Here is a 68,897-nt window from a genome sequence, read left to right as displayed (position 1 = left end):
TAATAGCTTGGCGATCAATTGGTCGATCGCGATCGACGTATTGAGCACCCCTGCTGTAGACGTCTAAAAACTTTCACATATAGACGTCTAATAGGCGTCCAATAGACGTCTATCCCGTAGACGTCTAAAAAACTTTCACATTAGACGTCTAATAGACGTCTTATCCCTTAGAGGTCTTAAAAAAACTTTCACATCTAGACGACGAATAGACGCGTCTATCCCATAGACGTCTATTTATTTTTCACTTTTAGACCTTTTTTAGACGTGTTTTAACTGAGACGTCTGGGTAGCATACTGTCTCAGAAAATTAGAATATTGTGATGAAATTCTTTATTTTCTGTAATGCAATTAATAAACCAAAAATGTCATCCATTCTAGATTCATTACAAATCAACTGAAATATTGTAAGCCTTTTATTATTTTAATATTGCTGATTATGGCATACAGCTTAAAAAAACTCAAATATCCTATCTCAAAATATTAGAATATCATGAAAAAGTATACTAGTAGGGTATTCAACTAATCACTTGAATGGTCTAATTAACTCGAAACACCTGCAAGGGTTTCCTGAGCCTTGAAAAACACTCAGCTTGGTTCAGTAAACTAAATCACAAGTATGGGGAAGACTGCTGATCTGACTGCTGTTCTGAGGACCATCAATGACACCCTCCATCAGGAGGGTAAGACACAAAAATAAATTTCTCATAGAGCAAGCTGTTCACAGAGTGCAGTTTCAAAGCACATCCACAAAAAGTCTGTTGGAAGGGGGAAATGTGGCAGGAAACGCTGCACAACCAAGAGAGATGACCGCAGCCTTAACAGCGTTGTGAAGAAGAGTCGCTTCCAGAATTTGGGGCAGCTTCAAAGACAGTGGACTGAAGCTGGAGTCCAGGTATCAAAAGCCACTGTTCACAGACGTGTCCGTGAAATGGCCTACAATAGCCGTATTCCCATGGTCAAGCCACTTCTGAACTCAAGACAATGGAAGAAGTGTCTGACTTGGGCTATGGAAAAGAAGCACTGGACAGTTGCAGAGTGGTCCAAAGTCCTCTATTCAGACGAAAGCAAGTTTTATATTTCATTTGGAAGTGTTGGATTTTGTCCACAATTTAGGGAGCGCGCTATCTGCGCCTCACGGCAAAAGCCATTGCCAATCACCTGTTATCCAATTTACTCACTGCGTGCTCGTTTGATTTCTTCAGATTTAGGAAAATGCTAAGACAGTGAAGCAGAAATTAGACTTACACAGGTTGGTTGAGTTCAATCACAATTCTTGTTAAGAAAGCTCTGTTTTCAGGAAAGTACAATACAGCGCTGGGCCTTTCGTGCGACCATGCTCAAGAGCAGAAAGTCTCCATTCAGAAAAGGCAACGTTCAACGGTCTTTGGTCAGCTTATGTATATTCAGTTGCACATGCCGGTGTGGGCCGAGTTTGATGGGTGATGAGTCTTTGGGGTGGGGCAAGTTTGCAGTAGAGTTTGATTCCATGGGAGTGGGTGCTGGTTTGGTGAGAGCTGGTTCCGTGGGGTTGGGTGCTGATTATGGGCGATTCGATGTGTGTGAGGGCTGTTGTTTTCCTTTCCGTCTTTGAGCCTAGACGATCACCTTTGGCCGGGTTCTTGGCTGTCTCCCTCTGGCACTTGCTGGTTTTATCTCCAAGTGACTTTCCTGTAAACATTCTCCTCCATTCTTTCACATACACTGTCACACCTCATCCATTCATCATTTTCAATTTTGTCATTTTGTACGTAATTATGTGAGCTTTTGGCTGTGACATCATCAATTTATTAATGTTCCCTGACTATGCAAAGTTTGTACTCACCACTTACCATGTTTTTGTTTGTTTGTTCTTTTGATACTCCCTGTACTTGCTTACGTCGTCATATTCTTAGTTTAATCATGTTTTCAACCATATATTTTCTTTGTTAGGCAAAATATTTCCCTCTGTCCAAAACGTTCAATAGTAATCGAAAACTGGCATCTAGCATTAGTCAAAACATAAGATACAATCAAGTACTGAACATTTTTAGACGACTTTGGCAGTGTCTGTGATTTAGAAAATCATCAGGCATGCATTAAACAGTTCCTTAAGGGTCATTAAGCTATTCAGGCAATATATCAAAAAACATTTGTTATTTCAAAGTGCTCAGATATACATATCACATCATAAAGTTATAAAAGCCTTTGTCATTACCCCCTATCAATAAATGTCTAGTTATGTCTTCTTTATTGTTTTGGTGTAGGTATAATTATATGCTTAAAATGTTTCTTTTATTGATTTAATATGTGAATATACTTGTCTGCTTATGTACTTTATTCAATGAGGTTTGAGGATATCTGTTTTTGTAGCTCAGCAGGACTTTTTGTATTTCGACCCCATTCCTTCAGAAGTCAAGGCGCCAGAGTCTGGAGAAAAGGCTGGAGAGGAGCAAAATCCAAGTTGCTTGAAATCCAGTGTGAAGTTCCCACAGTCAGCGATGGTTTGGGGAGCCATGTCAGCTGCTGGTGTTGGTCCACTGTGTTTCATTAAGTCCAGAGTAAATACAGATTTTAGAGCACTACATGCTTCCGTCTGCTGAAAAGGTCTATGGAGATTATTTCATTTTCCAGCATGATCTGGCACCTGCCCACAGTCCCATAACCACCAGTAAATGGTGTACTGACTATGGCATTACTGCCCTCGATTGTCCTGCCAATTCCCCTGACCTGAACCCCATTAGGGAATTTGTGGGGTATTGTGAAGAAGAAGCTGAAAGACACCAGACAATGCAAATGAGCTAAAGGCCGCTATTGAAGCAGCCTGGGCATCCATAACACCTCAGCAATGCCACAGGCTGATTGCCTCCATGCCACCCCGCATTGGTTGTAGTAATCTGTGCAAAAGGATTCCCAACCAAGTACTGAGTGCATTAATGGACATTTTCAAATGTTCGATTTTGTTTTGCTGTTTTAAATGGTTTTTTTTTTTTTTTTTACTTGTTCTGAGGAAATATTCTAATATTTTGAGATAGGGTATTTGAGTTTTCTTAAGATGTATGCCATAATCAGCAATATTAAAATAATAAAAGGCTTGCAATATTTCATTTGATTTGTAATGAATCCAGAATGTATGACGTTTTTGTTTTTTTAAATTGCATTACAGAAAATAAAGAACTTTATCACAATATTCTAATTTTCGGAGACCGTCCTGTAGACGTCTAATAGACGTCTATTAGATGACAAAATGCTCGCAGGGTATATTACAGGAAACAGAATTGTCCACACACCATTGCTGTTTTTGTTGCCTTTGGATTTTTTATGGGACTTGACGACCGGAAAGAATGGCAAAATTGTTTATGACAATAGTTAATCTGTTTGTGTGTTTCGATCCCGTTTTCGCTCGACACGGCTCTTGTGTAATGTTTTCGAGTGGTGAGCGTGTATTACTGTTGGATGCACAGGGGGAAATTATTTATGTCCTTTATGTTCTTGAAGTAAAGTTGTAATATCTTTCTTTTTAAGATGACGTTATTCGGATTTTGTTAATCTTAACAGTTTCATCTACTACTTTCGGGCGTGTTTTATGTCCAGTCGCAACGCTTGCCCCTTGAAGCAGCCGTTTTAATTGGCCAGCAAGGCGGCGTTTGTATTTGAAAGTCGGGCGCCGATTCGCTCAGCGCGTCAGTTGCCCTCCGTTTAAACCGGGAGCACCACTGTGCTGGCCAAGTGGCCGCCGTTCGTCTTTTGTCGGCCGTTCGTCTTTCGACTAGTCTGAAGTTCGGCGGCATTGCCACGCCACGGTGAGAACAACAAACTAAGCAAGCGCTCAATTGTCCGTAAGTGAGCTTCAATGTCGAACGCTAACATAGGCGCTAGCGTGACTTTAGCATAGCCGATTGAACTGCCGAGGCCGACCAACGTTGTCACCCGATACGCTTTCTCGTATGGCCTTTAAAGCAAGATTTCATGGATTTTAATTAAAATCTATGCACTTTCTAGATTATCATTGGCTTCATTTCAAAACCCAAATAATACATTTGCAAACATCAACGGATGTTGCAAACCAAGCCAGTCACATATTCCTTGCATTCCTTGTTTTTCAAGAAGAGGATGGATTTTTCTTTTTTTAAATCCGATTAATTGAAAAAAATAAAATCGGCAGCCCATTCGATTGATAAAACAAGTGTTTGGTGCTTGTCAAGTTAGGCTGTCGCAAAGTTGTCTTGTCCAAGCTAGCGGTTGGATTTTTGTTGTTTGCATTCAGCAGAGAGCTGACCAATGGCCTCTCAGAACTTGGACCCTGCCGCTTCAGCCGAAGCCACCACCAGAAAGGGCAGCGAGGTGGGCGGCAACACCACCAAAGGGTCCGTAACTAAACGGTGAGAATGATTGCGTACTTGTTGATCTTGGCAACATTACTGTTGACCCCAGCTAATGAAAGCGTGAACACGAGTTGTCGGCAGTCATTAAGTCAAAAAGTCAAAGTCTGCTTTATTGTCAATTTCTTCACATGCCAAGACACACACAGCAATCGAAATTACATTCCCATTATCCCACGGTGACAAGACATAGTACACAATATACAAACAAGTAAACAACACAAAAAATAAAAACAAGAAGGCACAAACAATGAATAAATAAGAGTGATGAATAAATAATAAATAAGCAAATAACATAATAAGTAAGAGGTGCAAAAATGGAGCAAGTGTGCATACAGCAGACAGTCAGAATATAGCGCAAAACTACAGAAGGCTACGCAGAAGGGGGGAGAGAGTTCAGGATCCTAACAGCCTGGAGTATGAAGCTGTTAGAGAGTCTGGTGGTGCGGGAGCGCAGGCTCCTGTACCTCTTCCCAGAGGGCAGTAGATCAAACAAAGAGTGAGCTGGGTGACTCACATCACTCACAATCGTGGTTGCCTTGCGGGTGAGATGGGAGGTGTAAATGTCCTTCAGGGAGGGGAGTGAAGCACCAATAATCTGACCAGCCGTGGTCACTATGCACTGCAGGGCTTTCATGTTGTATTCAGTGCAGTGCAGCTACCAAGGCTGAACGTGGTGATTGTGTTTTGCAGGCTCCAGCAGGAGCTAATGACGCTAATGGTGAGTAGAGCGGCCTTTCTTTTACACTTTGCGAAATGAAACGCTTTATTGTAGTTCAACCTCCACACCACATGGGGCCAGTGTATAGCTACAGATGTGCCTTCAAATAGTTGTCACCTTTGAGCAAACAATGCTTGTTTGTGCAATTTGTAGTCTTTTATTCCCTTCGGGTCCACGCGCCATCCCTGTTCACGTGGCATATTTGCGTGTCTGAGCCAATAAAAAAATGCTGAAAATGTTTTTGATTATGTCGGTGCTTGTGTTTCATGTTTGGATCCCATCTGACCAATCTCAATCACGTCAGAATGCTTCAACAAATCGGCCAATATTAGCTCTGTTGAGAGCGGCCTTTTCTCTTTTTGAATAACATTCACTGAAGGTGGCCAATTTTTGGAGATCTTTGCTGTTAACAGAGACAGTGTTGCTCTATGTCCTGCAATTCAGACCTTTTATTGTTTGAAACTGTTGAGGGAAGTCATTCATTTATGTTTCGGCGGGCCGCAGATGGCGGGCGACAAGGGAATCTCGGCCTTCCCCGAGTCTGACAACCTCTTCAAGTGGGTGGGAACTATCGACGGGGCCCGCGACACGGTAGGTCTGGCCGATGCGGGCGAGCGGGTATGCCGGCGCTAACGGCGGTGTTGCCGCAGGTGTACGAGGGTCTGCAGTATAAGCTGTCATTGGACTTCCCGGCTGGATACCCGTACCAGGCACCACGCGTGCGCTTCCTGTCACCGTGTTTCCATCCCAACGTGGACGAGCATGGCTTCATCTGCCTGGACATCCTCAAGGACAAGTGGTCGGCTCTGATGGACGTGCGCGCTGTCCTGCTGTCTATCCAGAGCCTACTGGGAGGTAAACCGCTCGCCCGCCGTGCGCTCACCCACCGCGCACTCACCCACTGTGTGCTCGTCCACCGCCTCATGTCTCTCATGTGTTTTGCTTCCAGAACCAAACAACGAGAGTCCACTCAACGCCACGGCTGCTGCTCTTTGGCCAAACCAAGAAGGTGGGTTGTCTTTGGTCATTGTCTTGGTATTATTAAAAAAAATAATAAAAAGTTTTTATTAGGGGGGGGGGGGTGTACGTGCTTATAGCCAAAATGATCATTGCAAGGCTTGATCACGATTGATGTGACATCAGGACCAATCATGATTTTCAGCAGATCGTTTTTGGATGAAAATGTGGAAAATTTGGTCAGAAATTTGTCCTGAGTTGAACCACTGCCGACTTAGAGCCATATCAGTAAATGATATTGGGATTCCTTGAAATAAGAACCACGTGTGCGCTTCCTGTCACCGTGTTTCCATCCCAAAAGTGGACGAGTAGGGCTTCATCTGCCAGGACATCCTCAAGGACAAGTGATCCCCCCAATGCCTTTGCGAGGTGATTGATGCTTCAAAACAAACGACTAGGACAAACGGGTGCAAACAAATGTGTCTAGGGGGGGGTTGGCATTCTTCATCAATGCTGCAAGTCATCATGAGGAAAAGCAAGTTGGATTTTTGTGGCTCTCCTCAACGTATTCAAAATCACTTTCCGATGATGTGGAGAGAAGGGCCATCCGAGCAAATGAACGCCAGTCATTTGTGTGGCTTGCTCAAGAGTGGACAAGTGCTGCTCGCAAGAAGTAATTTCCTGTCTTTACGTAGGTTTTAAAAAAGCGAGCTCCCCTTTTCACACTTGTTTCTTAAACAAAAAAGCATAGCAACAATGCAAATGACAAACATGACAATTGGTTGGTGAAAGTACATTCTTAGGGGAAAAAAGCAAACGCGAAAGACGCAAGGCATCAGGCCTTGAGTCTTTCGCATTTGCTTTTTCATGTTTTTTTTGGGGGGGTTTCATGTCTAACTGCTCTCTTCCTCCCCTCCTCAGCCTACAAAGCTCACCTACACTCCACATTCCGTATGTGAACCTGCTCTGCTTTATTTTTTTTTCTAAAGACCAACCTGTGAAAGTTATTTTTGTACAATATTTTTATGTTTGTTTGATTTGTTGAATCAATAAAGTTCTAAATTCAACACATTGTTCATCTTTTCATTTTTCTTTTTTTCTGGTGCGCACACAAGATTTTACTTAAAGGGCTAGAGACACCGGTATATGTATAAATCGGTTTTAGTTAGCTTATGGGCTTATAAATATGAATTGACGCTCGAAACAACGAAAAGGAAGCTGTTGCTCTGAAAAATATAATTTAAATTTGCCGCACAGACGAGTTTGACTGCACCGAGCCGCCAGCCGGAAGTGACGTCTCATGACGTCTCAAGTTGTACGCGTTTAGCTTCAGTGAATGTAAACAAAAAGAGAAGAGGGGCCAGCGCGGAGACGTCGGGCCAGGTTTGCGGCCAACCCAGCTCGCCTAGCCGTGCCTTCCATTATCCTGGCGTACGTTCGTTCGCGGGACGACAAGATGGGTTGAGTTCGCCTGATAGGATTCACGAACCGGACAGTGCGTGCCTGCTGTGTGCTCGTGTTCACAGTGGCCTGGTTGACTGTCATCTTTCCGGACTCTGCTGTGCATCGGGAGCGGCTAGCGTGCTATCACTCTTATTGTTCATCTTTTTCTTTTAATTTTCCTGTGTTGTTTACTTGTATGTGTGTTGTGAACTTTGTCTTGCCACCCTGGGATAGTGAGAAACGTAATTTCAATCTCTTTGTGTGTCTTGACATGCGGAGGAATTGACAATAAAGGAGACTTTGACTTTGAAAAGTATGTCGAAGCGTGACGGGAGGGGCACAATTCAGAAAACGTGCTCAGCTCGTCGAAAAAATGCGATTTAAGAAATAAAATTAAAAATGCGCCTAAAACCTAAACCAAACGCTGCAGATGTTCATTTCTCCATGCGCAGTGGTCAACTCGGCACTCTACTCTTTTTACTATGCCAACCTAACCACAGTGACGGGAGAGGCACAATTCAGAAAACGTGCTCAGCTCGTCGAGAAAATGCGATTTAAGCAATAAAATTAAAAATGCTTATAAAACCTAAACCAAACGTTGCAGGTGGTCATGTCTTCATGTGCAGAGATCAACTCGGCACTCTAAAGCCCCCAAGAGCACTTTTTACTATGCCAACCTAACCAGAGTGACGGGAGGGGCACAATTCAGAAAATGTGCTCAGCTCAGCCCAAGTGAACTGCTAGATTCATCATATTCTGCATCAAAAGAGGTTTCTGAATCAGATAAAATGATGCTAATATTGGCGCTAGAAACGGAGCTGTCGCTATCATCTGCCATGTTGTTTGGGTTTGTTGACATCCAGATGTACAACTTGTGACGTCACAGTAATGGCGCCGCCAGTTTGGTTTCGTGCGGGACCCGATCGATAAACTGGCATTTCATTTCAGCTTTATTCTTAGTAATCGGTGTCCATTTTTAATTTCTAATGCGGCAAATGTGTTCACTTTATAAATTCTATCAAATTCCGTTATAATTGAAAAAAAAAGGGATGTCTCTAGGCCTCTAATGTTCTATCGCATGTTCGCAACAGTTCAAACAAAACAACTTTTTTCCTGCTTTTTTTTAGGCACATGCAAAATCAACTTTTGGCGCTTTAACCCCAAAAGTGGTTTTCATCCACCGAGCCATCTTCTGTTTCGTTGTTTAATGGCAAGTGGCAACCAGCTTTCACAGAGCATTACCGCCACCATCTGGACTGGAGTGTGGGGTAAGCGTTCCCCTCCCCTAAATACTAACCAACTAAGTGATTAAATATACAAATAAATACATAAAGTCCAGGTTGTCGCCTTATATTCTGTGTAGTAAACCTGTATCCTCCAGGTATCTGGAGTTAGGTGCAACAAATGTCTCGAGCGTAAATATGTAATGTTAGGCTAATGGTGTACTTGTCTTTCTTGCAGGTGCGTGAATAGTAGTTGACTGTCACGATGATAGTTTGGGCAATGCATAAAGTGTTCTGCGGTCTCTTACATGTAATTACACGTAACAAGTACCATGCTCAACATGCCGTTTTTTAAGTTAATGCAGCGAGCTACGTATTTAGCGCTGTGCACTAAGCCATCTCAGTGCATAATGTTCGGCGATCTCCAGGTGAGGACATACCGTATTGGCCCGAATATAAGACGACCCCGATTATAAGACGACCCCTTCTTTCAAGACTCAAGTTTGAAAAAAGACATTTTGAACACCAAATTAAATTTTTATACAGAAAATGATTACAACTGAAACAAATGATTACAACAATAAATTCGAGAGAAAAAGCATGTTATTTTGCCTCATTCAAATCATGCAAAAACTGTCCATCACATCTTAATATCTGAACATTTAAATATGTAAACTAATGTGCAATCATTTGTAAATTAATGGCTTCTAGTTTTTGAAATGTAAATAAACCAATCTACTGTGATAAAACAACAAAATTGCAATAACTGCATTAACCATCAAAGTGAAGTCTAACTAACTGTAGTCTTGAAACAAATCTGAATAAGGAAAAACATTGCAATAAAATAGTGCAAACTGCTAACGCTATTGTTTGAGAGCCTGAGGACTGTATAGAGCAGGTATGGGCAAACTACGGCCCGTGGGCCACATCCGGCCCACGGGACCGTTTAATCCGGCCCGCCAACCCTAAATAAATTGTATTAAACATTTTTTTCGGTCATTTTGCCTGCAATGACTGCGTTTCCCCAGTAGATGGGGAACCACCCGCCTGCGCATTTACTAGCGGAAGCCGTGTCAGAAAGCTCGGTGCACACTCACAAGTGCGTGTACGTACTCAGTAGTACGGAAATGGCGCACTCGCGCTCTATTTGTATCAGTGCCGAATTTAGAGCGTGGGCTGTGACGACAGCATTCTTGTAATTTGCGCGCCGAGCTTTCGGATACAGTTTTACGCTAAAGCCACCCACAAACCTTCCCCTGGAATCCTTCCATTAAAATGAATCGCTCAAGGAAAAGCAAGGTGGACACTGAGTGCCGAGCGTTTAAAAAGAGTGGCCAATTTGGCTCGACGTACGCGACGTGACGTTCAGCCACATGAACATCAACATCAACCCGTCACAGATCTAGGTAAACGGACCAACACCTCGGATCTCTCCTAAGAATTGCCACAACAAATTTTACTCCAGACTATGACACACTAGCAAAAAAAGGGAGACCAACAACACTGTTCCCACTGAAAATGAAGGGGAGGCTTTCAAGTTTGTTGTAAAAAAATGCATTTTGAATATGATCTGTACAAATAGCAGGGATTGAAACTAGCGACCATTCTCATTTTCAAACAATGCAGGATGCTCAAGGACATTGATGTACCACCTGTTTGTGACTAATCTTAACCTGTAAAGTTCTTAAGGCTTACTTTAAGGAAGTGTTTCTCGTTTCCTCACCTCTGTTACCAGGTGTTTGTGAGTTAAAACTCTGCTCTGATTTTCAGATACCCCTCACCGTGTTGCCGTTTTGGTTACTTTATTTGGATGTATGTTTTCACCGATTCTTTAAGATGATATATTTGGTCAGAATGTTTGCCGTTTGATGTGATCTCATAAGATAAACATACATCTTTCATTAATCTGACCTGCAGGCACTGAAGTGATGGAGACTGTTATTCATAATAACAGTGTCGTATTTTATGAGAATCACTGATAGCAGTTTTTTGGGGATTTTTTTTTTTTTTTAATGCTGTTAATAAATGCATTTGTTTTCAAAAAACTTTTTTTGAATATCCATGCTTTACTACCAACTAAAGGCCCAAACCTTTTATGCAATGACCTTTACAGGTCGTTTATATTACTTCACACAAACACTACATCCATCTGCTCCTGGTTCGGCCCCCCGGTCAAAATTTAGAACCCAATTCGGCCCGCAAGTCAAAAAGTTTGCCCACCCCTGGTATAGAGGGTTGGCTCGGAGAGTTGGCTCGGATGGTTATGCTCTTTTCACCCCCGGGTGTCGGTCAGAACACAGGAGGGAAGACGTGGTTCAGTTTTGATTGCTTTACTGAATTATTGGCAAAAAAATGTATAATTAATAACCATAAATGAAATACTCTCGGCAACACACCAAACATAAGTCATCGATCGGAACAACAAAATACATTTGCTGGCGACCGTTCGTTGCCGTGCCACTGCGTAACGGCTACTCGTACGATGCCAGGCAAATTTAATGGAGCGCACCGGGGCTGTCAATCAAACGGCGCGCACACGAAGCAAACCGCGATCGGACAAACGGCACAACAGTGGGCAGTAGTAACAATGAAATGTATATACTCACTTTGTGTCAAAGACGCACATGATCACAGCAACATAGTCAATTATGAGCGCGCCGGAGCTGTCAATCAAACGGCGAGCACACGACGCAAACCGCGATCGGACAAACGGCACAACAGTAGACAGTAGTAACAATGAAATGTATATACTCACTTTGTGTCAAAGACGCACACGATCACAGCAACATTGTCAGTCGATACCAGCAACCTTTAATTTACCGCTGCGCAAAAGTGAAAATAGGTATAATGTCTAAACCCCGAACTTTTTCAGTGTTATTTCAATTCAAAAAACATCGTCTTATATTCGGGCCAAGACGGTAATTTGTCTTTTTATTCCGCTTTCACTCCACAAGATTGCTGAACTGGGAGATTTTATTGAAAAAAGGTTCCCCTTTACCTTTTGTGCCGATTGGACTGCAATATTGATGAGGAAGAGTAGAATCCTTCCAGGAGCATGCATTTTTCCTTCTGAAGAAATCACGTCAGATGGTCACCATTTGTTGGACTTTGTCCACAATTTGGGAAGCGCGCTATCCACACCTCTGGCAAAAGCCAGAGCCAATCATCTGTTATTCAATTTACTTACTGCGTTTGTTTTCTTTTTCAGTTTTAGGAAAAGACGAAGACACCGAAACAAAATTAGACTTACACAGGTTGGTTCAGTTCAATCATAATTCTTGTTAAGAAAACTGCTTTCAGGAAATATACAATACAGCGCTGGGCCTTTCGTGCGACAATGCTCAAGAGCAGAAAGTCTCCAGTCAGAAAAGGCAACGTTCAACGTTCTTTGGTCAGCTTATATTCAGTTGCACATGCCGGTGTGGGCAGAGTTTGATGGGTGATTAGTCTATGGGGGTGGGACAAGTTCGCAGAAGAGTTTGATTCCATGGGAGTGGGTGCTGGTTTGGTGAGAGCTGGTTCCGTGGGGTTGGGTGCTGATTATGGGCGATTCGATGTGTGTGGAGGTTGTTTTCCATCAGCCTTGGCGATCACCTATGGCCGTGTTCTTGGCAGTCTCCCTCCTGGCGTTCTCCTTCTGGCACCTGCTGGTTTTATCTCCAAGTGACCTTCCTGTAAACATTCTCCTCCATTCTTGCCCATACACCCACTTCACCCACTGTCACACTTCGTCCATTCATCATCCTTCCAATTTTGTCATTTTGTACACACGTATGTGAAGTTTTGGGTGTGACATCATCAATTCGCTAATGTTCCCTGACTATGAAAAGTTCTTACTCACCACTTACCATGCATTTATTTGTTTGTTCTTTTGACACTTCATGTACTTGCTTACTTCGTCACATTCTTAGTTTAATCACGCTTCCAACCATATTTTTTCATTATTAGTTAAAACATTTTCCTTCCGTCCAGAACCTTCAGTAGTAATCCAAGACTGGAGTCTAGCATTAGGCAAAATACGACGTCACATCAAGCATTAATCAAAACATAATCATATAATCAAGTACTGAACATTTTTAGACAACTTTGACAGTGTCCGTGATTTAGAAAAACATCAGGCATGCATTAATTTTTTCCGTAAGGGTCATTATGCTATTCAGGCAATTTATCAAAAAAAACATTTGTTTTTTCAAAGTGCACAGAAATGCAGATCATGAAGTCATAAAAACCTTTGTCGTCATCATATATAAAAATGCCTAGTTTTGTCTTCTTTATTGATTTGGTATGTGAATATACTTGTCTGCTTATGTACTTTATTCAACGAGGTTTGAGCATATCTGTAGTAGCGCACTATTCAGCGAGATTCCCTGGTACCTGGCCACACAGTCAGACGACGCAGAGCTTCTTCTTCTGTGGGTGATATACACCGTGGTGAGGAATATACCAGAGTTTTCCATCTTGACAGTTCAGTGGTGCCGTAGGAATCTCAATGGCATACCCCTTGCTCAGCATGTCATTTATGAATGCTATACGTATATTCTTTATGGAACTCAAGATTCCTTTTGAACTTGCCTTTGTTTGTCTGTTGTGAGCCATGTCTTGTCACCGTCTTTGGCATGTGGAGAAATTGACAATAACGCTGACTTTGACTCTGCATCACTGAACTGCGGTTGTTCGGCATTTTATTTATTATTTGTTATTTGTTTGCAGACTGATATCGTAGTGTCCATCCATAAATCAAGGAAAAATGGACACAGACTTTATAAATTTGTGGTCCTCTTGAGACATTTCGGATTTTTCGTCACAGTGGCGCTCAGGAAAACCATGGTCACACTGTTTTTTAAGAAAACGCTCCACATTGTCGATGGCTATTCTGCTCACAACAGCATGACATTGCGCAAGATTATAAGCTGTGATGTTTGTCTCTCTAAGAGGCCCGTTCAGGGTCCATCCAAGTGCAGTTCTGATGGCATATGGTCCATTGTTCTTACTTGGAATCACTTTCCATGGCTTCAAGATGGTGTATTCTTTGGTTCCTATGAGGAGTTTGACCCCGGCATCGATCTGAGGCAGCCTAACCTCACTGCGGTATGGCCACTTGACAATGTTTTCACGAGACGTGGGAATGCTCTTCTGTGTACACTTTTGACTGTGCGATGAAATTGTCTTCAAGGCTGCTGACCTCCAAGTCTGAGAAAACGTAGCTTTTTACCATGCCCTTGGAACTGGTAGTACTTAACATAAGATCTGTGCATCCGCCTTGCACATTCAGCTGCCTTGCCACGGCTTTCGTACAGTCTTGCCACTTTTGCTGACTTTCACTCGCACAGGAACAATGGCAAGCACACACTTGCCTCCAGCCCGAGTACAAGCACTAGTCTCCTTCTTTTCTGGTGGTTCACTGATAGCACTGGCTTTGGTGACCTCAGTTCCAACTGGTTTCTCCTTTGTAATGTTCCTAGAGAAATGCAGCAGGCATGGATGCTTCAGTGCGCAAACCTCACGTCATCTTCTTTGTGTATTCTTTGGTCAGATGACCCTTCATTAAGCAACTGAAGCAAAGTCCATTCTTTTTCAAAAAGTCCACTCTTTCATTATGCGCCTTTTCTCTAATCTTGCAAAACTCTTGGAATGTGTGATTCTTCTCACAAAACATGTTGGGATTTGTAAAGGTATTGATTGCTGAGTAGCCAAGGAAGCCATGGAGCGTCGTAGAGCAAAGCGATGAAATAAATAAGAAGAACCTGGAAACACATTCCGAAAGAATCAAGAAGCAGTTAAAAGGGAAGTATGCAGAGAAGAACAAAGAGGTGAAGAGAAGTATAAAAGCAGACAAAAGGAAATTGATGGAGGACATTGCAAGTGAAGCTGAAGCTGCTGCAAGAAAACAACACATGAAGACACTTTATGGACTAACAAAGACACTATGCAACAAGAGACCCAGGCAGAGCACAGCAGTACTAGACAAGGATGGTAACCTCGTTAGTGGAAGGGATGCAATTAAGATGAGATGGACGGAACACTTCAAAGAAGTGTTGAATAGAACAGAGCAATGAAAGTACACCAACTGTTACAGAAAACATGGAAACATGAGAAGATCCCAACAAAGTGGAAGAGAGGACTGATCATCAAACTAGCAAAGAAGGGAAATCTCAAAGAATGCAAAAACTCAAGAGGCATAACCCTGCTCTCTGTGGTGGGAAAGATACTGGGCAGGATTATAGTAGATCGAATAAAGAATGGAATCGATTGCAGGCTGAGAAAGGAACAAGCAGGTTACAGGACACCTGGGGATAGGGGAACAAAAGCAATCTTCATATTGAGAAACATAATCGAACAGGTAAATGAACGGCAAGCAACACTATACTTAAACTTCGTAGACTTTGAAAAAGCCTTCGACTGTACATCACGAAAGCCTGTGGATCATCATGAAAAAGTATAGAATTGCGGAGAAGATTGTGAGAATGGTCAAACTATTTTATAAAAAGACTTCCAGTATGCGGTAGAAGACCAAGGGGAAGTATGTGAGTGGTTCAACAAATCTTTAGCGCGCCCCTAGCGGCTCCCTGGAGCTCTTGCAAAAATGCGTGAAAATGGAAAAATATGTTTTTTTTTGTTTTGTTTTGTTTTTTTAAATATGATTTTTAGATGGTAATCATGACCCAAACATTCTTATGCTGTAGAAAATGTATGTAGTTGTAAATATATTAAAAATACCAAATTTCAGAATGGCGCAAAATTGCATCGTAGCAAGTGACACGGCACAGGCGAGTTGTAAACAAACAGGTGTGTGAGTGACAGGCCATGTATTCAAAAGGCAAAAAGAGAAAGACTGCTGATGAGAACAGAGGGTTTAAGAAAGAATGGACTCAACTATTTGCTTTCATTCCCAATGCTGAATGCCTGAATGTTTGATTTGCAATGAGAAGTTGTTAAATATACCAAGAAGAGCAATTTGGAGCGACATTTTCAGCTAAAGCATGCTAAATTTGCTGCCGATCACCCAGTTGGAACTGAGAGGAAAGGTGCAATTTGAGGAAAAAAAAAACTGTTTCAAGAAGTGGATTGCATCTCCAAACTCTACAACTGCTGCATGTTTTGTTGCAGCCCGGGAGATAATAAAGCACGGAAAACCATTCACGATGACGAGTACATGAAGGATTCATTCATTAAAATATCTGAGTGCCTAAATAATAAAGACATGCCTCTCTCCACAAAAACAGTGCAGGAAATGGTAATTTGAATGACAAACAATATCACTGATCAGCAAATCAAGGACATAATTTCAGCTCCAGCTTTCTCAATTGCCTGTGATGAGTCGTGTGACATGACCGATATTGAACAGACAACTCTGCTATCCAGGTACGTGAACTCTAATGGGCCGCAAGAAGAAATTGATTCCACTAAAAGGCCAAACACGGACGGGGGAAGGACATCTGCAAGGCTGTGCTGCAGTGTTTAAATGACAGAGATACACACTGGTCACCTGATTTCAGTCGCTGCAGACGGCGCACCAAGTATGAGAGGGAAAGTTTGTGACTTTACGACAGAAAGCATTGGATCGAAATTTGCTTGCATTCCATTGCATATTGCACCAAGAAGCGCTGTGTGCGTAAACATTCCCACCGGAGTGTATGGAGGTAATGAACCTTGTCATCCATATTGTAAACAAAATAATCGCAAAAGCATTAAACCACCGCCAGTTCCATGAATTGCTAGATGAAGTTGACAGCGACTATGCCGATCTCCTGCTGCACAACAAAGTCCGCTGGCTATCCAGGGGCGATGTTTTGCATCGCTTTGTTGCTTTGTATTTGTAGCCTACTTAATTATTTTAATAGTAGGCATACACCTCATGTATTGACAGTCTATGTTGCCTTATATTGTTGCTTTTAGATTTTTGCGGCTCCAGACAGGTATGTTTTTTTTTGGGGGGGGGGTCAATACGGCTCTTTGATCTTCTTGGGTTGCCGACCCCTGGGTTAGAAGCCTGATTAACTGAGAATGTGACGAAAGTAAGTAAGTCTACGGAACGTGAAAAGAATAAACAAATGCATGGTATGTGGTGAGTCAGGAAACATTAAGCTAATTAAATATTAATGAAATTGACAAAAGCAGCATGATCACAAGTTCACATCTCGGCTAACAGTTTATGTCACACCCAAAACGTAATTCCGTACAAAATGACAAATTGGCAGGATGATGAATGGATGATGTGCGACAGAGGGTGAAGTGGATAGATGCAGAAGGTCGGTTGTGCAAGAATGGAGAAAAATGTTTACAGGAAGTACACTAAAACCAGCAGAGGTGCCAGAGGGAGAGCGGCAGGAGAAGCAGCCACGAACTCGGCCAATGGTTGAGTCCAAGGCCGAAAGACTGGAAGCAGGTCGACGGAAAATCAACATCCACCACCGAGCCAAACCCCATCCAACACATACACACACAGCGAATCGCCCATCACAGCATCAACCTCCCATGGAATCAGCTCTTATCAAACTCACACCCACGCCCATGGAATCAACTCTCATGCGACCTGGCCCCACCCTGACCAAGGAACTTTACTTTTTCTGAGCGGGGACTTTATGCTCTTAGGCATTGTCGCATGAAATCCCAGCGCTGAAATGTATTTTTCCTGAAAACATTTAACTAATCACATTTCAGCCACTACTTGTTGCCAGGGTCAAAGAAATCTGCCTGGAGGCCTTCACTATCAGTTCTGCGGTCCCTGTAGCATAAAATAACTGGCGATCCGACTGTTGCTTCAACCAATCAGATTTAAGTCAAGTCAAGTCAGGTTTATTTGTAAAACCTAAACCAAACGTTGCAGGTGGTTATTTCTTCATGCGCAGTGGTCAACGCGGAACTCTCTAGCTGCCAAGAGCACTTTTTACTATGCGCACCCAACCAGAGTGACGGGAGGAGCGTCTTGGCCTGTCCAAAGAAAACAAGGTCATGGTGCATCATTCGGCAAGTTATTGCTTCAGTTGTGTTGGGGAATTGTTTGCCGGTCTGGAATGTTGTTCCAATGTCAAAACGGCGACACTTACCATACTTGCCAGCGCCAGCAGGTGGTTATTTCTTCATGCGCAGTGGTCAATGCGGCACTCTCTAGCTGCCAAGAGCACTTTTTACTATGCGCACCCAACCAGAGTGACGGGAGGAGCACATTTCAGAAAACGTGCTCGGCTCGTCGAGAAAATGCGATTTAGCCCTAAATCACAAGCAGTCTCAAAGGGCTTCACATAGAGAAACAATTGACAATTATTCTCAAAGCATCCCCTGATCTTAAGCTCCCAAAAGGGCAAGGAAAAACTCAAAATAACCCACCAGGGGGAAAATGAGAAACCTTGAGAAGGGACCACAGATGGAAGGATCCCCCTTTCAGGATCACCAGGCTGCAATGGATGCAGCGAGGGCACATAAAATACGTAATATGAAAATTAATTAAAAAGTTGATGTCCAAGTCAAAGCGAAGAGGTCCCGGAGGTGCCCTCGATTGTCCTGGCAGTGTCTTCGAGGAGGGTAAGCTGCAGTTCCCTCATCCTGAATTGGTCCACGAGAATCCAGATAGCCGCTGTCAGCTTGGGTGCCACCTAACCACCTCCCCAGCTGGGGAGGAGTGGGGGGAGGGGGGATGGGGAGAAGGAGCGAAAACAAACTCCAGCCGAATCGGCCACTACAGGTTAATTAAAGGCCATATCATAGAAATGTGACTTTAAACGTGTCTTAAATGTTTCTAGTGAGGCAGTTCTAATATCCATTGGTAGGGCATTCCAAAGCTCTGGAGCCCGAATAAAAAATACTCTAGATCCTGCAGACATTTTCTTGGCCCTCGGTGTCACTAAAAGACTAGCGTTTTGCGAACGAAGGTTACGAGACGGAACATAACAACTAGGTCGAGGAGATATGAAGGCGCTAAGCCATGCAATGATTTATAGGTTAATAGAAGAACCTTGAAGTCACATCTTAAATGGACCGGGAGCCAATGTAAGTTGGCTAATATTGGGGTAATGTGATCAAATTTTCTTGACCGTGAGAGCAGCCTCGCAGCGGCATTTTGCACTAACTGTAGACTTTTAATACTGGATTTAGGAAGACCAGAGAATAATACATTACAGTAGTCCAGGCGCGACGTGACGAACGCATGTATAATAGTTTCCGCATCCCCGGTCGAGAGATATGAAGGCGCTAAGCCATGCAATGATTTATAGGTTAATAGAAGAACCTTGAAGTCACATCTTAAATGGACCGGGAGCCAATGTAAGTTGGCTAATATTGGGGTAATGTGATCAAATTTTCTTGTCCGTGAGAGCTGCCTCGCAGCAGCATTTTGTACTAACTGTAGACTTTTGATGCTGGACTTAGGAAGACCAGAGAACTGTTTGAACTACTCCCCTCCGGACGCCGTTATAGAGCTCTGTACACTAAAACCAGCAGATACAGAGACAGCTTCTTCCCCCAGGCTGTCGCTCTGATGAACTCACACCACTCTTAGAGTCTCAGAGTCATTACTGTGCAATAACATCCCGCTTTCCACACCTTTTTTGTCTACACTGTTTGTACTATGTGTACTCTCTGCATCCATTGCAGCCTGGTCATCCTAGAAGAGGGACCCTCCCATCTGTGGTCTCTTCTCAAGGTTTCTCATTTCCCCTAGCTGGAGTTTTGAGTTTTTCCTTGCCCTCTTGGGAGTTTAAAATCAGTTTAAGATCAGGGGATGTTTGAGAATATCTTTCGTTTTTCACATGTCCTGAGTGTTGTTGTTAGTCACCTAAATGTTGAACAGAGGCTGTGATTTACCGAAGTCAAATTCCTTGTTTGGCACGCTCAAACATGGCGAATAAAAAACTCTTGAAGCTTGAATAACGCATTACAGTAGTCCAGATGCGACGTGATGAACGCATGTATAATAGTTTCCACATCACCGGTCGAGAGGATCGGATGAATCTTAGCAATATTACGAAGGTGAAAAAACGCAATTCTGGTTATATTCACAATGTGCTTTTGAAAGGAGAGCGTTTGGTCAAATATTACCCCGAGATTAGTTACAGTATCGCTCTGATAGTACGGTTATCTATAGTTATAGTGGTTTCTTTAAATAAGTGTTGATAACGAGCTGGACCAACTATCAACATCTCAGTTTTATCTGGGTTAAGACGAAGGAAGTTGAGAGACATCCACTGCTTGATCTCCGCAAGGCACGCTTCAAGATTACAACAGTCCTGCGGATCTGTCATCGATAACGGCATATATAATTGGGTGTCATCCGCGTAACATTGAAAACTAATATTATATTTACGTATTATGTCCCCAAGCAGAATCATATAAATATTAAATAGAATTGGTCCGAGTACCGATCCCTGTGGGACACCACACATAACATTATAGATCTCAGAGGACCTCAGATTTAGAGTTGGCGACACCAAGGCCTTCTAGCAGGCGTACGGAAACGTCAACGTATTCACACGCTTTGATTGGACAGAGAGTTTACTAGCCAGAGCGAGCAAACTCCATGTGTAGCGAGCTGCGTGTTGATTTAATCGCTGTTTTGTCAACCCACCATGGCTGAAGGAGGAAAATAAATGGATTTGGTTGCAGATTTACTATCAAAGCCATTTTCAAGACGGACTTTTCAAGAAAAGCTGGACATTACGCAAGGTCGGGCAATCGCGAAGCTCACAAGCCTGTCACAACCCAAAAAAGGATTTGTCCGCCACTTTCAGTCCACTAGTTACGAGCGGTACACCTGGCTCACAGTCTCTGAGGAACGTTGCAAATTGTATTGCTGGGAGTGCTTGTTATGTGCCATTGATCGCCATTGATTGGAGCCACACTGGATTTGTAAATTTTACTTGCCTAACCAAGGCAGCAACGAGGCATCAAAGCATTGCCGGACAATTACAAACAATGGTGATTTCCAAAACTTTTGGGGAAACCAGAGTGGATCTACAGCTGAGCGAACAAGTGGGCAGGGAAACGGAGCACCACAACGAAAAGGTGAAGAAAAATAGGGAAATCTTAAAAAGACTCAGACTGTGTCATTTTTTGAGGCAAGCAGGAACTTTCATTTCGGGGGCTCGATGAAAGCGAAAGTGCTGGATCCAAAAACAGAGGAAACTATGCGGCGCTTCTTTCTCTCATTGCTGAGAGCAACACGGATTTACACTTATGCCAGAAATATGACAGGGCAGGCTCGACTTTCAGCATTAGCTTCGATGGCAATAGAAAAGGACTTCTTGATGGAACTGAAACGCATGGATAATCTGCACAACAGAGTAATTGAAATCTTCTTGAAGAAAGAAAGGATGGATTTTGTGTACAAATAATCAGGAATTTTGGTGAGTAAACTGTTGCTATATTCCTAAATAATATTGCAATGTTATCAGGTTATTTTTTATGCTTTTTTATGTGTGTCACAGCTGTACTTGCAGTAGAAGTTTTATAGACATAAAATAGTTATTGAGGGTTGGATTGATTCAGACGGAGCACTACTGAAGGCCTAGGTGTGAAATGCACGGCCCGTCACTGGATATGCGTAATCACGAATATACACGAAAAATCAGATGTGTTTGGCCCTCCGCAGTGGAGGCTCTACCGAACCCCTAGGGCAGGGGTCGGCAACCCGCCGCTCCAGAGCCGCTCCAGAGATATGAGTGCACTTCAGAGGCCCCTACACATACACGCACATACCACCACATCCGCTCACCATCAAATCACACTTGTTTCCAACAGCAATGGTGGCTTCATTCAATGCATTCATACCACTAGAGGGAGCCCGAGACCCACACACTTAGAGTAGCACAAGCGACTTTTGACATTTCGGCTTTTGTTTTTTAATACACATGGAGGAGCTGGCAACTTGCGCTTCAGAATTCCGTGTCCCTCTGCGCCTCCATGGCCCTCTGCATTTTCTCCACCATCCAGAGAGGAACAGAGAAGGGCTTCATCTCCTCTAACTTCACATCCGGGCAGTCCCTGCGCGCCCGCACACGTGCTCAACGTGGCATGTTGCTGAGGCAAAAAAGCACGGCAGTGGCCCACTTACTTGTAATCGTCACCGCGCGCCAGATCCTGGACGTCCTCTTCGATTAGCAGGTAGGCCTAAGAGATCAAGCAGACGCACGCATACCCGTTAATCAGTGTTGGTGGGGCAGCCGCCAACGGAGCAGCAGCTGCCGGCGCCCGGCCTCACCATCTTGCCGCCTGTCGCCCTCATGTGATGACGCTCGGCCAGCCACTGCTTGTCCCTGGTGTCCGCCGCGTACTGACGAGCGCACACGCAACACGTTCCGTGACTTGTCGCATGCCAAGTGGGTGTTGTGTGTGTGTGTGTGCGCACCTTGAAGAGGTCAGCATGTTTGATGTAGATTCGTCCTCTGGTCCCGCCCATTCCCAATGCCCTGTGCCAGAAAAGTAAGCCTTTTTTTAAAATACGTATGGCCATTTGGCTTTGAAAATATATTTTTGTCAATCAATCTGTCAATCAATTTTCCATTAATTGTTGAGTTAAAAAAAAATTCTACCCAAATTTTCATCCCTTTATTATACAGTATAATAAGAGGATGTTATTGAAAATTGACAGTGCGGGAAATGCAGCAGCAACATCTATGATGGTCCAGTTTCTAGTTTGGTCTGTGACATATGCTGCCAAAGTCATCTTGCTGGATTCCGTCAATTGCTGCAGCAACTGCTGGGAGAATTGCCGCCCCCCTAACTGGAGAGCAGGACAAATACATCCCACAATGGCAAAAAAAGTAAGATAAACTCATCTTAGAAAATGTTCTTTCTATAAGCAAGAAACGCTTATAACTTGAAAACAACTAAAACAAGTGCCGACTTACTTGTTAGCTCTGGACCCCAAAACAAAAGTGCTGCTTTCATTCAGTCTGGATGGCTCCCACTAAAGAACACAAACAAAAGACATTGTCTTGAGTTACAGTTTGACGCTGATCCCAAAACTGCAGTCAGTTCTGTTTTCCCTCCAGATAGGCCAAATTGCAATTCCGCTAAGCTAGGGTAACCTCGCGACTTGGCTGCCTCTGGTCTCCTCTTCAGCTACGTGGCGCCCCTTTTTGCCATTTGTCATGATTGAGAGAGTCGGCCGCCAAGAGGTGTGACCAAGAGCTGCTGGACGAGCAACGCATCACGTTTGGTTCCTTTTAGCTTGCTTTTGCACATCCCAAAGCTCGTACCTATTTAACCGTTTTGGTTCCATACATACACATTTGATATTCTTGACGAAAATGGAAATAGCTCAGAAGCCAAACAGAGACCGGCATTGCATTCCGCTGCCAAAGATTCATTCAAGACAGCTGCCGGACGACCTAAGCGCAAAAAAACCACTCCCCTCTGCGTCAGGGGCAAAAGTGTGTTGTCACCTTTGGTCCTTCTTTCTTGATGGCTTCACACTTTGCCTTCACGCTGAAGAATAAACACACGCACACACACATTTTAATCGGCCCATTTGGAGGTCGCCCGCCGCATGTGCCGTTATACTCACTGAGCGGAGATGTTAAATGATCGGTCAGACGCTACAGCGCCGCTTGTGCGGTTCTTCCTCTAAGGACGGCGACAATGTGCACACACAAAAATCCAACATCAGTTTTGGCATGACTTACGCTGGCGGCCAAAAAACTCCACTGACCTGACCGGATGAGAACATGATGGCCGGGTTGCAAAAAACAAAACAAGAAGACAAACGCAACTGAAAGATTGCCCAAACTTGTGGGAGACACCCACAAGTCAACTTGGGAATGGATTCGGACAGGAAAATCAAAGTATGGTAGCGCCAGAGTCAAAAAGCATGGGGACACGAATGTGATTAGGACGCTGGGCTGGAGCAGCGCAAGAAGCAAAACAGGGCTCGGAAGGGACGGACGATGAAGGACAGGGACGCACCTTTTTGGGGACCGGACTGCCCCTCTGGCTGCTGCTTTCTTCGCAACCTCGAGGACGCTGCCAACACACGCAAGCAAAAATCTGACTCGGAGACCACTCACCCAAGGAAGGCGGTCGCTGCTGCTTCATCCGTCCTACCTTGACGCTGACCTCGCAACTCGGCTTCTTTGCCTCACTTTCGGGAAACAAAACTTTGGCCTGTGGTGATATCCGTGGCCACGTGCACAGGAAAAAAGTAATTGTTGTCATTGCCGCACACGAGAAACTCAGTCACAAATGCAAAGCAACACACCGACTGAGTCTCTTTCACACCAAAGCACAAACACAGTCAAACTGCAACATAGTTATAGATACGCGCACGCATGCACAGGCTTACATGTTCCAGAACATTCCTGCATGCTTCCTTGATGAGCTGATCTGCGTGCACCTCGTCACCAATATTCTCCTTCACGTTATGCGCCGCCTTCTCAAAGAACTGCATTAACAACAACACAAGCCCGTCTCACATACGTGCGCACACGCGCGCGCGCGCGCGCACGTGCAGCGTACCGTGTGGTATTTTCGGAACACGGCCATGATGTCATCGTTGAAGCTGGGTTGAAGGACCGCCCTCAGGAGGTCCATGGACACCTGTGGGTCTGTATAACTATACACACCCATACACACCCACAAATTCATGATTCTGTTAGTTGTCGAAGTTAACCATTAAAGAAAATGTGAAAAGAAATACTTGCTTATCGAGTGTCGAAATAAATATAAGAAATAAGAGTTACTCCACATTTTGTCTGTAACAATTTGTGGGGAGCATGTTCCTATTTTGGGAGTATTATTTTTTTCAATTCTTTCCATGGTGGCCTAGCATTTTATTTGGCATTTGGTAACACCTCTGATCAGACCTCCATGGGGCCCTAGGCAGAAATATCTCAAGGGGCCCCCCTAACTAAAGTCGTCCTGCCTCCCCCCCAGAGAGAAAAAAATTGACTCAAATTAAGTTTACAGTGATCCCTTGCTACTTCGTGTTTCGTTTATCGCGGCTTCACTACATCGCAGATTTCTTTCCCAAATTAAAAAAACATTTAAAAGTCAAAATAAAACTTCTAAATTGAGGAAACGTGTCTAACCTTTAAAGGCCTAGAGACATCCCTTTTTTTTTTTCAATTAGAACGGAATTTGATAGAATGTATAAAGTGAACACATTTGCCGCATTGGAAATTAAAAATGGACACCGATTACTAAGAATAAAGCTAAAATGAAATGCCAGTTTATCGATCGGGTCCCGCACGAAGCCAAACTGGCGGCACCATTACTGTGACGTCACAAGTTGTACATCTGGATGTCAACAAACCCAAACAACATGGCAGATGATAGCGACAGCTCCGTTTCTAGCGGCAATATTAGCATCATTTTATCCGATTCAGAAACCTCTTTTGACGCAAAATATGATGAATCTAGCAGTTCACTTGGGCTGAGCTGAGCACATTTTTTGAATTGTGCCCCTCCCGTCACTCTGGTTAGGTTGGCATAGTAAAAAGTGCTCTTGGGGGCTTTAGAGTGCCGAGTTGATCTCGGCACATGAAGACATGACCACCTGCAACGTTTGGTTTAGGTTTTATAAGCATTTTTAATTGTATTGCTTAAATCGCATTTTCCCGACGAGCTGAGCACGTTTTCTGAATTGTGCCTCTCCCGTCACTGTGGTTAGGTTGGCATATTAAAAAGAGTAGAGTGCCGAGTTGACCACTGCGCATGGAGAAATGAACATCTGCAGCATTTGGTTTAGGTTTTAGGCGCATTTTTAATTTTATTGCTTAAATCGCATTTTTTCGACGAGCTGAGCACGTTTTCTGAATTGTGCCACTCCCGTCACGCTTCGACATACTTTTCAAAGTCAAAGTCTCAAAGTCTCCTTTATTGTCAATTCCTCCGCATGTCAAGACACACAAAGAGATCGAAATTACGTTTCTCACTATCCCAGGGTGACAAGACAGAGTTCACAACGCACATACAAGTAAACAACACAGGAAAATTAAAACAAGATGATGAACAATAAGAGTGATAGCACGCTAGCCGCTCCCGATGCACAGCAGAGTCAGGAAAGATGACAGTCAACCAGGCCACTGTGAACACGAGCACACAGCAGGCACGCACTGTCCGGTTCGTGGATCCTATCAGGCGAACGCAACCCATCTTGTCGTCCCGCGAACGAACGTACGCCAGGATAATGGAAGGCACGGCTAGGCGAGCTGGGTTGGCCGCAAACCTGGCCCGACGTCTCCGCGCTGGCCCCTCTTCTCTTTTTGTTTACATTCACTGAAGCTAAACGCGTACAACATGAGACGTCATGAGACGTCACTTCCGGCTGGCGGCTTGGTGCAGTCAAACTTGTCTGTGCGGCAAATTTAAATTATATTTTTCAGAGCAACAGCTTCCTTTTCGTTGTTTCGAGCGTCAATTTATATTTATAAGCCCATAAGCTAACTAAAACCGATTTATACATATACCGGTGTCTCTGGGCCTTTAAGACAATGAAATATTGCTCCAAATGTTTGTTTACATTATTTTAGAAGTCCGTTTTGGTGTGTTAGCACGATCGCGAATTAGCATCTTTCCGGTAACTTGTTAGCCTGCCCAGTACTTCTTGTTGGTGACCGTACTTCGCGGATTTCACTTATTGCGGGTGGCTTTTGGAACCAATTATCCGTGATAAACGAGGGATTACTGTAATGTGAAAAAAAATTAACAATTACTCAGTTTTAAATAATCAGTTGCTCTACCTCCTACTCAGTAACAGCATCTATACGAGTACAAATACGACAGCAACAAATACAACTTTATTCAACAAAACAATGGGAGACAGACAGATTGCAGCGTCCAATCACGCCGTCTGTCAATCAGTCTCACACACAAACACACGCACACTCGCATGCACACGCACTCATACTCACACACACACTCACACGGCACCCCTTCCTCTCTCTCACACTCCCCCCTCAGTTGTTTCGTTTGCACTGACGTTTCATTGGCTAAACCAGTGTTTGTCAACCTTTTTTCATTCACGGCACACCTTTTCATTGGAAAAAAATCTTGTGGCACACCAACAAAAATCTGTTAAGACGTAGCCACCGATATTAACAATATAGTCATTCTTATCAAAGTGTCTTGAATAGGAGTCAACTCAAAAACGTATTTTTGTCATCTTTTATGTTTCTTCTTTCAAACAAAAAGTGCACTTTAAGTGCAATAATATTTGGGAAAGATTTCACTGTTACAATATGAAAAGTTGCATGTACAAAATGTCAATCTCAGTATATTTTACTCCTGTACATGTTTGGATGAACACAGAGCTGATATCCTGGTGGGAATTAAAGACAGACAGAGACGAAGCTTTTCCTCAACAGCTCTCAGTCTCTTTCTGTTTTTACTTTTTATAGCAGTCAGGCTTGAGAAGCTCACTTCACACAGATATGTTGTGGAAAATAGGAGCAATGTCAAAATAGCTTTGTTTGCCAGAATGGGGAACTCCTTGGCAGCAGTCAACCAAAAACTGTCCAAAGGTAGATCAGCAAAGCCCAGCTTTAAACCACGATTTTGTCTCAGTACAGTTAGTTCTTCCTGTTCCTGTAAAGTCATGTCCTTTCCAACAACTGCTGAGCTGTATAGGTCTCTAACCCAGTCAAGGCATTCAGTGAAGGCTGAAGAGAAATAAAATGACATCTTCTCCTCGAGAGTTTTTAAATGTGTACCTATTCTTTCACACAGTGAATATTTTGCCATTTCTTGGTGAGTGGGAACATTTCAGTGTTGTCACTTTCCACGCTTTTGCCAGAGGTGCACCTTTGAGCGGAATCCGTTTATTTTATCCGTACTTCTTAGTAGGTTTTCATTTCGGCGTTGCATTCGTGTATTCAGTTCATTCAGATGATGAAAAATATCCGCCAGGTACCTTATTTTTCGGACTAAAAGTCGCTCCGGAATATACGTCGCATTAGCCATAAAATGCACAATAACGTGAAAAAAAAACATAAGTCGCTCCGGAGTATAAGTCGCATTTTGGGGGTAATTTATTCGACAAAATCCAACACCAAGAACAGACATGAACGAGCAACAACAGGCTAAACAATAGGCATGCTAACGTAACATAAACACAAACAGAGAGCTGAGAACGAGCCTGCCGTAACATTCAGAGTTATTCAAATAACTATTACATAAATAACACGTTTATAAAACCATCTGTGTCACTCCAGTTCATTAAATCCATCGATCGTCTTTTATGTCAACAATGCCGGCCGGGTTCGCGCCGCTGACGGCGGTGCACTTCAAAATATTCCCCAGGCCCATATAACGATATATAAATTATATATCAAATAAATTAAGTAATATTATCAAACCATCTGTGTCACTCCAAATCATTAAATCCATCGATCGTCCTTCATGTCAACAGTGCCAGCCGGGTGCGCGCCACTGACGGCGTTTGCACTTCAAAATATTCTACAGGCCCATATAACTATATATAAATTATAGTTATAGTTTTTACTTTTCTCATGCATGGTCCTGTGGTGGCGACACAAATTATATTCTTTAAACACAGCGACCTGTGTACCACAAATCAGGCACACGGCTTTACCTTTCATTTCTGTAAAGAAGTACTTGGCAGTCCATGTCTTGTTGAAAACACGGCGCTCCTTGTCAACTTTTCTTTTCTGAGGGTCAGCACACATTTCTCGGGCAGCATTACTTCGCACTGTTCACCTTCACGCACAGCTCACATACACGTACGCTACACGGAAGTGCAACGCCTTTCAAAATAAAAGCAAAACAGTTGTATTGCACGCACGACACAATTATATATTTTTTTAATTAAGTAGTTATCAAATATCATTTACGATTAGCCTCATGTGGGCCGGACAGGGACGCTCAGAGGGCCGGATGTGGCCCGCGGGCCGTAATTTGCTTAGGGTCTGCTCCAAATCATTAAATCCTTCAAACTCTTCGTCCTCCGTTTCACTTACAAACAAAGCCGCTAATGATGCCGGTAGTAGGTGTGGCCCTTCGTCATCTTCGTCATCCCGTGATCAAATCTTTGTCCTTTATGTAAACAACCGCCGCGCCGCGCCGCGCCACTGATGTCATGTGAAGTTCAAATTACAGTAATCCCTTGCTACATCGTGGATCGTTTATCGCGGTTTCATTTGTTTGTTTTTTTAATTTTGAAAATTTGTGAAAAAAATTCACATATAAGTCACTCCTCAGTATAAGTCGCCCCCCCGAAACTTTGAAAAAAACGCAACTTATAGTCCATAAAATACGGTATGCCAGCCTTGCACACCACTCATCACTTGCAAGCAGCTTTGCGTAATCGGACCCCTCATTTCAGGAACACTTTGAGTTCCTCCCGCAGCTCATACACACAAGCCAGAACCTTGCCGCGCGACAACCATCGGGCCTCCGTATGAAACAGCAAGATCTTATGCTCCGCTCCCATTTCCTCACACAAAGATGCAAATATGTGGCTTTTCACAGGTCGTGTCTTTACAAAGTTTACCATGTGCACAACATCATTCAACACAGGAGCTAGGTCTGCTGGTAAAGTCTTGGCCACGAGTGCCTCACGGTGTAAGAAACAGTGCGTAACAATCACATCCGGGTTTCTTTCCTTCACTCTGCTTACAAAGCCTTTGTTGCGCCCGACCATGGCTGCAGCTCCATCAGTGCAAACACTCGTGCAGTTTTCTCACTTAAGTCCTCTTGTTCAAGATATTCTAATGTGACCCAACAAATTTCCTCTCCTATTGTCTTTTCTGGCAATGCCTTGCAAAATAGGAAGTTTTCTCTGATTGCGTCTCCATCCACAAAACGCACATTGGTCAAGAGTCGAGCATGTCCACTAATATCAGTACACTTGTCAAAGTCAAAGTCAAAGTCAGCTTTATTGTCAATTTCTCCACATGCCAAAGACACACAAAGAAACCGAAATTTTGTTCCCCCCTATCCCACGGTGACAAGACATGGCTCACAACAGACAAACAAGTAAACAAGTATAACAAAAGCGTGCTGAATGAATAATGAATAAATAACACAACAATAAATAAATAAATGAATAAGAGGAGCAGAAAAAAAAAGGAGCAAGCGTACAGCAGACATTCCCGAAAATAGCGCAACAGTGTCAAGTTGTAACGCAAATTTCTCACTCATACGGATCTTTTCCAAAACCACACTTTCGATATCTGCAGACATGTCATCACTATGTCTGGAAATTGTTTTATCTGTGAGAGGGACTTGAGCTATTTCTTTAACCGCTTCAGGTCCGAGCATCTCATTTACAATGAGTTTGCAGGCGGGTAATATTATGCGTCTGCCACAGTGTGGGACCTTTTTGATTTAGCTATAAGTTCAGCTACGTGGTAGCTAGCTTTAAGGGCTGTCACATTTACTTTTGTGGGTTTTTTTTCCATAAAAGTTGCCTGTTTCTCCGTGTGTGTACGCAGGCGAACAAAATAGTCTGCATTCTTGTTTTGAAGCGAAGGTGTTTCGTTTGGAGATGGCGTTTAAGCTTGCTTGGTACCATAGCATTGTTAGATAGCTTTTCACCACATACCAAGCACAACGGAGTCTGTCGTTGCATCCCCAGTAAAAGTAAATCCGAATGAAATATAACTCTCATTGTATTGCCTCGAGCTCACGGTATTTGCCTTCTTTCTCATACTAGGGCCTTCATCTGGGTCTGAATTTTGTCCAGGGCCCTGATCGGAGTTAGCATTTTTTTCTTTTCAAAAACTTCTCCATCACCGTCAGCACACAGTCTTGCTAGCCACAATGCTCTCACTGGTACCTGTCACATTCATGCATCACTAATTCTCTTGTCTTAACGTACAATGCAATTCGCTCCCTGCTGCCATCTTATGATAAGAAATCATTACATGATTACGCTGCCAGTCACTACTACAGCAGAGACACTTGACAATGGCATATTATCTGCAGATAATAATTCGTTTTCAAAAAATATTTTTAGACCAATTAGGTGAAATTGGACAATTTTCCACGGCACACCTGACGATCACTCACGGCGCACTAGTGTGACACGGCACAGTGGTTGACAAACACTGGGCTAAACCACAGGTGTCAAACTCAAGGCCCGGAGGCCAGATACCGCCCGCCACATCATTTTATGTGGCCCGTGAAGACAAATTGTGCATCAAAATCGTGTGTCATTACTAGAATTGCAAATTGTGTTCACTTTTAATATCTGTTTTTTCAATATTTGACCAGTTTTAGCTCGTCTGATTTGAAAACGAGTTATTTGTCAGTTTGTTTTGTAGCTTTTACTGTATATAATATGAGGTTTTCATACATTTATTTGGGTTGACAGTCATAATGGCCCTCCGAAAGAAGCTATGACTACAATGCGGCCCGCGAAAAAAATGAGTTTGACACCTTTGGGCTAAACGAATGGCTTGTCAGCTGATGGTTGTCAACTACAACAACTTTCGTAACAACAGCAAAACATTGACAACAAAACACCCTTTTCTGTCACTCACACTCTCTCCCCTGTTGATTCGATTGCAGACTCAAGTTGCACAGGCTAAAGGAAAATGAAACGCTAGTTAAGTTAAGGTCCCAATGATCGTCACACTGGATGTGGTGAAATTTGTCCTCTGCATTTAACCCATCCCCGTGTGATTTTGATCCATCCCCTGGGGGAGAGGGGAGCAGTGAGCAGCAGTGAGCAGCAGCGGTGCCGCGCTCGGGAATCATTTGGTGATCTAACCCCCCAATTCCAACCCTTAATGCTGAGTGCCAAGCAGGGAGGCAATGGGTCCCATTTTTATAGTCTTTGGTATGACCCGGCCGGGGTTTGAACCCACAACCTTCCAGACTCAGGGCGGACACTCTACCACTAGGCCACTGAGCTAGGTCAGCTGGTGGTGCTTAAGTACCTAATACCTTTCAAAACAACGGTAAAACAAACTAGTTTACAACGCATTTGCGAACTGACTATCGAAAACCTGGGCACGTTTTAACTCGGCATTGTGCAAGATTTTCATTCCATACAACATTAACCACAGAAGAAGGGCAATGGGTAGCCTAACCATAAAAAGGGAGGGGTTAAGTTGCCTTGCTTACCTGACTGCTATTGTCTTTACTCATTGTCATAAAGACGCCTCTTTCTTTTTTCATTCCCCGATTTAAAATGCAGCAACATCTTTGCGGCTACGAGTCCAGGACACGCTGCTGCAAGCCATGCAGCGCTCCGAGTCTACAACACACGTGACATAATAATGACGTCACGCACGTCGCGCAAGGCCTGATATCTGCGCTACCTTGATAGGCCTGAAACCTGTCCTGATACCTGCGCGTATTGGGCACGCCGTTACTGCCTCTTCTCCAAGTCATTGTGGTTTTCATATACGATTTGAAAGCAGAGAGCCCATTACATCACTTTATGGCAGTCCTTCTCAAATAGTGGGGCTCTGTGTGACACCAGAGAACATGCTTTTCTTTTGGCTGTACTATATTAAAGGACAGGGCCGGACTGGGAGATTTTTTCAGGGCAAGAGTCAGTTATGTAACCAGGCCACCCTGGCCTTGCCCTCACGTGCATATTCACACCCACACTTGCATGGGCACAACCAAAACGCATTTGTGTGCACACACATGCACACAATCATTCTTTGGGTTTTGTTGTGGGTGGTACGGGAAAAAAAATCAAAATCTCTAGAATGAGGGTGAGCAAAATAATCAAAAGGTCTCTCCGAGTTTGACTGTGTCCTGAGTTGGCCTTTCCCTTGCACTGCTACCTGGACTTGTCTTGCCAGTATACTCTGCATCTGCTGGGAGTGTCAGAACAACCAGCATAATAATTATATTATCAACAAGAACACATTTAATCAATATCAAAAGAATATGGTTAAATATATGTTTTTTTTTCCAAATGTTCACGCATAGTCATAGCCTATTCAATTCCATGCATTGATAGATGACTGTCTGTTCTTAACCTGTCAGCTGCTCTGATCTAGTACAGGTCCTACTTTCTGAAGCACCAAAACTGGCAATATTTCCACCTTTGCATAGGAAACACAGACATATATTTTAATATTAATTTACCCAGGGCCAGTTACAAAGTTTAGAAAAATGTAACTTTACTGTATTTGGCCGCATTCTCCTCCAGCCAGCGCCTTTCTTTTTTTGTCCCTCTCCGCACCGCCTTTCCTCTTCTTTTTACCACATTCGAAGTCCATTAACCTCACTTGCACCGCTCGCTCGCTACAGCAGGCAGCACCTGACATAGTAAAACACCCCTTCCTCCACACGCGCTCCGTGTGGTTGATACGGACTGTGGGGTCGAGATATAAACCAATCGTCTTTCCCTCCTCACATGCTCCTGGCCTGAGTGACCTGGCCTGTCTCTCTGATAGGCGCACCGCCACATAAAAAAACAAAACAAAACAAAAAACAAAGAGAGAGACGCAGGCCAGCAGGCCTATCCTAGGCCGGCGCTTCGGGAATACTCACGGTTCTCCCGATGATCAGTCCGGGCGTGTTAAAGGATAATTAGACATCCACTGCAGTAGGTGGGAGTGGTGGTATCGCTGTAAGAGTGTGCGCAAGGAGTAGAGTAAAGAGCAGGCGATAAAAAGTGCAGTGGGACACCATGGAAAAATATTTAACAGGGTTGAAACAGTGACGTGCAGTGAGGTTCATGACTGGCGAGGCACTGACGTCACCTAACCGTGTCACAAAAAAGGTTGGGGAACGCTGCTCTAGTGTGGCTTATTCATTACTTAATTTGAACTATTTTAACTAAAATCTCATACCAGCAGTCTTCACACATAAAAACACTCAAAGCACATGGAATCAAAAACTTGTTTTCGATAGTGCGTACCACTCCGTTTGAAAAGACATGCTCCTAAGTTCCGTTGTCTGAATCAAACCTTTCAACTCTGGAGTTGCTCTTCCTTTACTGATGACCTCCTGCTTCGACCAAAAATCCATCGTTGAGAATCGTTTGGATATGTAATCCTACATTGTAAAACGAAATGTAAAAAAGAAAAAAAAAAAAGAAAAACGCATGTAAAACGAAACAAATGGACGACTGCTCCTCAGTTGTTCACTGTAAATTTGAACTGGAGATCTCTTATTCTACAGGTAGGCGCATGAAGCATCCCAGGATCACTAGCACCCCTTGCCATAAGGCTGGAGAACCTTTTTTCGTAGCCTCCGTAAGATCTCTTTTCAAAGCCAAAGCCATTTTGTTCATCTAAAGAAACACAACGTTACAGACAGATGACAAAAAACACGAGTTTATTATATACACCAGCTTAACTACGGAAATTATTTAATATAGCCAGTGTTTGAACACTTAAACAGTGACATAAAGACAGAGAGCGATTCAGTCTAACTGCATAGCCTGTCAACAGAGGCAGCCGTGTGATTACGCAATCCTCAGAAGAGGCTCCTCCGAGCGAATAGTCTTCGGTTTTAAAAACAAAATTATTGAAATTAAAAGGAAAATGACTTTATAATAAAAACAATTTAATTTGTTTTTCCCCTTTTCATGATAGCAGGGGAGGTGTAGCCTCCCTTGCCTCCTCTGACTGCACATCCCTGGATTGAAAAGAACGGCGGAGAGAGACGGAGATAAGAGAATTGAGAAGGCGCCACTTAAAGTCATTGCACCCCAATCACGCTGATATGATGCTCGAGGTTTTTCAGCGAAAATGGGCTGAATATTGCCAACAATCATCCCACTTTGCGAATGCTACTTCAGTCAATCAGCAAGCACTGCAAGCATCATATAAAGCAGCGTACCAAATTGCTCAGTACAAAAAAAAAAAAACACAACATTGCAGAAGAGCTGATACGACCTGCAGCCGTGGATAATGGTCTCCGTCATTCTGCCTCATTTTGATTAAAAAAACAGCACATTTTTGTTTTGTAGGTTAAAATGTTTTATCTATTGTGCTCCTGAGTTAATGTTGCTGATTACTTTGAATTTGATATTATTTATTGCTGTTACTTAATTTAATATTAAGTATGTTTATTATTTTATTGTATTTTTTAGCATAAAATGGCAGTTGGGCAAGAATGTTTATAGTTTAAATAATTATAATTTATTTTTTAATTTCAGGCAAAGTGATGCACATTGAATCTGTTCTGTTACAGACTAAAAAACAATGTTATTAATAAACTTATTCTTTATTGTGAGTTGATCTATCTTTTTATTTATTTTTGTTTTCTTTAGTGTTAATAACATGGTGGGGCGAGAAATGTTTTCTTCTCCCTAGGGGAGAAGAAAATGAGAGTGAAAACGTGAGGAGCACTGCTCTACGGCAACTCCAATCGACAACCGAAATGAGATTATCCCTATGAAACAAGCGTCAATTGTGTTAATTTCCCCTTCACCGTCCGTCCCTTTCCTCTTCTTAGCAACAGACTACGAGTGTGTTACCTGACGGCCATGTGCGAGCGTCGTCCTCTCCTGTGAACGTGTCTGTGTTTAATCATCAAGTTCCACGGCTTCTGACCCAAACAAAGAGGAAGACGCCACTCAGTAGTCACCAATTCAGTACTCAGTAACGCGCATGGGCGTCTTCGTTTCGCCCATTTGTCCCTCTTACCGACGGCTGCTGGCTTTCGTCTGCCTGCGATCGCTTTGCTTTTTTGCCTTCCATCGCAAAGGCCCTCCAGCTAGCACGCTAACGAGCGGCTAGGCTAACAGCAGCTATAATCTCTGAAAACAGCGCCAAATAAACTGTTAGAGGCAGCTAGGAACAAGTGTCGTTAAACATATAATACGACTACTTCGAATGACTGCAAACGGCGCCAAAACGTTATTTGGATCGAGTTCTCCGTGCGAGGGCTAGGTCACCTATGACTTCTCGAATACGTTGGGAAATTCGCACTGAGATTAAAAAGGGACAGCGCAGTCTACTTCCGCTCATTTCCGAAAGCAGCCAGCACTAGCGCACTTTGTGCCAAGCCGGGGCGCCGAGTGCGCACACTGGCACTCCGTTTTGGTAGACTCTGAGTTTCCGAACAGCAAACTCGAGCAAAACACTCTTGAACTCGTGCGGAGTCTTTTCCGAACGCGTCCTTGGTTCCCGGATTGGACGCAAATTTGCGCAAATAGCTTCTGGTGGCTACGTGGGAAGCGACTGCTTGCGATCGCAATTCAGACCTGCTACTGCGGATGGCTGATGGGTGTAGTGCACAGGTGTCAAACTCAAGGCCCGGGGGCCAAATACGGCCCGCCACGTCACTTTATGTGGCCGCGAAGACAATTTGTGCATCAAATTCATGTCATTACTGGAATTGCAAATTGTCTTCATTTTTAATATATTTTTTAAATATTTGACCAGTTTTTACTCGTATGAATTGTCAGTTTGTTTTGCAGCTTTTACTGTATATAATATGAGGTGCTCATACATTTATTTGGGTTGACAGTCATAATGGCCCTCCGAAAGAAGCTTCATATCTTCTTTCGGAGGGCCATTATGACTGTGATTAAAAATGCAGTCCGTGAAAAAAATGAGTTCGACACTCCTGGTGTAGTGGTACCCCTGTCTTGTGTGCAGGCTCTAGGAATTAGATTCCCGCATTTGACAGTGTGTATGTGCGTGAGTGATTTATATAATTTAAAAAAATCAGACATGGTGTGAAAGAATTCTCATATTGTTCGTGGATAGCTTGAACTTTGCACCAAACGCTGATAACTATCTTAAATTCATCAACCAGTTCTTTTTATTATAACGAGTGTCAATTTTCGCCGGATTTTGGTTATTCGTTGGACCGACTAAAAGCAACCATCGTATACACACAAGGAGAGCTCATTTATTTCTATTAATAACGTTTTGATTCAAAAGTGACATAATTTGCTGTCTAAAAAGAGGACAAGTGCCGAAGGATGGAATATAACTTTACTGAAAGTCAAACTGCATTTTGTTCGTAGCATATTTACGTACATTCTGCAGTGCCACGTTTTCCTATGTACAAGCGCGCATTTCCTTGTTGTGCTTAGCCAAGCAGGGCCAATTTTAAAAAAGAACAAAGAGCTGATTGGCGTCATTTGGATTAAAAAAAAATCACAAGATGACAAACGCTCACAACACAAACTGTCACAATCGACTTTCTCTTTGTTACTTGTGAAAACTCTTGTAAAAAATCTAGACTTCATTGGATAAATTGTTGTTTTTTTACAAGGGGACAAAAGTCATTTTTGCATCTCGTTCAGCGTCCTTGTGAAAAGAAAACCTTTCATGTAAGCACAGGTGCTGCGTTCCGAGTTCACCACATAAAAGAAAAAACTTGCTGGGTTGACTATCAAATACTTCTTTCTGTACGTTTACAATATATAGACTTGTCTTTTCTTCTCAACACTTTGGTTTAGTTTGGAACAAACTATGGTAAACATTGTGATACAGAAACGATGACAATGAAGCCCCCAATGAGCATGACCTTTGCTGTACATCATTTACAGGGCAGGCAGGCGGGCGGCCAATCGGTTGGTGCGTATCCTCACTGCCGTTTGGGGCTACGTTCATTTTCGGCGATGATCTCTTCTGAAGTGAGCGTAGTTACATGTTGCCACGCCGACCTCGGCCTGTCAGTCGTTGGAAAATGACAAAATTGGGCAGACGTCTGCAGGCATGGCAGTGCGTGCATGGCCCGTTTGACGTAAACTGCAGAGACATTTAATGGCCCGAGCGCAGCCACTACGGTTTCTTGTGTTCGGATGTTGGCGATAATTGCTTTAAAACGCGGGCCAGCACATCCGTGAAGGTGTTTTTCTTTTTCTGGGCTCGAGAAAGGCGTATGTGCAACAGCACACGTGCAAAAGGGGGGCTGGGCTGCTCGCTGATGCTGGCCGAGACGTCCGTTTCAAACTTAAACTGGCCATCCAAGAAAGAAAAAGAATGCGATAGCTGCCTTGCCAACCAATCGCCGAGCGCTCTGGCATGTATGTGCCTGCCTTTAGACGGCGGCCATCTTTTCCTGCGGACTGCCACCGTTGTTGTTCTTGTCATGGCCACCTGGCGATGCGTGCGCATCGCTCACCCTGTCGCCAGCCTTGTTGAGGGCGGACGCGTCTCGGTCGACCGGCAGCAGGTGGGCGGGGCCTGGGGAGGCTAACGGAGGCGGACCGGCGGCAGGGGTGGAGCGCGAGGGCCGGTAGGACGCTGTCAGCTCGGCCAGCCGCTCCGGCGTGGGAGGCCACTTGGCAAAGCCCGCCGCATTCTGAAGGAAAAGCACCGCTGTGCCGTGGACTGCCCGGTAGTACATCTCCTCCCTGTACACACAAGCATGTACTTAAACTTAATTCATATGAGCCGGCCTCCCCCACGGGAAAGTTGGGTCCAGTGTTGATTTGAACGATTTAGTTCATACGGTTTCTTAGCTAAGCGCTTGTCCGAAACGGTGGCTTTGTCCCCGTCAGAACCCCCATTAAGAGTCTGTAGCATTTGAAACGTTTGAAATAGCCTTCCCTCAGGCCTGCTAGTACGAGTCGAGCTTTGCTTTTGCCAGTGAGGGAAACCCCGGAGCCGCATTGGGCCACCACCGTGTGCGGACCTTTCAAAATAGATTGTTGCTTTTAACGAGGGCGGCTTGAGCGATGCCAATTTTAGAGGAACTGCCACAATTCTGATCATTGGGAGTACAACATTGCGCTGACAGGTTCAAACATATGTAGCAACTTCTTTTTTGGTGCCTTGATGCTTAGGAGACCACCCAAATGAATTAGGGTGACGTTCTTTCCGTCTCTGTCGCTGCCAAATGGCAAGTTCCCTCTGAGCAACGCGTGCAATTTGAGCGGTCCTGGTCGACCTGGTGATCAAGGCTGGGCATTTTCAGGTTCATTCCCCCACGGAGGCAGCACTACCCTAACCGCGTGCTTGGATTTCTTTTCCTCAGTAAAATTTTAGCGTGCTTTCCGGTAATCGGTTGGCTCAGACAGTGCTGGCCTTTCTTAGCAGTCAGCCCAGCCGGAGCGCTCGAGGCCATCGTAGCATTCCGCTTGGGCAGAAAACAAAACAAGCCCTCTCGTGGGGAAATGTTTGGATTTCCAACGACGGGTTAGACAGCTGCATGCAAAGTTGTTTGGAAGAATCGTGAGCAATGGCTTGCGTTTGGCACCTCTTGCAGATGTGCTGCGTTCCGGAGCGGTACTCGTGTTCGTAGGCAGGCACGCTCATCTGGTGGCGCAGGAACCGACTGGCCTCCATGCGGCCCAGAGCCGGTGTCACAGGGTCTCGCCACTCGGGGACGAAGACGATGAAAGACAGCGGCTCGCTGGACTGCTCCAGAAGGTCCTGGGTGGGTGACACGCACACGTCAGCGAGCTTTTCAAATTGACAGCGCCGGGCTCGTCAGTCCGTTCGTACGTACGTCATCATGCCATCGCCTGGGTCAATAAGAATGGACTTAGCGGTATGTCCCCCGTAGGTGCAACGCAAGCAATACGTTGCAAAATGAACAAAACAGGCCTCAAAAGACATGGTCCCAGAGAGTTTTCATTCCACCAACACGGCGACGTGCACATTTGCTTGTGCTACGCCCCTCCTGGGCCCAGCCAGACTGAAATGATGATGGCACCATGACTGATGTACCCCATTGCAAATGTACATCTGAATACCTCCTCTCAAAACTGAGAATCATGTTGGCTTCGCAAGTGGATACATCCCAAAAGAAGAAACAAGGAAATGGCTGAAAATAGAGTAAGGGGGAAAAAAATAAAGAAATCATACCCAATGTCGTTTGCTGCATTAAAAAAAAATGTCTTCTGCAGACAGTATTTTGCAGGACAGATGTTTCACAGCGCAACAGCATTTGGCAACGTTCTTGCCACTGTCTAACAAAGACGCCCTTCTGCCATTTGTGCATTTTCTGAGCTGCAGGATCACAAATTTTTTCTGAGCTGCTCACATAAATTCTCTTTACACCCACATACCCCCCCCCCCCCCCCAAGAAAAGGGAAAAAAAATCTATCATGAATTTAACTACAAATGGAAGGGAGTGCAAGTTTCATCAGGACAAGAAAAATCTAAATTGGAAGGGCAGGCAATTTTCAGGGCACATCTAAGATAGGAGTCCATGCCAGTCTCCATAAAATGGTCTATCTGGCAGAATTTGGACGCCTCGGGCCTATTTTGGCGTTTTGGGCGCCCACGCAGCCGCTGGCTGGCTTCAATGTTTGCTACTCCAAATCACCTCAAAGTGTGCCACCATGGCATCCATCAGCTCTTCGCAGAATGGCGGGTTGGCTTCAAACGAGCCGCTGACGGGACGGAAGGACAGAAATGGCCTGCGAAGGCACACGCAATTACTAAATACATGAGCGCACATGAGCGGCCGCAAGCGCCTCACCCTCGGGATCCAAAGTAGCCATCGGTGTCGGGGAAGGCGGAGCAGAACTGCTTGTAGTAGCAGTTAAGCGGCGAGGCGAAACACTCAAAAGAAACAGCAAAGTGGCGATTCAAAGCCTCAAACACAGACACTGGCAGCGCCCCCTGCAGGCCGGCGCCATCGTTGGCGCTGCAGCCAAACATCACCTGCACACGCGGACACGCGGCAAGCGGGCGTCATCCTTGCGCACGTGGGATTGGAAACGCCGGCGAGTTTGATTGGCATGCGGCTGACCTGGTATCGCTTGAGTAGGCACCAAACCCTCGACAGGAACTTCTCGAAGCGAGAGTCGTCGATGCAGCTGTACCTGTACAGCAGCTCCTACGCACACACGCACACCAGCGGCGTATTAGGGCTGAGAGTAGCCTCGATCGATTTATCTGTCAATTAACCAATGAAACAGAGGGTGAAAAAAAAAAAAACCAGGTGATTTCATTTCCATCCCTTCATTGCAACACACAACACCATTGCAAATGCACAGACAGATGAGCATTGAGTGACCAAGTTAGCACTTTTGTCTGTAATGTGTCGAAAACATGGATTACTTGGCAAAGTAGCTGAAGTTTCTATGTGTCCTATAATAAGGTGGGCGCTCTATTAGAAAACCTTGATTGCTGAGAGGCACCCAGCCGAGGTGAAGTCCAACAATCGACGGCACGAGACGAGCGCTCGACAAATTTGCTATTCGATTAGTTGCCGAGTAAGGGCGTGACTTTAGGGTGAGTGGTTTTGGTTACTTTTTCTCAAGTACTTTTGCCAAGGGTGCGCGCAGCTTCGAGTACCGACCAGCTTGCTGAAGTGTCCCCTGTTGACTTTGACCATCTCCCCTCGGAATCGCAGGCAGGCCACGTCATTCTCAAAGTGAAGCTCCACACGCGGGAGTGACGGCGACGGCTGCGCCAAACGCAACGGGTAACAGTACACCAGACGGGACGATGCTGGCAGCGGGGGGGGAGACGAGGAGGAGGCGGACGCATCTGAACACGCAACACAAAGATTTTGGCAGCAGACATTAGCCCTTGCCCACTTTACACCATTCCCAACAATTGGACTCGTGTACTGAGTACCTGCGGGCGGGTCTTGCAGCAGGCTGAGGTGCGTGTGTCGAAGGCGCCTGCAGTAGTCGGACGACAACTGATAGATCTTGGAGCAGATCCCCTCCACCGAGTCTTTGGCCACAGCCGTTACATGAGGACCGCACTGCTGTCGGAGGTGCTCCAGACGGTCCTGCGCCAACGAGGCCAGGCCACTCTTCAGCAAGCGCGTGTGTGCGATGGCATTGAAGCCACATTTGCGACAAGCAGAGTAGTTCCCTTTGCTCCCCCTCGCACCCATCAAACGCCTTGAGGTCTCGAGCATGATAGCCCCAACGTTTTACTAGTGCCAAGCTCGGCTAGCGTTATCGCTTGTTTTATCCAAAGGCAAAGCAAGAGGAAGGAAGAGAGAAAATGGCCGGCTGTCACTTTCAGCAGAACCCCAAAAGGCGCAAAGCGTTCTGAAGCCACACATGGCCACTGACCAATAGTGGCGAAAGATACATTGTCGCATTGGAGTTTCTGCTTGATGCCGGCGAATGCAGAAGAAGACAGAGCGAGGATGAGAGCAGAAAAGGAGAGAGGGAGCTTAAGAAAGAGAGAGAAGGACAAAAGCACACACACACACACACAATCACACACAGACACACACACACACGCGGGCAGCCGTACCATGTAGTCCTCCTTGCTGGCTGAGTGGTCCCTGCGCAACCAGCTCATGGTGTCTTCGGCGTTCCACTTGACCACCTTCCTGCTCTCCGGGCTGGCATTCCTGCAAAGAAAGCGTCAACGGGTCAGCGGCAAGGCGGCCAAAGGGTGGAAGTCGGCAATGTCACGCACCTGGAGTCGATCATCTTCTTGGCCGCTTCGGCGTACTTGAAGAGAAGCTTGCGGGCCTCCTCCTTGTATTTGATGCGAGACAGCCTGCCGGACACCACAAAAGGTCATTTCGGGACGTCGGTCATTTCGGGACATCGGTCACCAACGGCGGCGCTCGCAACCTGATGGGGATGTCGTTCATGACCTCTCGGAACATGCACGGCGAGATGACAGGCTCGCAGTCGCTGGGCAACATAGGGTCCCAACCTTTGTCCAGCACTTTCCTCTCCAACAGCCAGCGGTTGAATGACTCCCGAGGTGGGTCGATGCCTGGCGCCGGCGCACGCGCAAGTCAAAGGCCAGAGCCACGCCGGACAGCCGATTCGGCGTCCTTGGCCTAAGTCACTCAGCGCTCCGTTTGAGACGCGCAAGATTTAACGTCCCGCGCCACAGCAAACTTGACTTTCATTTGCACTTTTTGCATTGCAAAGGAAAACGAGCAAGACGGACTTTGGCTAAAATTTTGCATTTCTTGTAGTACAAAAAAAAATTGTTAAGGCTGCCACCAATCGTGATTTTCATCATCACTATTTTTCCAAGACTTTGATTACACTGGCTCCTCCTTCGCCCAATGGGAGAACTTTTCTCCGCGGGCATTTGCTGAAGAGGGCCATGTCGGCTTCACTCCTCCTTTGCACTGTTCTTAGATAGAAGGAAACAAAATAAAAGCAAGCCAAGCTAGGAAGAGAAATTCACGAGGCTTCCCTTTCCGAATTGGTCTGGATCATGTGGGAAAATTGTTAGCCCTTCCCAAAAAATAATGGATACGACTTTCGGCCTTGCTTTCATGGCAAAACGGAAAAATGCCAAGTTTTTCCACGATGTCTGGAAAAGAAGCAGTGCCGATTCGTCCACCACTCAACAAGTTGCGGCTTTGACGTCTACATCGCTTTGTGGAGCGGGATGCCATGTTTGTGTGTGCGTGCGCACCTTCTCTCTGGTGACAGAGCTCATGGTAGTGTTGTCTGAGTTTGGTGACCAGCTGAGCTCTCTGCAGCTCGATCTCGGGGTGGGGGGGCAGGTGCTGGGCGAGGGGTTGCTCTCTGATGACGGCATTGGTCTGGATGTCCAGATCCCAGTAGATGCTGGGGCAGCACACACACATGCACGACATAACCAAGTGAAGCCCTACGTTGCTTGCACTGCAAAAAACGACAAGGCAACGATGCACGTGATACTCGTGCCAGTAAATTTTCCTCCGTCAATTAAAGCGGCTAAATGCGTTGTATGCGTGAAGTGGCGTCGTGGAGAAAGTGGCCAGCATGCCGGCCAAAGTCGGTTGATGTTGGTGACGGCACACAAGCGGTGCATACAAATCGGGTCCGGCCGCTCAAAGAAGAGGATGGCTATCGGGACGCCAAAATCTTCTGCCGGCCATCCCCAGTGTAAAACCCACGGGGGGGTGCGACGCGCTATCCGGGTGTCCCGGCGCGTCGGCAGTGGGATGTGGAGGTCGACAGTAACGCACAAAGCGGTTGTGATCCCCGGGGCCACATGTCAGGAGGAAACCCAAATGCCCCACAAACCTCCACTCGACTGAGGCTGAGCACTCACCTGCGCTTTGCACACCGTTTTGGCTTCAACTTGGTGAGGGCCCGTTTGAACTGAGCCTTTGCGCAACACAGCGGAATTGAGGACGGACGACTCATATTGTTACCTCCGAGAATATTTGCCTGACTTTGAACGAGACAAACCTCTGCCGCATTTTAATTGATTCTACTTTGAGAGCTAAGTATTTTATTTATTGCTCTAAGTGCAATGCTTATTTTCATCCTCCGCAATGTTGTTTAGAAACACCTGTTATAGTATCATTCTTTGCGTTTTTTAAATATATTTTGGCGTAATTCAAATAAAAGGTTTTCAGAAACTGATACAAGATTAGTATCCATCCATCCATCCATCCATCCATCCATCCATCCATCCATCCATCCATCCTCTTCCGCTTATCCGGGGTCGGGTCGTGGGGGCAGCAGCTTTAGGAGGGACTCCCAGACTTCCCTCTCCCCAGCCACTTCATCCAGCTCATCCCGGGGGATCCCAAGGCGTTCCCGGGCCAGCTGAGAGACATAGTCTCTCCAGCGCGTCCTGAGTTGTCCCCGGGGTCTCCTACTGGTGGGACATGCCCAGAACACCTCCCCAGGGAGGCGTCCAGGAGGCATCCTGATGAGATGCCTGAGCCACCTCATCTGGCTCCTCTCAACGTGGAGGATTAGCGACTCTACTCTGAGTCTCTCCCGGATGACCGAGCTTCTCACCCTATCTCTAAGGGAGAGCCCGGACATCCTGTGGAGAAAACTCATTTCGGCCGCTTGTATCCGGGATCTCGTTCTTTCGGTCACGACCCATAGCTCGTGACCATAGGCAAGGGTAGGAGCGTAAATCGACCGGTAAATTGTGAGTTTTGCCTTTTGGCTCAGCTCTCTCTTTACCACGACGGACCGGTACAGAGTCCGCATTACTGCCGACGCTGCACCGATCTACCTGTCCATCTCGCGCTCCATCCTCCCCTCACTCGTGGACAAGACCCCAAGATAATTAAACTCCTCCACTTGGGGCAGGATCTCATCCCCGATCCGGAGAGGGCATTCCACCCTTTTCCGATCGAGGACCATGGACTCGGATTTGGAGGTGCTGACCCTCATCCCGACTGCTTCACACTCGGCTGCGAACTGCTCCAGTGAGAGCTGGCGATCACGGCCTGAAGAAGCCAACAGCACCACGTTGTCTGCAAAAAGCAGAGACCCGATGCTGAGGTCCCCAAACCGGACCCCCTCAACGCCTCGGCTGCGCCTAGAAATTCTGTCCATAAAAATTATGAACAGAATCGGTGACAAAGGGCAGCCTTGGCGGAGTCCAACCCTCGCTGGGAACGAATCCGACTTACTGCCGGAAATGCGGACCAAACTCTGGCATCGGTGATACAGCCCTTATCAGTTGGCTCGGCACCACACACTCCCGAAGCACCCTCCACAGAACCTCCCGAGGGACACGGTCGAACGCCTTCTCCAAGTCCACAAAACACATGTGGACTGGTTGGGCGAACTCCCATGCACCCTCGAGGATCCTGCTGCCACTGTTCCACGGCCAGGACGAAAGCTTCACTGCTCCTCCTGAATCCGAGGTTCGACCTCCCGACGGACCCTCCTCTCCAGCACCCCTGAATAGACCTTACCAGGGAGGCTGAGGAGTGTTATTCCCCTGTAATTAGAACACACCCTCCGGTCCCCCTTCTTAAAGAGGGGAACCACCACCCCAGTCTGCCAATCCAGAGGCACTGTCCCCTATGTCCACGCAATGTTGTAGAGGCGTGTCAGAGATTAGTATTTCTTTCCTGTTTTATCCCCATTCTCAGGCCACTTAATTGTGCGACGGTGTTCGCTCATTGGAGCGGTGCTCGGAGTACAAGCCATGTAGTTTTGGGGTTCTGCTCATCGTGCAAAGCTTGAGGAGCGCTGCCCGACAGTACCCGCGGCTTGCCGCCCAACATTATGACTTACACGGTCGGCTTGTAGATTGCAGGGGTGGGGCTTGGCGTGCCGGGCGCCACAGCCGCCGTGCCTCGTTTATCATCAGGTGCAGCGCTCCAGGGCTTTGCACTGGGCACGCTGGGCGAGATGGGCATGGTGGGCTCGACCTGATTGGGACGGGACACGCGGGTCATGAGAGAGGACTCCCATTGTCTTCAACAAAGGTCCCCGCTGAGCTTACCTTGGCCCGTTTCAGGCTGTTGGGCCCGGCAGCCTGCTCCTCAGAGCTGCGCTTCTTCCTCTGGCCGTTGCCAAGGTTACCGTCTGCGCCCTCTGTCGGAGCGGCGTTCAGGCCTAAAGGATCCGACTGCACGCAGACACACACATGCACACATATATAGCAGCGAACAACAGGTTGATTATCAAGGAATACAAAATGATGGGGGACTGACACCTTTCTGTGTCAAACAAGAGCGACGATCATACTAGCCCTTTGCAAAAGAATCGTCTTCGTCATCATCTGGACTTTGGCAGATTAAAGGCCAAAATAAGACGCTTTTTCGAGACACGGTAATGGGATGACTATTGTGGCGCCGAATCCACCCATTTTCAGCCGCACTTGACCTAAACCACCTTGACTCCCATCATATGACTCGATACATGTCACAGATGAAACGCGGAGGTTGACGAGAAGAGAGACACTGACGTGCAAGCGTTACCCGTTTCCTATCTTGTCAGTGGATTAAAGACTAGAATATTAGGGTTATAAAGGCGGAATGAGTCAACGTCATCCAATTTGGTTTTGTAATTTTTGGACTCGCCTAACCTGGGCCGCCGTTCAGTTCGGACCCCGGTGTCGATGACTGTTGGTGGTTCGAAAGATTTTCAGGTAGGGGTGTGCACTATTTGCCACGGCCGGGCTTATTGGCCACTCACAATGACGTCATGCTGGCCCAACACCGGCACCTCCCACAGGCTTTGGTTGGTGAATCTGTTGAAGTAGTACGGACGGTTCTCCCGCCGAGACCAGCACTTGGACCAGCCCGCCTGGATCAGCTCATCTGCAGGGAGAGACCCGGCAGACAGGCGAGACACTCAGGACAGGGGTGCGAAACGGACAGAGGTACAGACAAGCGAGACAGACAGAGACAGCAGCGAGAGTGATCCGCGTGAGGGTGAGAGAAACGGCGTGCACCTGGCAGTTCGGGTGGCTTGGCGGCGGCCGAAGGTGAGAGAGGCAGGACGTGCGAGGCAGCAGAGGCGCCGGGAGAATGCACCATGGCCCCCTCCCCCTTCAGCGATGCCCGGCTCTCGTTGGACATCTCTGCTGTTCGTCCGTCACAAGCGCATCAGTTGACCTGACACCGCACCAAAGACAACACAGTCAAACCGATCCTGATAAAACACAATGAGGGTGGGCGATATAGCAAAAATATCATAGCGGCATTTTTTCAAAATATAATTCCAATCACGATTTTATGGCAATTTTTCTTCCTTACATGTGTTTTTTAGACGAATTTGCACATTTGTGACAATTTCCCCCATGTGGAACACATCAAACACATCTTTAGTAAGAGAAGAAGTCAGTGCCTCCCCCCGGTCGGCTTGCCTTTGTTCAATGACAGTGTTATGACGGGTTGTTTTAGCTTGAAGCTGGCGTCCGCCAGGACTCTGGCTGACTTGCATTGGGTTCTTTTGGATACTGTCTCCGCAAGTATATAAACAGTCTGGTAGAGCAAGCACCCGGCGCCTAGTTGTAGTCTCTGCTTACAACATTGGTTTGCACCTCGTCCGCTGGGTAAAAGCCAAATCAAACTCACACCTATGGGCAATTTGGAGTGCTCAATCAGCCTACCAAGCATGTTTATGGGATGTGAGAAGAAACCGGAAAACCCGGAGAAAACCCACCCAGGCACAGGGAGAACATGCAAACTCCACACAGGGAGGTGGAATTGAACCCACAATCTCTGAACTGTGAGGCGGACATGCAGTGCTCCACCGTGCCGCCTACGGAAGGACTCACATCAGCCAAAAACTGATTTCAACTTAGCGTGCAGCTCTCATAATCATAAAAGCAGTGCAATACAATTCAAGGGTGGTACATTAAAATGTAACATTCCGTTCAATTGAAACCAATTTTCTGCTTATTATCACTTCCCCCTTGCATACATTTTGCACACCTAAGTACCGGTATGTACAATTTGTGGTATTTTGTGTTACCAGTTTACAGCTGTGGTTTGACTTCAAGTGTTTTTCCTTAAAGATCGTTTGGGTGACCTGGGTAAACAATGATTAGCATTTTTCTGACTTGTTACGGGCCAAACCAGAAACTGAATCAAACTATGGGTTTTCACTGCCAATTTCAAATGTCTAACTTTTGAATGAAGTTATGGACATGCAATACTTAGAGACGCTCATAATTTTAACCTAGTTGTGGGAGTCTACTTGTGTCCACGAGATGCGACTGTCCGCTGGAGTTCTCAGACTGTGCACACATCAAGGACGTCCAACTAACACATCAGCGTGAGTATTTTCTTTTCTTTCCTTTTTTTTTTTTAACACGTATAAAGGCATTTTGCAGGCTCGTGTTCATATCAAAAGGACGTCTTGAATGTTAGGGCTATTCAAGGCGAAAGAGAAAAACGCCATAACCCGCCAACCAAGCTTCAGGCAACAGCAACGCCGTCCTTCGAGCACCTCAGTTCGGAACCATCGCAACACAACCGCACCGCTGTGGAGACCCCTGAATTCGGTTAAAAGGCCAAGGGAAAAGGTTTGCTCAATTGTTGTTTTGCTTGCATAGAAATGAGCGCCATTGTTACACGCATGCGCAGTGCAGCTCTCGTCGCCAAACAAGGAGGAGGAGAACGACGAGGAGGAAACTAACCAGAAGCGAACGGCGAAAGGCAGGGAAGGGGGAGGACAAAAAGCGCAGGAAACCGTTCTGATCTTTGATTCGCCGCCCGCCCGGCTGACGAGCGGAACGCGAGCGGCTCAGACTCAGCAGTAGTATCGGGCCGGTTGGCTGCCATCTTGTCCGTCGGGAGACGCTGCCGTTTGGGCGCCGGTTGTGCTCAGACAAGATGGCGGACACGCCCCTGCCACAGCGTCTCGCGTCCCGCGCACCGTTTTGAGCCTTTCGCGGCGACAGGGCCCCCGTGCGAGCATTTTGTGCGGCTCAATTCAAAGCCGGAAAGTTCCAACGCGTTCGGGTAGCGTCGGGGCAGCTCGAGCGAGCCATCTTGCCTTACCTGAATTCTTTGAACGGCTGCGAGTCGCGGGCTCTGCCTGTCGATTTGGGCTCCTGCTCCCTCCCCGCCGGCTCAGACATCTTTACAGGGGAGAGAAAAGCGTGACTACGCATGCGCGCCCACCGACACGCTTCCCGTTCTGGTCTGTCACGCCCCGGACGCCATCTCGAAGAGGTCGACGACCCCCCCCCCCCCCCCCCCCCGCCTCAGATCGCGCAGGAGGTCACAGTTGCACAGATCGAGAAATACAATCAGACACAAATTAAATTAAATATCGTGGAGTCTTTATATCGAAACTGTCTACGAAAACTGCAAGAGCAAAAAAATAATTCACAGAACAAGTGTTTCAATAAATGACGCCTTTCATAGCATTCTTGGTGTTATGTTTGTATGTTAAATTGACATTAAAAAAAATGGTAAAACATTCCATAATATTCCAGTTGAACATATTGAGCAATACACTCAGACACAAATTAAACAAAACATGATGGGGCCTGCGGCTCGGTGGCGCACTGGGTACCACGTCCGCCTCACAGTTAGGAGGGTGCGGGTTCGATTCCACCTCCGGCCCTCCCTGTGCGGAGTTTGCATGTTCTCCCCGAGCCCGCGTGGGTTTTCTCCGGGCACTCCGGTTTCCTCCCACATCCCAAAAACATGCTTGGTAGGCCGATTGATCACTCCAAATTGTCCCTGGGTGTGAGTGCGAGTGCGAATGGTTGTCTCTGTGTGCCCTGCGATTGGCTGGCAACCGGTTCAGGGTGTCCCCCGCCTACTGCCCGATGACGGCTGGGATAGGCTCCAGCACGCCCGCGACCCCCGTGGGGACTAAGCGGTTCAGAAAATGGATGGATGGATGGATGGATGATGGGGCCTTTCAATCAAAACTGAAGAACTGCAAAAGCAAAAAAATAATTCATAGACCAAGTCTTTCAATAAATGACACCTCTTTTATAGCATTCTTGGTGTTAATACATATTTAAAAATTGTTATAACATTCTAACTTATTCTTCCAATGAACAATGTTTTGTTTTAAAAAACATAATGACGGGATAAAACATTTACCATTAGTGATAGACTCATACCAAAAGGAAATATGGTTCAAATCTAAAGTTTTACCTGAACAAAAAACACTGAAATCCAATATAAATTTCTTCTTCAGATCCTTTAGTTTTTGTTAAAATTTGTTATATTTTATTCTCCAAATTAACAAAAATCAAATTTCAGGGCAATTATATTTGTCAATCATTTGCAGGATTTTTTCTGTTACCGTTTGCACAACCCTCTTCTTATGTTGTCGATTTGTTTTTTAATACTTTGAATCATCAATTTCTGTTGTGAGTTCCAATCCACACTGCAGCAATGCTGTGTAGACTTTTAGTTTTTACCGGCGTTGAGAGCAAACCTGCGCCGCTCCGTTGGTCCACAGGGACTGGGATTGTCCTTTAGCGTAATGGTGTGTCAAGCGATTGCGTCAGAGGTGCCTGCGGAGCACGAGGTCAACGGCGGCCTCAACGTCTTCCAGCACGTAGGCGGGCTCCAGCAAGCCGGACTCGGCACTCATGTCCCGGTGGCCGTGCAAAAAGATGTTCTCCCGGGCGGGCGCCGGCTTGTAGACGCCCGTGCACACCTGTTCACAACATAGACGCAAGGCGTCAAAGCACGTTTTTTTTCCCGCTTGGAAACGATCGCCAAAAGCACTTCAAAGCGGGCCATGTTGACACTGCAGCTTAGTTGTTTGTTTTTCTGATTCTTTCAGTTCAGTGCCAAAAGGACAATTAGAAATGTTTCCTCTTTGGTACATGGATTGATCGAAAGGTGACAAATAAAGCAGACGAGACATAGGGAATGTAAAAAGACAACAGTAACCAAGTGAATGTTGTATGGCCTTACACAAAAGACTTCAGATGGCCGTCAGGACGCATGAGGGAGAGGCTTCACCGTCGCCACCGTTTCCTCTTGAAATTGTTCCCGACTTTCAGATTGCTCCCATGACTGACACGTTTACATTTGGAGCAAGAATGGGGACATCGCTACAACGAGGACCTTATTCCACTCGCGCCACTTGACATCAAATTGTGGATGCTGAACTCTTGCTCAGGAAGGGGGGGCTGGCAAAACAACTGTCGTTGAGAGATCCAATGCCGAAGGGGCCTGAGCACCATGTGTATGGTTGCTGAGGCTGACAGCATTACATTAGCAACGGTTTGGGGTCATCACTGCAACGGTAGCGGACGGATAGTCGAGAGGGCTCGGGGGACGGGATCTTTGGATTCCAAGTGGGTCGTGTCGTCACCACCTACCAGGACAGATCGACAGCGCGCGGCGGACGCCAGCTCCCCCTCGTCGGGCTCCCCCTCGCCGGGCTCCCGGGCTGCCGTCTCAGCGGTGGCACTATGTTGCTCAGACAGGTAGCGATTGTACAGGTTGGCACCATAAACATCCGTCATGGGGTTGTCGCTGTAAAAGAGCAGAAGAAATCCACTGGACGTCACTTAACATTTGTACAACTGCCACCTAGTCAGATTTTGGCACCTAGGTCCTAACTGCGCAACATAATAGGATCATACAATATTAACATTCCGCTGACTTCATTCTAACAATTTGACAACACTGTCATCAGTGAACACCTGCCAACGCAGAGCTGAAATAGCGTTTCGATGAGTTACTTGTCTGTTGACAATGTTCCGAGCGCCACAGGCACCCGCATTTCTTCAGACCTCAAGCTACAAAAAGAACAAAGGATGCTTCAATTGGACATAGGTGCGCGCTAGTGCTCACCCGACGGCGTAGATGGTTTGGACCTTGTGGTGGCAGTTTCGGCGCATGAGCGCGCGCTCGGCGAAGCGGTAGGTAAGCAGGCTGGGCTTCCCCAGCAGCGCCCGGTAGCTCAGCTCTCGTCCCGTCAACTTCTTGTACGCCGACTCCAAGCACAGCAGGAACATGCCGTGGCCAAAACTGCCACACGCACGCCACACGCACTCTTGTCATCACATGGACTCTCATTTGCCAAACAGCACAGCTTCTGGACATACAAGCAAGAGCATAGCAGCTTCTCCCTGGTCTCTGCCGTGCCCTGCTGAGGTTAAGCCTCAAAGGAAACAGGTCTGGGGAATTCAACCTCACACATGTCAAACAACGCACGGGCTGTTGTGGCCAGCGTGATTGAGGTCGATTGTTGGAGCAGTTTCAACTCATATCTCAAGGCAGGCACCACTGTAGTCGTTCAAGAGTTTCTGTGGGGCTCTTGTAACAATGCCATCGCGCACAACACTTTCAGTCTCATCGGTGACCGCGTGTGCAGGAGCAGCGCGCCCAATACGTGCACTATGCTGTGTAAGCGTTAGGCCTCGCACGACGTCATTACTGATTATGTCATGTGTGTTGTAAACTAGTAGCGTGGCTTGCAGCAGCGTGTCGTGGACTCGTAGCCGCAAAGATGTTGCTGCATTTTAAATCGGGGAATGAAAAAAGAAAGAGGCGTCTTTATGACAATGAGGAAAGACAACAGCAGTCAGGTAAGCAAGGCAACGTAACCCCTCTCTTTTTATGGTTAGGCTACCCATTGCCCTTCTTCTGTGGTTAATTTCATATGGAATGAAAATCTTGCACAATGCAGAGTTAAAACGTGCCCAGGTCTTCGATACAGTCAGTACGCAAATGCGTGGTAAACTAGGGTTTATTATTAACGTTTTACTGTTGTTTTGAAATGTACTAGTTGAGAACCACCAGCTGACGAGCGTTTCGTTTTCGTTTAGCCTGTGCAACGTAAGTCTGTTCAACTGAATCAACAGGGGAGAGAGTGTGAGAGAGGAAAGGGTGTTTTGTTGTCAATGTTTTGCTGTTGTTTCGAAAGTTGTAGTAGTTGAGAGGAAGGGGTGCCGTGTGTGCGTGCGTGCGTGCGTGCGTGCGTGCGTGCGTGCGTGCGTGCGTGCGTGCGTGCGTGCGTGCGTGCGTGCGTGCGTGCGTGCGTGCGTGCGTGCGTGCGAGACTGAGTGACAGACTGCGTGACTGGACGCTGCAATGAGGAGCAATCCATCTGTCTCCCGATGTTTTGTTGAATAAAGTTGTATTTGTTGTTGTCGTATTTGTACACTTGTGTAGATGCAGTTACTGAGTAGGAGGTGGAGCAACTGATTATTAAAAACTGAGTACCGTATTGGCCCGAATATAAGACGGTGTTTTTTGCGTTCAAATAAGACTAAAAAAGTGGGGGTCATCTTACATTTGGGGCCTAGACATTATACCCATTCACAACGCTAGATGGCGTCAGATATCTTTAAAGCGAATGCTGAACTTAACTCCCCAGGCCAAAGCAAACTCCTGCCACGAATAATAAAATTAAAAATAGCGGTAGCAGTTTGCATTATTTTAGTGCAATGTTTTTCCTTTTTCAGATTTGTTTCGAGACTACAGTTACAGTTTGACTTCACTTTGATGGTTAATGCAGTTATTGCAATGCTGTTGTTTTATCACAGTAGATTGGTTTATTTACATTTCAAAAACAAGAAGTCATTCATTTACAAATGTGATTGCACTTTTGCTTACATATTTAAACATTCAGATATTAAGATGTGATAGACAGTTTTTGCATGTTTTGAATGAGGGCGGCTCGGTGGGGCACATCCGCCTCACATTGGGAGGGTGTGGGTTCAATTCCACCTCCGGCCCTCCCTGTGTGGAGTTTGCATGTACTCCCTGGGCCCACGTGGGTTTTCTCCGGGCACTCCGGTTTTTTTTTCACATTAAACTTAATTTGAGTCAGTCAAATTTTGTCTCCCTGGTCTTCGGGGGGGAGGGCTTGACATATTTTTGCCAAGGGCCCCATGAAGATCTAAACTAGTTCTGCGCATGTAGATTCGTACTAAGTCAATGGAACAGTTGCATTTGTTTTTTTTTTCTTACCGCGGCGAGGGCGCCTCGGCCATCCACAGCAGGTCCATGTTGCAGGCCAGCACGGGCAGCTGGGCCGGCGACCAATCGTAAGCAGCCGACGGACGTCCGTTGGTCAGCAGCACGTCCACCAGCAGCTGAAGATTGGTCTCCCAGCGCACTGGCTCGCCAAACAGCAGCACAGCTGTCGACAACCACGAGGCATCAACAATAAAGCGTTAGAAGAGATCCGAAACATAAGGCGCACGTGTAGTGCTCTTACCTTCAATTTGGGGGAACCTGTGCGCAACATTGGACTGCAACACAAAAGAACCCACTTGTCACTTCAAACAGACAGCATTCATCGATGGGGTTGGAACCAGAAATGATTCATGGCATGCCACAGTCGACTTTTAACTCACGGAGAGCTCGATCGATTGCCACCGACGACCGAGGTTGTTGCGCACACTGCCATCAATGGCGCATCCCGTTAAAGTCCCAGAAATGTCCGCAAATAATTTTTTACTAATGGAAACGTTCCTTTTTACATACTATTGGCATTTGATTTCCTGACTGCGGAGCGAATGCTTCAGCCAGCCAATATTTCTCAGCCACGTTATTGGCTTGCTATGGTGTGAAAGAAAACATTTTCATTGACGTTTACTGTAAGAATCCATATTTGTGGCAGCGTCTTAAGAGCTCTGTGAGAACAGGCTCTTGCACTCACGCAAAACGGCGAAATCCATCGCTGAAGCCCCGCACACAAATCAGGCAAGTGCACCATCAGCGACCTTGCGTCTTTTATAGGCTATCTGTTGTTTGGGTTTTTTGTTTTGGTTACTTGACACATGTACCCTCGTGTTGACTTACGTACTGTACATTATATCTACATTTTATACTTGACACATACTTTTTCGTTTGTGGTTTTGCTCACGATGGTGACGTTTGACTAATTGAACGCAGTGAAGCATGTACTTCGATGGCGGACGTACGTCTGCTCTGGGCATCCTGCTGTGGTCGACCATGTCCAGCAGAGGGTACTGTTCTCGGAGCTGCTCCATGCTCACCACCTTCTTGAAACCCAGACTGACTCGCGGGGGTCAAGGGCTCGGCTACAAAGTGGTGGGCGGTGCCCGGTTCGACTGCCAGTCAAGCCGAAGAAAGGATACGAGTGCGCGATGTCCGTGATCGGTCCTTGTCCGGACACCAGCACGCACTTGTCGTGGAAATTCGTCAATGTTTGCAGAGGACTGTAGGACAAAACCACTTGGTCGGGACTAATCTGCACACACAGGTCACAACTGGGATCCGATCGGAACACAGAAAACAAAACCCGTTCAACGCATGCACGCACGGGCATACAAACATCTCGTCACCCACCGGCACGTCGAGCAGGGACGACAGCTGTTGCGCTTTGCGTTCGGGCCGACAACTTGAGGCGTTGGTGACGAACACAACGGGTAGCAGGAAGTCGCCGCTGCGGTCGAGCAGCTTCTGGAAGGCTCGCCGTGCCGCCGGGAGCACTGAGCCGCCGCGCACAAGCACGCCATCCACGTCCAGCAGGATGCCAGCCTCGCACCGAGGGGACGGCGGCAGGTGGTGCTGCTGCTGCCGGCACAACACAGGGCGACACACCCGGCTGTGCCACTCTTGTCTTTCAACCCTTTTCATCTCCCCTAACCGGCTGACTGACATATCGGTAGGCAACAATTTACACTAAATGGGACTCTCAAAGCTGAAACGCAATCAAGTCAAAACAGACTCATCGCGTCAGGTAGCCTTTCAAATCCTACTACTTCCTGATTACAGCAAATTAAAGCAGCACGAGGTTGAACGAGACAACAGCAAGTGCCGGCGACTCGCCTGGATCTGTCCGCCATTATCGCTTAAATTCCCACCATTCATTTTCTACTATTTTCTCCATCCATCACGCGGTCGCACACGCAGGCGCACTGACCTGCAGAGCGTCGGTGCAGCGCGCCACTGTCCTGAGCGCGTGCTGCAGGCGCGCGCACCACATAACGACAAAGACGTTAATACCGCCCATCGTGCAGCCGCCGCACGTCTTAACGAAGTGCTGCCGTGTGACATCATCACCTGGGGGCGGGGCTACCGCACAACAGTCAATCAGAGTGCTGAGGAAATAATGTCCTAAGATGCTAGATGGGGATTTCACAGCATAGCACGAGACGCCCATTCACCGCCCTTGGCCCGATTTGCCAGTGCTGACAAAAGGTTGCTTGTGTCTGATTGACTGCTGCTGACTTGGGTTAGATTGCCGCCTCACACGCGACCTGTCACATGCGCGACCCGTCACATGGGTGACCCGTCACATGCGCAACCCGTCACATGCCCCGCTGCTCATGCCGCAACCAAGCGACCTGCACGCTAGCCCAGTTGTCGGTTCCCGTTGGAAATCCCGTTAGTACGTCGGCTACTCGGGAGAGCCCCAACGTTGCCATTTTTTGTCAGCTGTCAGCTGTGGGCATGAGAAGCCCTTTGAGATGTTTATGTGATTAAGGGAAAAAAAAGCAACTTGACTTCGATGACTACTTGAGGCCCGACCGCAAAGGCAAGGTAAAGTTCGACGATACATTCTGGACGTAGCGCTCGTCTGACCATGGCTGCCATTTTGATTAATCTTGCCTTTGGGGAATCGCAATGAAGCGGCAAAGTCCAGCTGTACCGTCAGCGCTCACCGTGGATGACCAAAAATGACCTCGCCACGGTCCACTGCTGGCACTCTGATGAAGCAATTTTCACTCCACGGCTAGTGGCGACAGGACGCTCGTCTGCACTCAGTCGCTTTCTGGAGAACAAATTTTATTGTGGGGAAAAATAAAAAACATTTATACTGAGAAAGTTCTGCAAATAAAGACCACCGCTATGAGACAGGCGAGTGTGGGGGAGTGCGCGTGTCACAGTCCCAGCAGCGTTCTGGCTTCCTGACTTTGCTGCTGCAAAGTTTCACTGGCATACCGCTGAAGAAGTTCCATCTTCTTCCGGCGGACCAGAGCCTCCTCCACCTGTTGCACAGGCATACAATCAAGGTGAGCGCATGCACCATTTGCGCGTTTTGTTACGTGTCACATGCACATGCGTGTGCGTCACCTCTTTTTGCGAGGGAACGGGGACGTGTGCGAAGAAGGCCACGCCCCCCTCGCCTTCCTCCAGAGTCTCCTGGTCGTGCTCGTCCTCCTCTGGCTGGCGCACAAAGGCCCACAAAACAAACAGGCACGCGCCTGGTTATGCTTGACATAACCAGCAGGGGGCGTCATGTGACAAGTTTATGTTTGAGCTGCTGCGTGCGTGGAGACCTGGCGGTTGTTGACGCAATAGATGCTGGGCTCGTTGTCCTCTTCGTCTTTCGGCACTTTGTTGTCCCCTGAAGGGAGACATTGGCAATCCGCCCTCCACTTGTGTATCGCCTCGGCCACGGCTACAAGCACACAAGTACACACATTCTAAGTGGGGCCGAATACACACGTTTGGAAAAAACCTGCCAACTGACAGCCACCTCGCTTCTTGTGTAAGATTTCCATCGGAACCAGGACGCCGTCGTCTTCGTCTCGGTAGCCATAGTACTCAGCGTCCACGTCCTTCATCAGTTCACCGCGAGTCTTGCGTAGCTCGGGAGCGGCTGGCCGCACACACGACACACACACCACACCCAACACACGCGCACACGCACATGCACGTGCACGCAAACCCCCCCACACACACACCTAAATGAGCATTTGAGCATGTGAGCTGTACACCACATCGGGCTAGCATGGAAGCGCGAGGGCATGTACTTACGTTCTTTCTCAAAGAGTTCTCGTACTCCGGGCAGATCTCTGGCTGCCCCAAAGTATTTGTAGCCACGATTGCCAGGAACCGCCCGGCCCTCGTGATCCAGCATCCTGGGCCCAAAGCGCTGCAACACACACGGACAGACACAGAGAGAGACAGACAAACAGACAGACACTGGCCGTGAGAAGCGCTGGGCAGGGGCGCCATTCAAGGGCACATGCGGCATAGGTGCCGACCTTATAGTCCGAGCCTCCCAGCTCCCGAATGCGATATTCCCAGTGCCGTTTTTCCCTTAGCAGCTTGTTGATCTCGTCGTTCAGATCTCGAATCTTGAACTCGCCCAGACCCGCTGTGTACGCACAAAAAGACAAAGACATGTCAGACAGACAGCCGGGCTGGTCCCGCTGGGGCTCGGACTAACCATTTTGAATCTGAGCCACTTTTTTGGCAACCTCACTGATGATCTGAAAGACGCACGCAAACAGACACGTTAGAAGCAGATGCCGCGGAGCCGGCGTTCAGTCATGCACCAACAGGCGGGCAGGTGCACCTACCTGTCTCCTCCACTTCTCCGCTTTGGGAAGATCGTTGCACTCGGACGCCAGGAAAGGTCGACGCTCCTGCGCGCACGCACGCACACACACACGCACGCGCACACACACACACACACACACACGCACACACACACAATTATCCTCAAGGGTAAAGCCAGGTAAAGGCGCATGGAGGTCCAGCGTATGAGATGCAACCAACTTTGACTTTTCCTCCCTCCAGCTGAGCTTGTCGGAAGCGAGCCAAGGCCGTCCTGAAACAAAGGAAAACATCAAGGCCGCGGTGACACCGGCAGCAGGTTGAGCATTTGACGACGTTGCAGCGCATTTTGAAAAAGGGCACATTGACGCCTACGGTCGTCAGCATAACCACCGACGACCTCCACCTACCTGCCTTTGACCAACTAAAGACCATCCCGGACGGACGGCCATGGTAATAAAACAAAAAAACTGCGGTATTTGCAGAACGATTGTTGATGAGCATTAGCGCACACTTGAACCTTCCCGAGACTTCTCGACACTGCACAATTCACATGATCACATTTCTCACCGACTCTCGCTTCACTTTTACATTTTGTTCTAAGGTCTTGGTTGCCGTAGAACTCGAGCGGCTCCAACAACTGGACTCATCATTAGTGTATGTGCGTGCGTGCGTGCGCGTGCATGCCTACTCACATGGCCTTCTCAGCATTTCGAGCCTGCGTAGAGACATACAGATTTCAAATGTGTCATTAAACAACATGACAACTCCCCCCGTCACAGATAACCAACATATTTGCTCAATTTATACCAAACGCTCAATTGTGGCCAAAGACTACAAATGATCGACACGAACATAATCTTTGGACGGTTGTGCATGAAAATGGAGCTCCACTCCTCTCGTTAAAGTAAATTTGAGCAGGTTCGAACAAATGGGTGCACTACATTTGCCAACCCACGCGTCCAACATTTTGTGATGTTTGCGACATGCATTTATGTCCCTTGTAATGTCCGGGCCTCCGTAGTTAATCGTGCAAAAGAGATAAAACAACAATTATGCAGGTCAGGTGTGACCCGCACAAGAACAACTCGTCGGTAAATTCGATGAGTCAACATTGGCCGTGTGACCGAATTGTGGCAAAGCCTAGGACAAAGTGGACGACCACGCTCGACTCGTCACAATGCAAATTAATGAACAAATCAGCTACGATCAGGCTAGAAATTCAAAATCACCACTCGGACAGTCACTCGATGCTAGCAAGTTCGCTTCATTTAAACGTTTATAAGTGTAAGTTGTAAGTGTTGATGCGGTTCTTACCATAGCCGCTGTCGAATGTTCGGGCGCCCTCGATGTGCTAAATCGGTAATTGTCTTCTGGGACAAAAGCCTTAGAATAACGCCACAAACACGCTGACTAAAACAGGAAGTGGCGAGCGCTCAATTCCGGATTCAGGGGCCGAGAGCCTGGCGCCCAAAAGACTGCCCTCTATGGGAGGTAACGAAATGGAAAGCATCAAAACCATGAATGAGAAAAAGTGTGTGTGCGTGCGTGCGTGCGTGCGTGCGTGCGTGCGTGTGTGTGTGCGTGCGTGTGCGTGCCTACGCGTGTGTGACATATGTATATGTAGCTAAAGTATACTTTAAATATGTTTTTAAAACTTATTATAACAACTTTTTTGTAACAAGGTACAAGTGTACATACTGTAAATATGTTTTTAGAACTCTTATTATTATAACATGTTTTTTTACAACAAGGTACAATACTTTTTTTTTTTTTATTTCAGCTTGTACACAGACATCATCAAAGTCACACTTTCTTTACAAAGCTTAGAGTTCGTTTCGTACTTGCCGAAAACGGAACGGGTGGAAGCAGTCTTGCTTATCGAGTCCCGTCCCAAAACCTTCATCCAGAGATTTTTCGTGTTTTCACAGATATTTATCACACAGCAATTTTATGAGAGTCTTCACAGATATTATGTAACACATTAATTTTAAAATAGTCAACATAAAAATTTCTGGTTATGTATGATGCTAATATTTGTACATTAGTGCATTTACACATTTAGTTTCAAAATAGCCAACATCAAAAATTTATGGTTATGTATGATGCTAATATTTGGAATTTGAATGATTTGTATCGAGTGTAACAAACAGCTACCAATGCTTTCGTCCCAGGGTTGCCGCGGACTCAGCTTACGTAATTTGATATGAGAGAGGCTCTCAGTTTTTTCTTGAAGTCCTTGAAATTTTCGGATAGTTTTAGGTCAGAGTTTAGTTTGTTCCAATTTCTTACACCGACAACCGTCAGCGATTGACCTCCGAGTGTACTGGACACTTGTCGTTGGTCAAAGTTTAATAATCCTCTGAGGTCGTGTTTTGTGTCCCTCAGGGTGAATAGGCTTTGAATATTTGCTGGTAGTATACATCTAGAAGCTTTGTACACATTTAACAGTCCTGCAAAAGTGATTAAGTCTTGGAGCTTCAGTATTCCAGTGTTTATAAAGAGGTTGTTCGTGTGAGAATTGTACGGCTTTTTGCAAATGATCCTCAGTGCTCTTTTCTGTTGTTTGTAAAGTGGTTCTATTGATGTCTGGTATGCGTGACCCCAGACCTCTGAACAATAATGTAGATGTGGCTCTATGAGTGTCAAATACATTATTCTTAAAGCAGATGTACTAATTTTATTTTGCAGCCTCCACAGAATGGCCATATTTCTTGATATTTTTTTGCACAAGTTTGTAATTTGTTGTTTCCAGTTAAGTAAACAATCAAGTGTTATGCCAAGCATTTGATACTCATTAACTCGTTCGATCTTGGTACCGTTTGACACTAAGTTTAAGTCTTCGCTTGGTTTTCTTTTCCCAAATAGCATATATTTAGTTTTGGATGGATTTAAAGATAATTTATTTGCATTGAACCAAGCCTGTAAAATTGACATTTCTCTGTTTATACAAGCTTCCATGTGTCTTAAATTATGTCCAGTACATAATATACTGGTGTCATCGGCAAACATTACCATTTTGAGGGAACATGCCTTTGCAATGTCATTTATGTATAGCGTGAATAACCTAGGGCCCAAAATTGACCCTTGGGGGACGCCACACGTTATTTTCAATGTAGGTGACCTGTTGGTCTCTACCTGTACTGTCATGCGGTCGCGTTTATTTTTCCGGGTTTCTGTCTCGTCGATGTCGTAATTTTACTTCCGGTTTTATTTTGTTGTTCCTTCCGATTCAGTTTGTGTTTCCTTCCTCGGTGTTGGTTGTCTTGTCTTCCCTGATCCCGATTGTGTGCACCTGCGTAATCGATACTAATTGTCATCACCTGTGTCCCCGCCCTTTTGTGTGTATTTAGTCTGTGTCTTCCCCTTGTCTTGTGCCAGTGTGTCTTGCCTCGTCCCGACCACCAGCGATCCCTTGATGCCTGAACTCTCTGTAAGAACCCTCCTTTTTGTCTCGCCACCGAGCGACGCTTTTGTTTGTGCCTTGGCCTCCATCGCCTTTTTGTCTCGCCCCAGTGCGACTCCTTTAGTTGGTACTTTTTGCTACGCGTTTTCCCTCGTAAGAGGCGTTTTGATTTGTACTTTTAGCCTTTTGACTCGCCTCAGTGCGACACCTTTTGTTTGTACTTTTTGCCACGTGTTTTCCCTCGCAAGAGGCGATTTGATTTGTACTTTCGCTCTGTGTGCTTGCTGGAATAAATCCAAGATAGAGACGACTCTGCATCCGAGTCCTTCGCCTTGTTCCCGGCCTGACATGTACAACTTGGGTTCTATTTTTTAAGTAACTCCTGATCCATTTTAAGGCTGTACCCTTTACCCCATATCTATACAATTTCTCAATCCATATTTCATGATGAATTGTGTCAAAGGCCTTTTTAATATCAAGAAATATTCCAATACTATATAGTTTTTGATCCATCGCCATTTTAGTGGTTTCTACAAAATCTAAAAGTGCATGTGCAGTCGAATGTTTTTTACGAAAACCGTATTGATTTTTTGACAGTATATATTTTTCTTCAATGTAATTCTCCAGCCTGCTATTAAATAATTTCTCAATGATTTTAGAACATTGGGGGAGGATAGAGATTTGGTGATCTGGTGTTTGTTTCCTTTTTTAAATATGGGTAGAACTTTGGCAATTTTCATTTTACCAGGAAATATCCCACTGTTGAATGATAGATTGCAGATATGTGTAAGTGGAGGCGAAATGGCATGCACTATATATTTTAGCGTCCTCATGTCTAGTTCATCAACGTCAATTGATTTCTTGCTTGAACAACTCAGTATAGTATCTTCGACTTCCTTCAAAGTTATCTGGGACAGTGAAAAGTCGTCAGCAGTATTGTCTATTCCACGATCAAAAACGTTCCAGTTTATCTCCTGAGAAGGAATGTTTCGGGCGAGTTTTGCCCCCACTTCGACAAAAAACTGATTAAACTTATCTGCGATTTGCTGGGGATCATCCACTATTTGACCGTCAATGACCAATTGTGTTTTTTCATTTCTCTTTCTTCTGCCCTCTGCGATAGAATAAATTATGTCCCAAAGTTTTTTAGTGTAATTTTGGCTTTCGACTAATAATCTTCCGTTGTACTCTTGTTTGGCTGTCCTCAATTTGTTATTGACGGAATTTCTATAAGTTTTATACTTTTTGTGAGATCTATCGGTCTTGTCCTTCAGAAATTGCTTATATAATTAATTTTTTTTCTTGCATGCATTTAGTAGTGTTTTGTTTAGCCATGGCTTGACATTTTTGGGTTTTTTTGATTGTACGCTTGTATTTTTTTCTGTGACAATAGGGCAATGCTTTTCATATGTTTCAAGCAATGTTTTTAGAAAGTTTTCATAGGCTCTGTTTACATTATTTTCCATATAAACCTCGGCCGATGAATTTCCTCTGAGTTCTTGGTCTAGGTTTCTAAGTACGGCATTGCTTTTTGTTCTCTTTGGTGAGTTTGCTGACTTTTGGGGGTTTGGCATTCTTTGGCCACTAATGCAGAAGACCGGTAAGTGATCAGATATATCACATATCAGGATGCCACTGATATGTCTACCGTAATAATTAGTATAGATGTTGTCAATTAGTGTTGCACTCTGAGGCGTGATTCGGCTTGGTTTGGTAATGAGTGGGCGTAGCCCGTGTGAGTACATTTCGTTCACAAAAACTTCCGTTTGCGTGTTTTGACTTCATCTTAGTAGGTCAATGTTAAAATCACCACATATGTAAATTTCTTTGTGTCTTATTGTAAACTTTGTGTACTGTAAATATGTTTTAGAACTCATTACTATAACTTTTTTAGTGTACATACTGCAATTGTGTGGACACTCCCTGCCTACTGCTGGCGTCTGGGCAACGTTCGTGCCATAATTCCTCAATTTAGAAGGTGATTTTTTTTTTTTTTTTTTTAAATACCCGCAACGTACTGAAGCCGCGATAATCGAACCGCAATGTAGCGAGGGATTACTGTATGATCCCTTGTTGATCCCTAATTTTGTCGTCTAAATTAGGTCTACACATAGACGAGAGGTCTAATAGACGTCTATGGCTCACAAAGTAACAATATAGAAGTTGCTACTCACACGCACACCCAGCACACTTGAGGGCCCCGTCGGAAACAGGTACCGCTGCGAGGTCACTGCAATGTTCTTGTGCGGATAAGCTCAGTCAACTCATCCACGCTGTTTTTTCTGGGTTTAGGTCAGGGGTCGGCAACCCGCGGCTCTAGAGCCGAATGCGGCTCTTTAGCACACCCCTAGCGGCTCCCTGGAGCTCTTGCAAAATGCGTGAAAATGGAAAAACATGGTTTTTTTTGTTTTGTTTTTTTAAATATGGTTTTTAGATGGTACTCGTGACAAAAACATTATTATGCTGTAGAAAATGTATGTAGTTGTAAATATATTAAAAATACAGAATTTCAGAATGGCGCAAAATTGCGTCATAGCAAGCAACACGGCACAGGCGAGTTGTAAACAGGTGTGTGAGTGACGGGCCATGGATTCAAAAGGCAAAAAGAGAAAGATTGCTGATGAGAACAGAGGGTTTAAGAAAGAATGGACTCAACTATTTGCTTTCATTGCTAATGCTGAAGGATTGCCTGAATGTTTGATTTGCAATGAGAAGTTGTCAAATATACCAAGAAGAGCAATTTGGAGCGACATTTTCAGCTAAAGCATGCTAAATTTGCTGCCGATCACCCAGTTGGAACTGAGAGGAAAGGTGCAATTTGAGGAACAAAAAAAACAGTTTCGAGAAGTGGATTGCATCTCCAAACTCTACTACTGCTGCAAGTTTTGTTGAAAGAAAGCGCAGAACCATTCACCTATGGCGAGTACATGAAGGATTCATTCGTTAAAATATCAGAGTGCCTATTTTCGGACTTCAAAAACAAAACCGAGATCATTCAGAAAATTAAAGACATGCCTCTCTCCTCAAAAACAGTGCAGGAAATGGTAATTTGAATGGCAAACAATATCACCGATCAGCTAATCAAGGACATCAATTCAGCTCCAGCTTTCTCAATTGCCTGTGATGAGTCGTGTGACGTGACTGATATCGAACAGACAGCTCTGCTATCCAGGTACGTGAACTCTAATGGGCCGCAAGAAGAAATTGATACCACTAAAAGGCCAAACACAAAGAAAGGACATCTGTGAGGCTGTGCTGCAGTGTTTAAATGACAGAGATACACACTGGTCACCTGATTTCAGTCGCTGCAGACGGCGCACCAAGTATGAGAGGGTCACAAAAGTTTGTGACTTTACGACAGAAAGCATTGGATCGAAATTTGCTTGCATTCCATTGCATATTGCACCAAGAAGCGCTGTGTGCGTAAACATTCCCACCGGAGTGTATGGAGGTAATGAACTGTCATCCATATTGTGAACAAAACAATCGCAAAAGCATTACACCACCGCCAGTTCCGTGAATTGCTAGATGAAGTTGACAGCGAATATGCTGATCTCCTGCTGCACAACAAAGTCCGCTGGCTATCTAGGGGCGATGTTTTGCGTTGCATTGTTTCTTTGTATTGTAAGGGATCAGACAGTACAGTCAAGTGCGTAGCGACAGAGACTTTATTGTTGGAGGGGATGATGGGAATAGCTGGCGCTGGAGCGGCGATCTGGCTGGGGTGGACAAGCAATTCTGCGGATTTACGAATTGTAAAGCGAGTCAGTTTCTCAGGGACTGATGAGCGAAGCAGCAGCACGGGACAGACTGACACTCGGGTCTGCGCTGGCGGCGCTGATATAGCGCTGTCCATGAGCCCGTGGCAGGTGACAGCGATTCCACTGACAGGGGGGCGTTGTTCTGTTGCAGGTGGCGCCAGCACGTGACAGAACACCCCCCCCCCCACACACACACACACACACACACACACAAGGGACGGCTCCCGACGTCCCCAGGAACCAAAAAACAAAAAAAAAAAAAGGAAGGCAATCCCCCGGGCGACCAGCACACCGCCGAAACGTCCGACACCTCGCCGGAAGCAGGATCGACAGACGCGGGAGCAGAAGACCCCGGTGCCGGCGGACAAGACCTCCCCGGACCCTCACCCCTTGTCCCTCGTCCCTCCTCGGGCGCCCGCGCCGAAGACCCGGTTGGTCCGGATGACAGCGATGGAACTCCGTGATGAGCAAACGGTCGAGTATCCAGCGGCTCGGAACCCAGGAGCGGTGCGCGTCATAACCCTCCCAATCCACAAGGTATTGTTGGCCACAACCGCGCCGCCGCGATCGGAGCAAGGAGCGGACAGCGTAAGCCGGGCCCCCATCGACGAGCTGGGGCGGCGGCGGCGGAACGGGTGCCGGCGCCAACGCACTCTCATTGATGGGCCGCACACGGGACACGTGGAACGTGGGGTGAACCTTCATGGACTCTGGAAGTAGAAGACGGACGGCGGATGGGCCAATCACCTTCTTAATAGGGAACGGTCCAACAAAGCGGGGCGCCAGCTTGCAGGATCTCGCTCGCAGCGGCAGATCCCGGGTCGAAAGCCACACACGCTGCCCCACTCTGTACTCCGGAGCCGGCGTCCGGCGCTTGTTCGCCTGGCGGGCGTTGCCTGAAACAGGGCGTAGAAGAGTGATCTGGGCCCTTGCCCAGGCACGACGACAACGGCGGACACAAGCCTGGGGCGACGGGCACGCCGCACCATGCTCCTGGTGGGCGAACAAGGGTGGCTGGTACCCAAAGACGCAGTGGAAAGGCGAAAGTCCTGTGGCCGAGCTCGGGAGGGAATTGTGAGCATACTCTACCCAGGGAAAATGTTGGACCCACCCGCGCTGGTCCCCGGCGGCCATGCATCGGAGGGATCTGCCCAGTTCCTGGTTCAGGCACTCCGCTTGACCATTGGACTGAGGGTGAAACCCCGAGGAGAGGCTGGCCGTGGCGCCGAGGAGTCAGCAGAACTCCGCCCAGAAGGTGGAAGCGAATTGTGGACCTTGGTCTGACACGATGTGTTGTGGGAGACCATGGTGACGAAACACCTCCCGCACCATGATGGACGCAGTCTGCTTCGCAGATGGGAGCTTAGGCAGAGGGATGAAATGCGTCATCTTGCTGAAACGGTCCCACCACCGTGAGGACCACCGTGTTTCCCTCTGAGGGGGGGAGGCCCGTGACAAAGTCGATTGACAGATGAGACCAGGGACGCTGGGGAACCGGCAAGGGTTGAAGCAGCCCGGCCGGAGGATGAGTAGACGTCTTACTGCGGTTACAAATCGAGCAGGCTCTGACGTAATCGCTGGTGTCCACTTGCCAGGTGGGCCACCAGAAACGCTGTGCCACCACGTATCTCGTGCGTGCAGCTCCGGAATGACAGGCCAGGCGTGAGTCATGTGCCCATTGCAGGACGGACGACCGCGGGCCTTCAGGGACGAACAGGCTACCTTCCGGGCAGTTGCTGGGGCCGGGTTGATCGCGTGATGCGTCTTCCACTTGGCGTTCAATCTCCCAAGAAAAAGCCACCACCCGAACCGAGCTTGGGAGGATAGTGGGAGGCAGACCCTGTCCCTCCTCCCCACCAGGAAACAAACGCGACAGGGCGTCCGCCTTCGCGTTACGGGAACCCGGTCTGTAGGAAAGAGAGAACTCAAACCGGTCAAAGTGTCTCGCGTTCAGTCTCTTGTCCGATCTCAGATACTCCAAGTTGCGGTGGTCGGTCCAGACAATGAACGGAGTGGTGGCGCCCTCCAGCCAATGCTGCCACTCCTCCAAGGCCAACTTGACAGCGAGGAGCTCCCGATTGCCGATGTCATAGTTCCGTTTTGAGGCTGACAAGCGGCGAGAAAAAAAGGCGCACGGGTGGAAACAATCGTCTTGGCAGCTATGTTGGGACAACACCGCCCCGACACCCACGTTCGAGGCGTCCACCTCGACCACGAACTGTCTGTCGGGATCGGGGACTCGGAGGATGGGAGCGGATGTGAACCTCCTCTTAAGCTCCTGAAATGCCTGTTCTGCCCGTTCCGTCCATTTGTACGGAGAGGCGGGGCTGGTAAGGTCGGTGAGGGGCACGGCCACCGTGCTGTATCCACGGATAAAACGGTGATAAAAGTTCTCGAATCCAAAGAACTGTTGCAGCCTGTTAGAAAAATTGTATATATATGTTATCATGCGTTCTCTAATGAGTACTTATTAATAATGCTCAATGCGCTGTCATGCTTATTATTCATAAGCTCAGTATGCTTGCTGCTTTGCCTGTAAGGGAACGGACAGTACAGCCAAGTGCGTAGCGACGGACTTTATTGGAGAAGGGGATGATGGGAACAGCTGGCGCTGGAGCGGCGATCGGGCTGGAGAGGACAAACGATTCTGCGGGGGTTCCAAATAGTCAAGCGAGTCAGTATCTTCGGAACTGATGAGCAAAGCAGCATCAAGGGACAGACTGACACTCAGGTCTGCGCTGGCGGCGCTGATATAGCGCTGTCCATGAGCCCGTGGCAGGTGATGGCGATTCCATTGACAGGGGGGCGTGGTCCTGTCGCCGGTGGCACCAGCACGTGACAGAACCCCCCCCCCCCCCCCCCCCCCACAAGGGACGGCTCCCGACGTCCCCAGGAACCAAAAACAAAAAAAAAACAAAAAAAAAAAAGGAAGGCAATTCCCCGGGCGACCAGGTGGGGGCGTCAGCACACCGCCGAAACGTCCGACACCTCGCCAGACGCAGGATCGACGGACGCGGGAGCAGAAGACCCCGGCACCGGCGGGCAAGACCTCCCCTCGTCCCTCCTCGGGCGCCCGCGCCGAGGACCCGGTTGGTCCGGATGGCAGCGATGGAACTCCGTGATGAGCGAACGGTCGAGTATCCAGCGGCTCGGAACCCAGGAGCGGTGCGCGTCGTCATAACCCTCCCAATCCACGAGGTATTGGAGGCCACGACCGCGCCGCCGCGATCGGAGCAGGGAGCGGACAGCGTAAGCCGGGCCCCCATCAACGAGCTGGAGCGGCGGCGGCAGAACGGGCGCCGGCGCCAACGCGCTCTCATGGATGGGCCGCACACGGGACACGTGGAACGTGGGGTGAACCTTTATGGACTCTGGAAGGAGAAGACGGGCTGCGGCCGGGCCAATCACCTTCTGAATAGGGAACGGTCCAACAAAGCGGGGCGCCAGTTTGCGGGATCCTCCTCGCAGCGGCAAATCCCGCGTCGAGAGCCACACACGCTGCCCCACTCTGTACTCCGGAGCCGGTGTCCGGTGCTTGTTCGCCTGGCGGGCGTAGCCTGAAACAGAGCAGAGAAGAGTGACCCGGCCCCTCGCCCAGGCGCGATGACAACGGCGGACACAAGCCTGGGCCGACGGGCACGCCGCACCACGCTCCTGGTGGGCGAACAAGGGTGGCTGGTACCCGAAGACGCAGTGGAAAGGCGAAAGTCCCGTAGGCGAGCTGGGGAGGGAATTGTGAGCGTACTCTACCCAGGGAAGCTGTTGGACACACCCGCGCTGGTCCCCGGCGGCCATGCATCGGAGAGACCTGCCCAGTTCCTGGTTCAGGCGCTCCGCTTGACCGTTAGACTGAGGGTGAAACCCCGAGGAGAGGCTGGCCGTGGCGCCGAGGAGTCGGCAGAACTCCGC

The 68,897-nt window shown here is 46.7% G+C and overlaps 5 protein-coding genes across 28 annotated transcripts; 1 reads left to right on the top strand and 4 right to left on the bottom strand.

The window, feature by feature from the left end:
- Positions 1-3,574: 3,574 nt before the first annotated feature.
- ube2c (ubiquitin-conjugating enzyme E2C) lies at positions 3,575-7,103 on the top strand. Of its 4 annotated transcripts, none has more exons than XM_049734861.2 (7): positions 3,575-3,815; positions 4,244-4,358; positions 5,052-5,079; positions 5,584-5,670; positions 5,730-5,934; positions 6,029-6,088; positions 6,958-7,103. In XM_049734861.2, the coding sequence occupies exons 2-7, from the start codon at positions 4,258-4,260 to the stop codon at positions 6,993-6,995; spliced, it is 519 nt and encodes a 172-aa protein (XP_049590818.1). In that variant the 5' UTR covers positions 3,575-3,815; positions 4,244-4,257; the 3' UTR covers positions 6,996-7,103. The 4 variants fall into 4 exon arrangements, with proteins under 4 accessions (XP_049590818.1, XP_049590817.1, XP_049590816.1 ...); XM_049734860.2 differs by having other exon boundaries at positions 3,578-3,779; XM_049734859.2 differs by having other exon boundaries at positions 3,586-3,815; positions 4,247-4,358.
- Positions 7,104-20,536: 13,433 nt separating this feature from the next.
- LOC125977852 (deoxynucleotidyltransferase terminal-interacting protein 1) lies at positions 20,537-35,764 on the bottom strand. Of its 5 annotated transcripts, none has more exons than XM_049734854.2 (14): positions 35,400-35,764; positions 35,216-35,328; positions 35,047-35,114; positions 24,150-24,246; positions 23,977-24,075; positions 23,739-23,798; positions 23,601-23,657; positions 23,203-23,261; positions 23,081-23,123; positions 22,544-22,602; positions 22,042-22,102; positions 21,895-21,966; positions 21,748-21,803; positions 20,537-21,677 (listed from the first exon to the last, which is right to left on the bottom strand). In XM_049734854.2, the coding sequence occupies exons 2-14, from the start codon at positions 35,267-35,269 to the stop codon at positions 21,569-21,571; spliced, it is 894 nt and encodes a 297-aa protein (XP_049590811.1). In that variant the 5' UTR covers positions 35,270-35,328; positions 35,400-35,764; the 3' UTR covers positions 20,537-21,568. The 5 variants fall into 5 exon arrangements, with proteins under 5 accessions (XP_049590811.1, XP_049590809.1, XP_049590810.1 ...); XM_049734852.2 differs by having other exon boundaries at positions 35,047-35,117; positions 35,400-35,763; XM_049734853.2 differs by having other exon boundaries at positions 35,216-35,764.
- A 733-nt stretch (positions 35,765-36,497) lies between these two features.
- pcif1 (phosphorylated CTD interacting factor 1) lies at positions 36,498-48,785 on the bottom strand. 8 transcript variants are annotated; one of them, XM_049734332.2, is made up of 16 exons: positions 48,630-48,785; positions 46,574-46,736; positions 46,315-46,439; positions 45,620-45,745; positions 45,409-45,545; positions 42,842-43,053; positions 42,034-42,181; positions 41,873-41,956; positions 41,705-41,804; positions 41,066-41,225; positions 40,785-40,975; positions 40,233-40,319; positions 39,960-40,144; positions 39,804-39,897; positions 38,730-38,905; positions 36,498-37,884 (listed from the first exon to the last, which is right to left on the bottom strand). In XM_049734332.2, exons 2-16 carry the CDS (start codon positions 46,698-46,700, stop codon positions 37,569-37,571), a joined length of 2,268 nt encoding a protein of 755 aa, XP_049590289.1. In that variant the 5' UTR covers positions 46,701-46,736; positions 48,630-48,785; the 3' UTR covers positions 36,498-37,568. The 8 variants fall into 8 exon arrangements, with proteins under 8 accessions (XP_049590289.1, XP_068508418.1, XP_049590288.1 ...); XM_068652317.1 differs by having other exon boundaries at positions 42,842-42,996; positions 48,630-48,784; XM_049734331.2 differs by lacking the exon at positions 48,630-48,785 and adding an exon at positions 48,266-48,610.
- Positions 48,786-49,556: 771 nt separating this feature from the next.
- On the bottom strand, positions 49,557-56,167 carry zgc:77375 (uncharacterized protein LOC402927 homolog). Of its 7 annotated transcripts, none has more exons than XM_049734347.2 (9): positions 55,456-56,157; positions 54,879-55,106; positions 54,668-54,799; positions 54,491-54,584; positions 53,782-53,815; positions 53,532-53,703; positions 51,408-51,584; positions 50,930-51,086; positions 49,557-50,256 (listed from the first exon to the last, which is right to left on the bottom strand). In XM_049734347.2, the coding sequence occupies exons 1-9, from the start codon at positions 55,590-55,592 to the stop codon at positions 50,101-50,103; spliced, it is 1,287 nt and encodes a 428-aa protein (XP_049590304.1). In that variant the 5' UTR covers positions 55,593-56,157; the 3' UTR covers positions 49,557-50,100. The 7 variants fall into 7 exon arrangements, 6 of the variants coding, with proteins under 6 accessions (XP_049590304.1, XP_068508421.1, XP_049590305.1 ...); XM_068652320.1 differs by having other exon boundaries at positions 54,879-55,103; XM_049734348.2 differs by having other exon boundaries at positions 54,668-54,775; positions 55,456-56,156.
- A 133-nt stretch (positions 56,168-56,300) lies between these two features.
- On the bottom strand, positions 56,301-59,304 carry isy1 (ISY1 splicing factor homolog). Of its 4 annotated transcripts, none has more exons than XM_049734358.2 (11): positions 59,139-59,304; positions 58,517-58,539; positions 58,044-58,095; positions 57,845-57,910; positions 57,712-57,754; positions 57,527-57,639; positions 57,297-57,414; positions 57,010-57,138; positions 56,816-56,937; positions 56,610-56,698; positions 56,301-56,524 (listed from the first exon to the last, which is right to left on the bottom strand). In XM_049734358.2, the coding sequence occupies exons 1-11, from the start codon at positions 59,139-59,141 to the stop codon at positions 56,383-56,385; spliced, it is 900 nt and encodes a 299-aa protein (XP_049590315.1). In that variant the 5' UTR covers positions 59,142-59,304; the 3' UTR covers positions 56,301-56,382. The 4 variants fall into 4 exon arrangements, with proteins under 4 accessions (XP_049590315.1, XP_049590317.1, XP_049590316.1 ...); XM_049734360.2 differs by having other exon boundaries at positions 56,610-56,702; positions 59,139-59,303; XM_049734359.2 differs by having other exon boundaries at positions 57,016-57,138; positions 59,139-59,302.
- Between the last annotated feature and the right edge of the window lie 9,593 nt (positions 59,305-68,897).

Source organism: Syngnathus scovelli, chromosome 11, assembly GCF_024217435.2.
Source record: "Syngnathus scovelli strain Florida chromosome 11, RoL_Ssco_1.2, whole genome shotgun sequence".
Classification (NCBI taxonomy): domain Eukaryota; kingdom Metazoa; phylum Chordata; class Actinopteri; order Syngnathiformes; family Syngnathidae; genus Syngnathus; species Syngnathus scovelli.
The sequence above is the reverse complement of the archived record's forward strand: the minus strand, read 5'-3'. Positions and strand labels throughout refer to the sequence as shown.

Bases quoted from the DNA above. Each gene is read 5' to 3' on its own strand.
- isy1 (XM_049734358.2), bottom strand. The intron at 57,640-57,711 runs GTTAGTCCGAGC...GTGCGTACACAG, and splicing joins AGTGGCTCAGATTCAAAATG to CGGGTCTGGGCGAGTTCAAG. The intron at 56,525-56,609 runs GTGACGCACACG...CCTGTGCAACAG, and splicing joins CCGTTCCCTCGCAAAAAGAG to GTGGAGGAGGCTCTGGTCCG.
- LOC125977852 (XM_049734851.2), bottom strand. From the start codon at position 35,269: ATGGAAGGCAAAAAAGCAAAGCGATCGCAGGCAGACGAAAGCCAGCAG. The intron at 23,799-23,976 runs GTAAGCCTGTGC...ATATCACCACAG, and splicing joins GCAGGAATGTTCTGGAACAT to GCCAAAGTTTTGTTTCCCGA. The intron at 21,804-21,894 runs GTGAGGCCGGGC...TTGATCTCTTAG, and splicing joins GGGCGACAGGCGGCAAGATG to GCCTACCTGCTAATCGAAGA.
- pcif1 (XM_049734332.2), bottom strand. From the start codon at position 46,700: ATGTCCAACGAGAGCCGGGCATCGCTGAAGGGGGAGGGGGCCATGGTG. The intron at 43,054-45,408 runs GTAAGTCATAAT...CGTTTTTTGCAG, and splicing joins GCAATCTACAAGCCGACCGT to TGCAAGCAACGTAGGGCTTC. The intron at 40,976-41,065 runs GTACTCAGTACA...TTGCGTGTTCAG, and splicing joins GCTGCAAGACCCGCCCGCAG to ATGCGTCCGCCTCCTCCTCG.
- zgc:77375 (XM_049734345.2), bottom strand. From the start codon at position 55,695: ATGGGCGTCTCGTGCTATGCTGTGAAATCCCCATCTAGCATCTTAGGA. The intron at 55,107-55,455 runs GTCAGTGCGCCT...TTGTGCCGGCAG, and splicing joins GCTGCACCGACGCTCTGCAG to CAGCAGCACCACCTGCCGCC. The intron at 54,781-54,878 runs GTGGGTGACGAG...CTGTGTGTGCAG, and splicing joins CGTCCCTGCTCGACGTGCCG to ATTAGTCCCGACCAAGTGGT.
- ube2c (XM_049734861.2), top strand. From the start codon at position 4,258: ATGGCCTCTCAGAACTTGGACCCTGCCGCTTCAGCCGAAGCCACCACC. The intron at 5,080-5,583 runs GTGAGTAGAGCG...GGCGGGCCGCAG, and splicing joins AGGAGCTAATGACGCTAATG to ATGGCGGGCGACAAGGGAAT. The intron at 5,671-5,729 runs GTAGGTCTGGCC...GTGTTGCCGCAG, and splicing joins TCGACGGGGCCCGCGACACG to GTGTACGAGGGTCTGCAGTA.